The sequence below is a fragment of the Chelon labrosus genome (assembly GCF_963514085.1).
Source record: "Chelon labrosus genome assembly, chromosome: 13".
Taxonomy (NCBI): domain Eukaryota; kingdom Metazoa; phylum Chordata; class Actinopteri; order Mugiliformes; family Mugilidae; genus Chelon; species Chelon labrosus.
In genome coordinates this window covers 2310167-2371114 of record NC_140346.1, presented here as the reverse complement: position 1 = coordinate 2371114, position 60948 = coordinate 2310167, and the positions used below count along the sequence as shown (strand labels likewise).

General features: G+C 39.9%; 2 protein-coding genes across 3 annotated transcripts in view; both read right to left on the bottom strand.

Moving 5' to 3' along the window:
* Positions 1-2801: 2801 nt before the first annotated feature.
* On the bottom strand, positions 2802-51019 carry arap1 (ArfGAP with RhoGAP domain, ankyrin repeat and PH domain 1). The gene is made up of 34 exons (XM_084559169.1): positions 50585-51019; positions 41069-42211; positions 34275-34444; positions 31273-31352; positions 31101-31180; positions 30469-30621; positions 30206-30275; positions 29822-29942; positions 29540-29721; positions 29294-29400; positions 27397-27596; positions 27039-27124; positions 26650-26832; positions 19897-20071; positions 18293-18427; positions 18020-18155; positions 17807-17909; positions 17056-17248; positions 16138-16183; positions 15744-15907; positions 14267-14479; positions 13464-13569; positions 13220-13367; positions 12571-12654; positions 12249-12326; positions 11967-12084; positions 11166-11279; positions 10945-11090; positions 10758-10840; positions 10073-10132; positions 7340-7403; positions 6730-6888; positions 5116-5154; positions 2802-4625 (listed from the first exon to the last, which is right to left on the bottom strand). Exons 2-33 carry the CDS (start codon positions 42106-42108, stop codon positions 5134-5136), a joined length of 4818 nt encoding a protein of 1605 aa, XP_084415295.1. The 5' UTR covers positions 42109-42211; positions 50585-51019; the 3' UTR covers positions 2802-4625; positions 5116-5133.
* Positions 51020-53470: 2451 nt separating this feature from the next.
* stard10 (StAR related lipid transfer domain containing 10) overlaps positions 53471-60948 on the bottom strand; it is a 14728-nt gene continuing 7250 nt past the window's right edge. For both annotated transcript variants that reach the window (XM_084559220.1, XM_084559221.1), the window contains 5 exons: positions 58777-58924; positions 58590-58693; positions 55746-55863; positions 55208-55260; positions 53471-54527 (listed from right to left, as the gene is read on the bottom strand). In XM_084559220.1, coding sequence (XP_084415346.1) covers positions 54321-54527; positions 55208-55260; positions 55746-55863; positions 58590-58693; positions 58777-58924 — 630 coding nt within the window. In that variant the 3' untranslated portion in view covers positions 53471-54320. The remainder of the gene's footprint in view (positions 54528-55207; positions 55261-55745; positions 55864-58589; positions 58694-58776; positions 58925-60948) is intronic.

Below are 60948 nucleotides of genomic sequence, written 5' to 3'. Positions count from 1 at the left end.
AAAATTGTGTTGCCTTTAAGTGACATTTAATGAATGTTAAATGTGATGAGTTTGTATATGGTGAGATCAGTATGACAGATAAACATTATAGATAAACAGAAGTGTGTTCAAGATGTTGAGACTGAATAACTTTTTCACTTTATCCTTGTCAGGGAGGTCAGTGTTTCCCCTGTGGTACAGCCTAGATTGACTCAGGCTGATGGAAGGAACTATTTAAACGGATGCCTTTGGATTCTTTGAGAGGATGCCTGCGTGGTGATGGTGCGATTTGATTTAAATTCAGTTAAGCCGCGTAATACTTTAAAATCGGAATAAGTTTCGCTTGTCTGTAGTACTGGGCGAACTGAGCTTTTGTGAAGCACTTAACCACTTGAGCCAATTGTTTCAAAAATGGATTCATTACTCGAAGCTTCAGTTACAGTGTCCTCTCCTGGTGAAGTACAAGGCTGCAGTCAAATTAGGAAGGCTGGCTGGTGGACAGGAGGCTTTTAATTACACACACACACACACACCGCACACACTACTGGAGAAACTACTTTTGTAGAAATGACCATTTGTTCTTAAGCATCTTTGCTTTGAAGATTCTTTGATGCACACACACACGAAGACTGAATACCATATTCAATTTCCAAATAAAGATTGCTGAATGTGTGGATTGTACTATTGAGGAGAGAATGCTGGGAAAATATGGCATAGGTTAGGTGTGCTAATATAACTATGGCAGGGTGTGATTAAGTGGGATGAGGAACACTCACAACATCACTTTGTATTGAGGAACATTATATTTTCAACAGGCTTTGGACTGAGTCGATTGGATTGACATGGCTTGCATAAAAGAGGGTTTGCTATGGGAGTACACATTATCAACCTGTTGCCTGTCAGAATCTAGACGAGGCAGTGCCAGTGAATCACCTGACTGGACTGAGAACCAGTCAGGTGATTCATCCGGGCAATGAGGCAGTTGCTGCTTCAGACGTCATATACCACATGATTTAGTTTTGCACCAAAGCAAGCCTTGTAACAGTGCTTTTATTGGAATTGTAGTTCAAGGTCTGAAGCACGTATCAAAGCTTCAGTGTCTCACTGCCACCACTACTTTCTCTGGCTGTTGCCACTCTGGCCAAGCTCCCCACCTTGGAAAACACTAAAATGAATATTTGCCTTACCTTCTAATCTTGTACAGTTAGTTAGCATGCAGACTTTAAGAATTCCTTATGCCACTGCAATTAATACATATTTCCACACTCATTAATATTTTTGTTAATGTTCATGCATTAGTTAGGTGTCTGCAGACTAACTCCATTTTTAGAATACTTTTCTATGTTAACGTTGTTCCTGACTGTATTAAACATACGTTACTGTATATACGTTACATGTATTTCCAGAGGGTCTGCGTGGGTTCTCTCCGGGTACTCCAGCTTCCTCCCACCATCCAAAGACATGCTCATTAGGTTCATTGGTGATTCTAAATTGGCCGTAGGTGTGCATGTGAGTGTGAATGGTTGTCTGCCTGTGTTAGCCCTGCGATTGACTGGCGACCTGTCCAGGGTGTACCCCGCCTTTCACCCAATGACAGCTAGGATAGGCTCCAGCAGACCCCACGACCCTTCACAGGAACAAGCGGTTACAGAAGATGAATGAATGAATGAATGAATGAATGAATGAATATATCCAGAGGAAAATCTGTAAGTATTCTACTAACACAACTAAATCAGGTACCTTTAAGCAAACATCAACATCAGTTCTTCCACTATAGGATCAAACCAACACAGGATTTTGGTGAACTTCTCTTAAATGAAGCCTTGTCTGCTGATGCAGAGCAGCGTCAGCAAAAGCCAATTTTTCAAGTGTCGCTCCCTCACGCTGTTCATATTGTTGTGTGCTCTGAGTGGAAATGAAGGAAATTGGCTCTCGCAGGTGGATGTCCAGATTTCTGTAGGAGGCTGCCGGGTGCTGTTGTCCCTCCTATTGTTAGACTATTTCAGAACTTGGGGCCCACTGTGCTCAGTGAAAATGTACACGTTATTTTTGGGAGCTGGCAGGTGAGTAGGCAGGTTGGCTGACAGGCCAAGGCCACCTTGCATGTCGGCCCCTGAAGCTCAGTCCCTCACTTGTGACTTTATCTCCATCTTCCATTTGTGGCCCTTCTCTGAACCACATGCCTCCTCTGCCTCTATCCTTCTGCTTTATGCAACAGCTGCTTTGACCTATATAGTAAAGGCCATTTCAATGTGTGAGCATTCTTCCCCGGTGGGTCTCCTGTGCGTGTGTGCGTACGGTGTAGTGAAAATGTCCTGTGTGTGAGTCTCTCGCGGGCCTCTCCGGTGTGTGTCTCGAGGTACAGAGTGACCCTGATGTGTCAGTTCTGCTTAAAAGAATGAACGGAGCGCTGGTGGACCACCGTGACTCACACACATACACAGGAAACTTCCCCAGGCCTCCCCTAATGATAACTATATCTAACACACCCACACACACTGCTGACATTTTTCCTCGAAGCACATCTATAGGCTTCCACTTTATACTTGCGGCATGACGTTGTCATGAAACCTGCAGGCCTCGGAAAAGTTTCTGTCCCCATGTACTTATGTTTACAGTATATGTACACACTAAAGTGTTGTGTGAGTGTTTGTAGCCCAGCTTGTCTTTTCACAGCTACTCTACAGGACACAAAAAGAAAAACAAAAGGATTATCATGAGAATAAAGTAGAGCTGGAGGACATGAACCTTTTGGAAAACCTTTTTTTTTTATGGAATCGTATGACTATGCATGTTCAGTAAAAAAAAAATCAAAAACAAAAAAACACACACACACACAACTAGCTGAATGTGTTTATTAGAGTTTCAGAGATGCAAAAATCTGTAAAATGCTGAGTAACAGAATAAGAAAGACAGAGACCCATGGCGTAGACACCTGCTATAAAAAGTATTCAACAACCTCTGTTTGATCTTTGTTTTACAACACTGAATTTGAGTGCTGTAAAAGACAGCCATTCAGACAGTGACATAAAACCTTTTATCCAAATTAATTATAGATGAACAACAAAATAATTAAATCATACCAATGTAACCAATATGTAAAAGTTATCTGGTTAGATGGTTTAACTTTGAAAGGTCCAACTCTTAATTAAATGACATTTAACCCTCCTAAAATGTATTTCTCATTATTGAATGTGATTCTATGCTGTGAATCCATAAAGAAGTACAGAGGGAATACTTTCTATAGGAAGTCTTATAATTACAAAGATGAGTCTTCTCAACTCAAGCTGAGGTCAGAGTTAATAATGCACATTCACACATAATGTACTTACACATTCTTCACAGGTGCTTTGCTAGAGGGTATTTAATCATTTAGCTAAAAATCATCACAGATGGAGGCTAGGCCCACACGTTCTAAAAATGTAGAACATCTAACGTCCTCTGCTGCCAAAATAAATAAATCTTTACATTAAGAAAAACCTACAGGTGGAACACGAGTAACAACACTACAAGGTAGTGATGATGTCCAATGTTCAATGGAACTGGTAAGGCAACTGTTGCTAGGTTAATTCTTTAGACAAAATATATACAAGCTGGACACCAAGTGGGTGGAATAGGAGCATTGTAATAAAATATGTTTCTGGTCCTTTTTTATATCAATACTGCTAGTTAGTGGCTGCTCAAGTACTCAACTGCTAGATTTTGTCTCTAAGCATCACTGAACCTACAGAGAAGAGGCAGTGAGGACAGGAAGAAAAGACGAGACAACGGATCAAACTTTTTTATATAGTTTGATTATAACTGATTCAGAAGAATAAATCAAGTACTTCTCCTACTTTACCATATTTTTCCCTCACCTGTAAAGTTCTTCCTTTAATTATAAGATTTTTTGACTTCCAGTAACCACCAAATAAAACTCCACCATACATACACATATACTGTTGCACATGTGCACACAGGTAGACACGAGCACATACACGCAATTTTGACCAAGGTTTTACACAGTACCGGCAAGAGCCCTGTGGAGTAACAGACACTGATCAATCACCTGTCATTTTTCAGTCCCAGTCTTGGACAGAATCAGGTCACAGTCTTTTATAACGTTAGCTTCTGCTTTACAATAGCAGTTATTCAGTTTTAACTGCACAATTACCTGAAGAATGTGTTGAAAAATAGTTCAGAGTTAAAAACTGATTCAGCTACAAATACATGTCTACAAAAAAAAAAAAAAAAAACTTCTTAAGCACTCCACCAGTGCCTAGAATGAGTCTTTTATGAACAAATACACATTTCTTTCAGCATTTCTCTTCTGATTCCAAAGACCGAAGTAAACAGTGGCTGCAGACTTGCTGGAAGCAAATCAGTAAGTCTTTCAAAGTGATTGTGGTCCATCAAACTGTCTTTCATTTTAATGCCAGAGCTTCCAGCTACTTCTTCTGTGCATAAAGTAAAATTCATTTGTGCACAGTAACCAGTGTAGATATACATGTGATCCTGCTGACCGCGTACTTTTTGGTCCAGTTCATATTCAACGGATGGAAGAGTAAGTCCATGAAACACACATGGGGTGTCAGTGCTTTCTGTGCGGCCGTCATTCTGGTGAGTGCAGGCGCAGAAAGAAAAAGTCGGATGAGGCCAATCCTGTCCTTTAAAGAACACACATCAAGGCGATCAGAAATCAAGCGTCGCACACACTTTTCCTCCCAATCACAAAGATCTCTTAGAGATATTTATTTTTACTTAGTGAGAATAACTTTTATCCCTACACTTGAAATCAGTTTGACGGCATTTTCAAAAGCCCCCTGGGAGGTCAAGCTTCAAAAATTTCATGCGGACCATGAATGTCTCAGAGTCATAGCAACCAGATATGAGGCTGCTTGTGAGACGAGGGCTCAATAAGCTATGGTCAAGAGAACAGATAAACGCAGATAGGCAGCCAGACAGATAAGCCTGTTTTAACTGAGCGATAAGCTTTAACCACCGTTTATATGTCAGAGACTAGCAAGTCATCACATTTTAGAAACATTATACAGAATATGTTAACATGCTGCTTGATACTTGACTTCAACAATGAATGTGAAAATGCTACATCTAGAATTTGCGCGATAAACTAACCCAAGCATGAAATCGTCTTACCTTACTTGCCCCCAACTGTTATCGAACATCTCTAAAGATCTGAAAGAAGAACAATTCAGGGTTTATGACAAGGAAGAAGATAGACAGATGGAGAGACTCAGAAATATAGGGAGGAGATGACAGAGATGGACTGCAGACAAGTTTGTGAAGTGTGAACAAGAAGTGTGAGAGAGATGTAGAGATCCTGTGGTACTGACATTCAAATGTCATAGGAAACCTCAGTTGGTTCACATAAATGGGAGCAGTCAACCATCATGACTTTCACACAGGTCACAACAGGTCTTATGTGTGTCAGCAGGTTTCATACAAAGAGATACACACTGACAGACATATTTACGCTCTCACTTCACACAGAAAATTGGACATATTAACTGGCAATGAATCTCCTAGCTTCTGCTGCTGTACCACCACTATCAACAAGCAATGCACATCCTCTCACATTCCCAACAAAAAATTCATCAAGTCCATAGACTGAACAGATGAGCATCAATATATGGAAGGCAACAACACAGCAACCCTTGAATCATGTTATTGCCAGTGGTAGCTCCGGCAGACTGTGAGGAATTCTTATGTGCTGCTGCAGTCTGCGGCAAACTAATGAGAGGTATGTGAGAGGGTGAAAACAGCAGAAGGAGACAACTGCATCCTCAGATTGTGGACGTTTGGACTCAAAGCACCAAGATTAAGCACAGAGTGAAGTGTTTTGGATGGCTGCACTCAAATTTTCTATGGATGTAGGAGAACAGATGGAGAGGGTGATGTTGATGCTGCTGAACAGGTAAGGTTTAATGTCAGTGCGCTTGAAATGTAATACAAAAAACCTACAGTTGAGATGTTCGTCAAATTCAAGTACACAACTCTGAGCTGATGAAGCAGCAGTGCTGTGAAACAGTGTTAACCAAAGTTTGCCCACAGGCATGACTTCACTTCAAATGTGTTATTGTTTCCGATGCTTTTGTTTTTCAGAGCTTTGGCAGGGGTTCACCAGAATAACTCTAGCTGTAATTCTGTTTTCTTGGCTCTCAGTCCAAAACGTCTGCAATGTGAAGATGCTGCTGTCTGCTCCTCTTCACACTGTCTGGATTCTTATACAATTTCAGGCCCTGGCACAAATTAGTCATTGTCTTGGAATTCAGGCTCATGAAAACACACATGTTCGTGTTTCACAGTAAAGAGCCCAGCAGACTATTTTTGGTCAAAATCCACAGTTTAAGAACCCAGAACCTGTCATGATGACTAAATCAAAGATAAATCATGGATCAGAGATTATTGATGCTGCACAGGTGAAACCCCCAACAAGTCCTCCTCTTCACAGAAGGGATAACAAAGAGAAAAAAAATGCATCAGAAGCTCTGCATGAACCTTTGATACAGAGCTTCCGAAGTTATGCATGTTTCTCACATGTGAAATATTCTGAACAGAAATCTTTCCTTTAAAGTACATATTACACAACTGGTATAAGACTTGCGCAAATTTGTTCTTCTCTTTGGTGAGGATCAAGGTTGAGGGTCTGGACCACCTGCTCAGCATGAATGTCTCTGATTAGCCGGCAGCTCTGGATTGAGCTGCCTGGTTTGTCCTAGATTAGTCCCAGTGATTGGTAGATTGACTCACAGCAAGCGGGTCTTGGCTGAAAGTTGCTACACTGTTCCGCATCTCATTCTCACTGCCACGCAGTGGTATCAGTGACACGTTACCATGACGCGTATCTGGCAGCACACGGCTTGCCCGTGTCTGTTGGAATCCGTCCTGAGGCCACACGTCGCCATCATACTGTGATGAAGAGTGGACATGGATAGAGGGAGAGAGCACACAACATTACCACAGGGAAATCAGGAAAAACATGTTAACGTGCCATGCCATTTAAATTGTCCATCCAACAGTGGTGTGGTATCACTAATCCCACAACTACTGGATCACCCTTTGGTTGTTACAAGCCTAAAAGCTTACTGACTGGTTGAAACATTCCAGATTCATGAATTTTGAATTCTTATGTGCATTTGTATTAACACATATATTTAATACACTGTGTGTGTGGCCTTGGTTTTATTAAGTAGTGGAGGGGGGGCAATCTTGTATGGAATACTTGTGGGGACGCTTGGAGGGTTAAAACCTGCAATGACTTGGTTTTAGGTTAGAGGTTAAAATTAGATAATCATTAGGCTAGGTAATACATCCTCACAAAGTTGTGTGTGCATGTGTGTGAAAGAAAGAGAGAGCACACCTGGATACTGAGAAAAGTAGCATACCACTCCCTCATTTCTGACTGGGTGTCACAGCACAGATACCTGCAAACAAACAGAGAGGGATAAAGAGAGGCAGACAGTGGGATAAAATTAGGTGGTAATATGTGTGTGTGTGTGTGCGGGTGGGTGTGTACGTGCATGTGAGTGTGTGCGTGTGTCCGTGTATGTGTCCGTGTGTGTGTGTATTTGTGGACAAGAAGGCAGCGAGGCAATCAGAGACCAAGGGAAATTTGGAAAAAAAGAGTGTGAAGGAAAGAGAGGTAGTGAAAGATATTAACTGAAATTGACATGTTCTCTCCTATGGTGACCGGCGGTGAGGCCACAAGCGTAAACACTCAGTGTGATTCCTAATTTAAACTCCAACCAAAGAGAAACACTGATTAGGACCTTCAGCAGTGACTGAGTGTGTCTGTGTCTGTGAAAAGTGTTTGAGTCTCTGATGCCTGTGTGTGTATGTGCATATTGTATGCCACTCAGGTTGCCATTACACAGCCCTATGAGTCATCAGCCATGCTGTGATGCTGAATAAACAGGCTTTATTTATACAATTATTATTGTTATGAGCTCTGTTTTAGACTACAACCATTATTCAAGTGCTCTCCACTGAGACACAGCGAAACACTGGTACAAGACAGCGTTCAGTGTATTCCGCTGACAGAAATGTAGCTACAGTCGATCTGTGATTTTGCACACATGCCAACACGTTTCACTCACACATGAAGCTCCTCCCTCTGCCTCGTTTGTGTCATTATGCCTAACATACCTCGTTAGTGCTCATTTGAATTCAAAACAGAACTTATTTCAGCAAAAAAAAAAAAAAAAACGGCTGTACAGCGTCTCCTACAATACATTTTGCCTTTTAATTTTTGCTTGCAATTAACTGCCCACTAATCTACAACATTATCGGCTGCAGAAAGATGGATGCTGCTCATTTATCATTATGGATTTCCACAATGCCGCTGAATTACATTTGCATAATATTGTGAAAATTTATCAGCATCCCTTAAGTACAGTGATAAAATGACAGCTGCAAAAAGGGCAAATTGATGTGTTGAAGAGTTTTGAGGGGATAGAAGCATTAGGATAAAACTAAATGACATTAAGTGCAGGGAGCTAAGTAAGATTGGGAGAATGAGGGTTGGCATGCCACATATCATATTTTCACTTTGTTTCTTCTCTCCAGTCTTCTGATTCAGTTTTCTCGTACCTGCGATAAATTCTAAAATGTCTACAGTATGTCCCCTTCAGCTTGACACTCCACATTCTCAGCCTCTCTTCTCTAGCTTTCTTCCACATTCCCTCCCTCTCTCCTATTCTTCCTCTCAGGTGTGCTTTTTCCTGTAAGGGACATGACTGTGGAGCGAAACCAAGGGGTGATACATTCTACAGCGTGACGGGAACAGTACTTCTATTATAACTGTGAAGATGTCTCCTGCTGTTGACAATACAGAGCCCATTGTAACCCGAATTAAGCACACAGAGCACGCATGTGTATTCAGCCGGTAAACACAGGAATACGTAAAGGGATGTATGCGGGAACAGACTTGAATAAGAACAGAGGTATAGGTGTACTTATGTAGCATGTAGCTCCCCCCTCCCCGGGTACAGCTGACTTTTCATATCCCTCTGTATCCAAACTCTCATGCAGGGATCTGACCCCTTTTCTTGCCTGCAGAGAAGCTGCCAGCTTTCTCTTAGATTTCTCTCTGTTGGTCATGTTTACATGCATATTGTAAATGTGCTGCCACTAAGGGAAAAATTCCACTCCCTGCGAAACATGCTAAACACAAGGAGAGCAAACATGTCAAAGGACCTAAATATGTTTGCACTGGAGGCTACATGCAGACAAGGCTGCAGAAACAAATAAAGATATATTCATGCTGTAGCAAAGCAGGATGCTTTAACTGAGGAAGCAGGACTGGAAAGAAATTCTAATTCTCCAAATCCATAAGTATATAATTCAATATGTGCAGTAGTAGAAGTATCACAGACATTAGACAGGTTAATTAAGTTATCTTAATTCTGAAACAACGCCTTCAAGGGTTAGAGATTGGTGGGGGCAAGTAGCTGGTGTTTCATCTTGAGTTCTTTCTTGCTACAATAAACACACCGCATGGAGCGATGACAAAGAATACCTGACAACTGCATGTTTATGTGAACCACAAATTGGTCGAGTCTAATACAATTACTTAATTCTTCAGCATCCATCAGATTTTATAAACATAAAGAGAAGCCTGCTGCACTACATGTTTTGCAGTTTAATACAGATAAATGAAAGTTTAAAAAAAAAAAAAAATATGAATGCTTGTTGACAAAATGCGCAGAACAGGCCTGTGCTGCGACTGCACTGGGCTGACAGTTATGAGTTGTACACCGATCAGGCATAACATTATGACCACCTTCCTAATGCCTAATCCTATCCCTTATGCCTCCAACACAGTTTTAACTCATCAGAGAATGGACATGGGCCTTCTGAGGGTGTCCTGTGGTGTCTGGCAACACAATGTTGTTAGTGGGGGCCTTTGGGTCCTATGAGTTGAGGGGAGGGGCCTCTGTGGATCATCCCACAGATACTTGATCAGTTTGCTGCCATCAAGGAGTGTCATTGCTATGGGGTGGGGGTGTCTGGTCTGGTCTAGGTGGGTGGTACATGTAATATTTAATGTTGTGGCTGATCGGCGTATATAATACAGTGCCAGAAAGATACTCACCATTGCTGTCTCTCTGGCTTCTCTTGTTTCTTGCTCTCATATACCACTGTCAGTCCCCAGCTAGAAGCAAACACAGAAAGAGAGATGAAATAATGTCAACAGCAGGACCGGTGCAGATTCTCATACTCAGTCTGCCCCCTAGTGGTCACTCAGTTTAAAAATCTCCTTGAGACGAGACAAAAAAATCTCAACCTGTGTACAGCTTTAAAATAATGAATCCTGAAGTAAGCTCAGGGGCACTGATCCATTTAGTCAAAATTGAAAGTTGAATAAAGAAACCCATTAAGAATACACAAATGTTCCTTAACTTTATACATTTATTCATTTACCCCATGCTGTGTAAAACTACTGGTACAATCACAGTTAAAACTGATCTGAATTTAGATTAAAACTTTGCATTTTGCTTAGCAGTGTAATAATAATCACTCTTAGTGATTCTGTGGTGGAGTTGAACACTTTTAAAGGCTGCATGCGTATATGATTCCCCTGTGAAAATAAGTGTAATCTCTAAACGCAGACATTAAGGCTAACCTACTTAATACAGTCCAGGAGGACTGTAAGGTTTTTGAGCCCACAGAAGTGAGTGATGGATTATTGTTATTTCTCACAGCCTGTCTTTCACGTGGTGTCACACCTCTTTCAGTCAGACAGTAAGTGACATCCGTGTTGCACTGCATGTGCTCACCATGTAGGAGGGCGAAGCTTCTTCTTGATACCTAGGTAAACCTTTAAGTTCTTGACTGGCCAGTCACGTTCTGGACGATTACTCTTAAAGACAATAAAAATAAACAGTTACAGAGCCTGTGAGGGAATGTGACAATAGAAAAGATAAAAGAGAAAGTGTACGTGTATCTACGTGTATGTAGCCTTACTCTGACATCCTTGTACATTCTGAGGGAGGTGAAGTTGAGGATGAAATATCGGTCGTGGAAACTTCCAGAGGAAAGGCCCAATCCCAAGATGCTTCGTTCCTCTCTGAATTTCATCATCCCGTGTTTGGAAGCATCCACTTTACTAGCTGGAGGGCAGAACGAGAGGTTATGCAACAATGTGAAGGATGAATTAATTAATTATTGTGTTGTTTTGTGTTTACCCAGGTAGACAAGCATCGCTTCCATAGCGAGGTGTTTCTTGATGAGCAGATTGGAATCAGAACCAGAGCAGTGCAAGATGGGTAAGACTCGCTCCTGATAGTGCAGTGGACGTTCTGAGGAACAAAAGGAAATGTAATGAAAAGCTAATGCAATGTTAAATTATTTATTTTCATCAGGAAAAAAAAGAATTAGAACATTATTAAAAAAAACAAGTTGTGCTCTGGACATCATGACTGGAAGCAAAAAATCTTTATAGAAGCTATAAAGTATGCGCTTCTGTTTCATTAATCAGTAGAATGCGGACTTGAATTTATAGTAGTATCACTTTACATCGTTGAACAGTTTTTACAGTGAATACATACCAAAAATAGTCACTGTTTAATCTGGACTAAACAACTGAGTGTATCCTACTGTAACCAGCAGGTTGCTTTACTGACTACTAATGGGAAATCTGCCATCTGAGTGTGGCCCACATACCAGGCTTACAAGAATGATCTTTTTGCCTCTGGAGTTAGTGTGTCACTTTTGTAGTATAGACTGCAGGCTGAGTGGAGAGCACGCCACTGGCTTTCTGTCATTGTTTCGTTTTGCTCAGGGCTTGTTCAACTTTCATGTTAATTTGACACAGCCTGTATTTAGACATATGAACTCTTGTTGGTTTCCACACCAATTGACAAAAAAATGGATACTAAAAAATTAGATAACGGTGGATTATAAATCTAATCTGCAATAGAAATTATAAACTACATGCTACTGCCAAACTATTGTCTCACTCCCCTCTGTCTTTCTATGTGGCTCACCCATTTCCTCCTTGTCGCTAACCTCCCAGCAGCTCCAGTACTCTTTTTCCTTAACTGGGATGTTACGTCGATCCAAAACCTCATATGTCAACTCTGCTGCCGTCATGGAACCAGGGATCTAAGGGAAGGGAAGACCGTTTTTTTCTCTCAGCAATGTGAAAGGATGTTTGCATACTATTAGAGACAGTTTGTTGTTGTAAAACTTCATCAGTTGAGAGAAGAACTAGGAACTCAAAATGTTAAATGTCAGGTAATCTTGACATTTGGTGAAATTCTGTCCACCTTGACATGTTGCTCAGCTGTTTGCTTCTTCTCCTCCAGGTACACTGTACAGATGAAGTGGCCTCCAGGTTCAGTACTCTGAAGTGTCCAGAACGCACACACATGCACGCACACACAGACACACAAAGGGAAAACACAGAGACCATCAGCACAAAGAGAAGAAATCTTGAATCTGACTTCATGCATTATGATTTCTAACACTTCATAATGTCACATGCACTGAAATAATCAGTTTGATCATAACAATCTACAGAGCTGAAACCTTTCTTTGTTCAAAATTAATAAGATTACTGTGTGTTCTGTAAGTGTGTATGTGGCTCACAGGAAACTTGGTGTTGAGTTTCTCCCGCACTTGGATGATAACTTTGATTTCGTCTAGCTGCTTCTTTAGCTGCTGCTCATCCACCTGCAAACCAGTATGAACACATTAATTCACACACAAACATATCAATCATCAGTTGAATGTTAGTGGTAAAGTCACCACCAGAAAATTAAAAAATGCTCATCTTTCAATGTCATACACTAATGCCCGGCAGCACATCCTTATATTGTTAAGTTGATACCACTTAACCGAGCTGTACTTTAATGTCCTCGGTACAAAATAATGGAGTTCAAATAAGGCTTTCAGTGCTTTGGAGTTTGTTTTTAACCAGAAGCTGACAATGGCTACCGGGAATTCATTCTAAACTCATGAGAGGCAATCACACAATTATGCATTTCCTCATTCTCTCCCTTACTTGTCTCTATTTTCTTTAAATTCCTGGAAAGAAACTAGCATAATCTCAGCACCACTTAAGATCTGTTTGATAGTCACAAGATGACAATGATATATGTGTAAATCTTAGAATCTGTTCCAGGAAGTTGTCTGTGGATGTTTCCAGCATTTTCAGAGACTGATCTTGCAGCAAGTATGCAAAACGTTTACCCTCTTATTTTCATTCCCTTGTATAACTGTGAGCAGTAAGTCTGACCTCAAAGATGAGTGTGTAGTGCTCTATGAGGTCTTCTATGGCGCGGCCAGCAGTGAAGTCTTTCCCGTCAGTTTGGAACAGAGTGGGACCGAACACTATTGCCAGGTTATGGAGGTTCATCTGGTTTAGCTCAGAAAAACGCTGCACACTGGATCACACATAAAGTTAAATACACAAATTGGTACATGTATACAAAGATAAACAGAGATATGAGATGTTGTCAGTACTTGTATATGTGTCTCACCAGTAGAGGTGGTTGATAAGGGCTTGTAGTGTAGCCTTGTTGACATGAGGCAGCCTGTCCAACAGGACCTTATACTGGGAGATTTTCATACTTTCATCCTGGATGGCTAGAGTGCAAGCGAGAGAGAGAATATTATGAACAGAGAGGAGATTAAAAAGATAGGCAGGATCAAAGAGTGTGCCAGGAAGTGTGAGTGGGAAAGATAGAAGGCATAATAGGAGAGTATAAAAGATCAAAGGGAAGAGAAAAAAATTATCTGAGAAATTGTCTGTGTAGGTATCACTACACTACACTGTAATATAGACAAACACAGTGACTACTTCCTAATGAATATTTTCTGTAGAGTTCAGTAACAAAGACCATGAAATAATTGTGTACATTAAATCTTCAGTGTAGTTTCAATAGTAAAATATTGGTTTGACTGAACAGACTCTGCTGTGTCCGCCTTCATTTAAATTTTAACTGCCCTTAAAGGTTTGCACGTACAGTACATTGTGAGATCTTTACAGCACAACAATGCAATGTCTACTGCGACTACTTCTTTGGTAGAAAATAGTCTGTTGAAAGTGTCCAGAGCAAGGTCTGGGGATGCTCCTGAAATACATTTTATTCACCACAACTGTATCAGGGTGGTATCAGATGTCTATGCAACAAATCAGGTACAATATCTCCAGACCTTATAATATAGAAATAAACCTTCTTGCCTGGCTGAATTCCAGTAAGTGGAACAATGTAGTTTTAATTTAGGCTGTTCTTAACTTACAAAGTGTCTACACTTTATTCAATAGTCTTCTGAATCTTACCGGCAACACTGAGCCAGGTTTTGCCATCCTGTGATGTGAACAGACCCTCTTCTAACTCCCTGAAGAAGCGTTTCAGTGTGTTGGAGACGTCGTCAACCTGATGCTCTCCTTCTTTTAGACAAAGACTGCGAGCATCACGCCGAAATCTCTCACACAGCGCCGCTACACGGGAGTTTACACCACTCTTGCGATAAATTCCCTCTGACGTCAAGCCTAGAACAGAAGTGAAGTATTGACATATAAAGAGATAATATTACAGACACAGACATACAGATATACCACATTTTAACACCATTGTTGGATAAAAAATAAGATATGAACATAACACATGGATTTTAACAAAGGGATCATACTGTCCAGTATAAATTAAATGTCCAATGATCCGGTAAATCTTTCAAATCTAGTGTATGAAGAGTAAAATTAAGAGTGCTCCACCTTAACACTGGAATAATCTTCTCTGACAAACAAGTGCATTTAGTAGATCAGGTTGTCAATGGTTCAAAAACACATTATGAAACAACTGATGTTGAAACCTTCAAGCACGTTTTACTTTAGACCACATACCAACCAGTGATGTAAATGTGTTATCCATTATTAGTTAGTCAGCTGACTGCTGAAGGAAAAATGTAGCAAATCTGTTTAGTATGGTAAGTTTCTTAACTGACTGGTGGAACCAGAAGAGCAACATGCTTTAAAGGTATCAACTCGGTGTAGAGAGCAGTGTGGTGAAGCTGCAGTTTTCTGCAGTGTGTGTAAAAGCTAATAAAAATAGCAGATGTGAAGTCTCTGTATAACTAATTCACTCAGAGCATGCTATGCCCATTAGAGGGCTTCTGATCATTAGAAAACCTGTCATAACGCTTGCTATCTTTTGCCATTTTTGCTTTGAGATGCTGCAGTTGCACTGATTCATCAGTTATAGTGTGTTAAAGTTATCGAGTGAGACACAATGAGTGAGAAAGTTTTTGTGACATGCAGGAGAAGGAACTATAGAATATATAGCACACCATAAAGACTGATTACATCAGTCATGTTAAATGACTTGAACATCTATATGAACTTTTCTGCCCTAGTCTGAACGAAACAAGATTGGTCAGCTGGTGGATGGTGGGAAGACGAAAGATGAGTGAGGGATAAAGAAGAGAATACATAATACAGGGAAAGAAAAGCACCAAGGAGGCAGCAAGGACAGAAATGGAGGTGGAACAGAGTTGCTTTGTTGTTCTGTGATTCCGTTGGTCTCTCCCGGAGCCAGAACTCCTGCTATTATAGTCACATGAATACATAAACACACAGAAAATGCCAAGCATGCACACACAATTACAGCAAAACCAAGATCTGCTATGATGATAATAACCGCATACACTGGTCCCAGAAAGTACACAGAAGTTAAACTATATGAAAATGTAAAACTTCCATGAGCTTAATTACCAAAATGCTAGATTGATGTTTTTGTGCCTCTCTACACGTCTCTTACCGCACTGTGTGATGTAGCCAATGCAGCTGTGTACGATGATGGGAATGTCTGTCTCTGTGAGCTGCTGCTGGCTCAGTGTGTCTCCTCCGCTCCCTGCTGCCGCTTGGATGGCCACACACCAGCCAGAAAAATCCAGCTTTCTCTCTCCCTCTATGTACAGAGTCCTAAATAGAAAGAAAGGCGCAGAGGGGAACTGTTAAAAAGAAACCATAACAGCCAACAAGCAAAGATGAAAAAGTGAAGGAACAGGAGAGCAGGTAAGGTAAAAGAGTTTACCTTTTTTCTGTTATAATTATATAACATTGTATTAAAACAGGTCAGGTTGTGAAGTTAAATACAGGCAGTTACTGTTATAAATTAGCAATTTTAAACAATTAATCTTTTTCCTTCTCACCTGCCTTTCTCCACCAGAACCAGCACTTCATTGTCTTGTTGTATTGCTGTAAAACAAAAATACTGAGTAATTCTGCTATCATCACTGTGAGCATTCACACGCAGTAAAAGCTCCATGGATGGTTATGTGGTTAGAAAGGAGCTTTGGGTTCAAGCATCTGAAGTGCTCTCCAGGTGTCTTGCAAGGCTGTCCGCTGCACCAAGGGTGCTCACTTAGATGTGTTAAATTCAGAGAACAAATTTCTTGTATGCATATGTGTGTGTGTGTGTGTGTGTGTGTATCTATATATATATAGATACACACACACACATACACATGGTTTCTGCAGATTTGAACACGTGAAATTTAAGACTTTTTAAGGCCTTTTTAAAGGCCTATTTAAAACCTGCACAAAGTACAAAAAATAAGGAAAATCAGAGACCCACAATTACTTTCAAAATAACAAAATTTATTCTCATTCAACTATCAACTCAGGACATCCCTGAGGTGGGCTCCACTAATGAGGAACAGAAACATAATAGGCCGTGGGCCAGATGGGGTCATACTGCGAGCATGCCATTGCCGGTGCAGCAACACATTACAAACCGGGCTGAACTCTGGTTTCCACTTCCAGGTCTCATTTGTAGTTTTATTTCTGCATACTGCTAATAGTCATATTTCATAAAGAACTACACAGAACACACGGAACTAACTATGAATGCCACCAACGCATTGAACAAAAAGCGAATGAACTGAGGACTGGACTGATGTAATTTAAGACCTACAATGCAAAATATGTTCATATTTAAGACGTTTTAAGGCCTTAAATTAGAATTATCAAATTTTAGACTTTTTAAGACTCCGCGAAAATTCTGTATATATAAAAAGGCAAATAAAGCTGATTTGGTGATTTGTTGCGCATTTATATATCTCACTTACAGAGCTCGTTGAGTTTGCGGAGGTGGATCTCCTCTCCTTGGCTGCCCTCCAGGAAGACATGAAGCGTTGAGCCCACCAGAGCAAACCACCCAACTTTGGACGTTTGTAGGTTCAGGCCGTCTTTACACTTCAGCCGCCCGATCCGCTCAAAACTCAGCCTGAGTAAAGGCTCTGCAGTAGCTGGGATAAAGCTCTGCAAGTAAAAGGGTGGACATTGAGAATTTTCACTGCAGTACAAATGAATCACAGCGTCCCTTCTCTTTTCACTGTATGTATTCCAATATTGTTTTCAGGTTACACTAACTTTTATGACTAAAAATGCAGCAGCCTCCATCTATCATCTTGACATTCATGTTTCTTGTGATGCTTAACTAAAGCAGCCAGTAGCAACTATTTGTCTTTATTCAGCCAATTCTGACTAAGACAATTCAGCATCATCCATGACCTTGTGCGTAACACAACCGATAAATAATACACTTTGCTGTATCTATTTCACAGAGGACATACTGGATTTCACCATTTGAAAGCAGAAGGACAAAATAACAGTTCAGCTGTTACAGAGAGTGCTGTAAATAAGACACAGGAGACACAGAAAACAGCAGCAATAGCTACTGTTGCCCAACTCACTGAAAAGGATTAATAATTATCAGTCTACCTTATATCTTCTATATCATCATTCTATAAGGGTCCATCTGAGGAGGAAATAAGACAAAACTGCTATATGTACACACTGTAGGAATTTTGTGCTTACCTTGGCAATAGACTTGACCCATTCCTTGTGGCTTTCTGGGTCATCTGTGCCAAACAGATAGAGACGCTCAGACTCTGAGTACAGTTCAAAGGTAAAGTCATACCTGGGTTGGAGCAGAAGGGAAACAAACAGAAATAAATCAAAAGGTTCCGTGCAAGTTATATGTTCGCATTTTTGTAATTAATAGATATTTAGGCCAGTCAGTGAGCATACCCATGTTTCTCAGGCGTATCGACAGCCAAACAGACTATGTCTGAAGCCTTCAGTGCTCCATTAGGGTTTGAGTTCTTGTCACTTTCATAGTAGCTGAAGGTGCCATCATTTAGCATGCACCAGCGACGACTGAACTCTACATGGATGGACAAATAAAGATTTACTAGTCACAAATTTAAGAATCCTAATCATTGTATGTTTACCACACTGTGTTGCCGATTGAGAACATAAACAAAACAGTAAGTGTTAGTAGTGCACAGTGTCCGGCCATACCCTCTTTGGCCTTGCGCTCTGTGATAGCCCGAGCCATAGAAGCCGTTTTGAACAGGAAGCCATTGTGAGACACACAAGGTGGTGGCAGGTAATGTTCCGTTTCCATATTCGGGGTCACCTCTGATCCTGGCAGCTCTACAAAAAGAAAATAAAAAAAAAAAAAAAAAATTCCTGTGAAAACCAGTTTTAGTCACTATAATACTTCCAGAAATAAAAGTAAAGCATTAGGTTTTTAGACTTTCTAATGACAAGGTCAATATAAGATCAAGCAAGATCGTGGTGCCTCTGTCTCATTGTGACATCGTTTGTCCTAATCATGTCTCCTTCAAACCTTAAGCCTTGACAATGTCTTGCCTGCCAAATTTCTCTACCCCTTCATGTGGGGAGCCTATTGCTATTACCCTATGTTTGATCTAGATGGATTTAGCATTAACCCCTGGACTATTGTCTTTGCCCCTACTAGGGGCTGAACGACTTCCGATGTCAACATCGGTAAGTCAATGACATCACACATAAAAACTAGGGGTGGGACTTTAACACGTTAATTACTATTAATTAGCCCAAACATTTTTTATTTTTTTATTTTTATTTTTTTAACCATTTAAAGTCAATACTGTTCTGAAAAGGTACTAAAGTACTTACAATGGCACTTTAACTTTAGGTCTGTTCAGTTTTGGCCAGGGATATTTTTTTTCTTTTTCTACTGTTTTGAATTGAAATGCAATTAAATGCATTTTGAGTTTACAATCATGTCTGTGTCTGTTATTTGATTCAGTCATCCACAAAAATCCATTTAAATTAAAAAAATGTTGCTTTTTCGGGCAAAAATTGTTATGCGATTAAAATGTGATTAATCGCATCAAATTGTTGATTTGCAATCTCCGCAAGATGTTTAATTAGTAACTTTAATTAGAGCATTAGACTTATGAGCTTGTCAACTAACCGGTTCAATCAGTTATTTTTTATAGGTTCAGGTCTACGGGAAAACCCCTTCACATGGAGAGAATCATTTAATATATATTTGTTATATTTGTTTCGAGGCCTTGTCCCAACTTTGTCAGCAAAGTATGTACCGTCTCAGGGACAAAATGTTGTTCAGGTTTAGGACACTGAATATGTCATACTAAATAGGAATTTAAAATATGCAGCAACAACACAAGATCATGTTACTCCTCTCTAAAAGTCCTTACACTGGCTGCTAGTGGGACTTTGCCTTTTATGTTTAAAGCACAGCCTGTTCAGTGGTTATATCTCTGAATTGCTGCGTCTTTAATTGCATGAAGGCTACTTTAGGACACCAGGCTGTTGGGACAGAGCTTTTTCTGTCAGGGATCACCATTACTGAATGACCTGACAGTGAATCTCAGACTGACAACCAACATGATTTTTTTAAGCTGCATGGGAAATCAAACTTCCGTTGTATGACTTCCTTATAATCTTTACTGATTTATAAAGATGTATTTGTGGGAACATGTTACTTCTCTCCTATGACATACTGTATATGGAACTCTATGTTTTTATAAGTGCTATACAAATCCACTTTTATTACTGTTGTTAGGATCAAAGTTTCAAAAGTGCTTTTGTGTGCTGTGCAGATACTTTACCTGTGTTCAAATTATGGCTTAGTAACTCGGCCTGTAAGGTTTGTGAGTGTGCGCTGGCCAGAGAGAGAGGCGAGGGACAACTTGTCATACCAGTTGAACAATTCACATCTGCACCGCAGAAAATCAGGCTTAACGTCTCCAGTACATCACTGCACTGCACATTTATACATAGAGCCTGGAGAGAGACAGAGCAAACGAGACAAAAAAAACCAAAAGGACACATATGGGTAAATTCTCACATATAAAGAGGTGTGTTGCTTATTGGCATTGCCAGCAACAGTCTCCAGCCTTTCAGTGTGCTGAATCTGAAATCTCCTAACATACCATTTGTCTGCTGTGGAAATATATGTATTTGTATATTTCCCAAACAGTAAAAGACTGGGATGAGAACCTGATAATTACAACACATCAGCATGTAATTAGTGTGCCAATTCCAGAACAAACGAATGACAATAAAACCAACACAGTTAAACTCTACCAATATGTAAAAGAAAAAAAGATTCAAAAATCAAAGTATACTGTTTTGTTGTATTTGTAGTATTATGGCAATGAGCCAGGAGAGAAAAAAGGCACAAGGAAAAAAGAAATATTCAGTAAATCAAATAAATACAGCGAAGAAGGAGAGAGGACATCTAAAAGGTAGGCATATAGTTAAAATAAAAAGGGAAAAGACATTTAATGTCTGATTTTATATGATGCTGAGGCTGCTGTCAAGGCCTTAATCATGTCATATGATGCTCAGTCAATTTTGAAAGACATTGTCCAAATAAAACTAACAGAGAGAAATATGCACATTTGTGTCTGAATTGTCGGACACCTCCTCCTTGTTTTTACTGTGAGTGCATCGTCACTGTTTACAGATAATTTAATATGATATAGTATTTAGAGGTTATTTGGCTTTAAACCATATGATAACAAATAAAGCCTACTGTACATGACACAAACCCCAAGATACAACTACAGTTTATGTTTTTGGACTCCAGCTACAACTTAATATAGCCTGATTAGAAAGAAAGAAGTAGATGGGAGAGGCCAAACAGGAACATAGTGATGCCTGTGGAAAAGAGGATCTAGTGTTTTTTCACCTGAGGAACTCAGTCCAGAATAAGCCCCCACACACACACACACACACGCATGCGTCTGTCTTCTGTTAAAACCAATAAGCTCTTTTGGGTCTGATAGAGACATTCCACAGCAGTCTGTCACACATACAGACTGAGCCCCTCCTCTGTTTAAGCACTATTGAGCCTCTATGCGCACATACAGACAAACAAACCAATTAGCAAAGATTAAAATTGCACAAGATATCGCTACACACACCCAAAACATACAGCGACAAACTGCATTTTTCTCTCTCTCTCACACACCATTGAAGACATCTGAACAAACAACTGTGGTCAGCCATCTGGAGTGGAGCACCTCCACAGGAACACACATACGATTCATGTGAAGGCCACAATAGAACTTGTATATAGCGTCTGAAATCCCCAGAAAACGCTGTTAAATAACATTGATTCACAAGAGCTACACTAGTTGGCTGTAATTAGCAGCAGATTATTTTTGTTTACACACTATATGGAGCAACTGATAAGACCTTTTTCAAGGCTAAAAATGTCTCTGAATTATTAAACGTGAAGGTGTTAAGCTAAAACAAAGACAATGGTGGAATATAAGTAGAAAAATCCAACTAGAGTGGGTGGGAACAATAAAGAGATTAAGAATTAATTCAGTCAGAATTCTGACAGTCATAGAGAAGAGTAGGAAAAGTGTCGGTGTCAAACTGGATCAATGGGCAGCCATGTGCTTGACTGAGTGGTAATCACTGCAGTGGGCAGGAATTACATTTTCAATCTTCGCCTTTTCCTGCTTGGATATAGCACCTTACCTTTTCTTTTCCTCTGCCGAAGTGAGAAACACTATTTGCTGAAGGTCCCAAGCTCTATTCCACTCCCCTCTTGCAGAGTTATACTTCGATTTGTCAGGTAATTAACCTTCCTGCACCAAAACTAATTGTCCCCACGAGAATGAACTGAACATAAGTTGTTTCGAGGGCTTTTTTTCCCCCTATACTTTGCTGTACTTGCTGAAGCTATGAGAATGAAAAATATCAATACTTCAGACCAATCACTGTTGACTAACATTAGTCACTCTGCTGCAGGCCAAGCCATATTATGATATACTGTAATTTGACCACAAGCACATTGCAGTTCACAAAAAGTTCTTTGCTGCCAACAAGTATAACTCAGAGCAGTGTGACATTTTAGGATGATGCAGTCTGTGTATGTTCCAACAAAGCCAAGAAAAAAAAACAGCCCTCACTCCCATGCAGAGAGACATCTGAAAGCTACATTTGGCTGTATGTAGGTCAGTGTACAGTAATGCAAAGCACGTTCTCTCTAACCTAGAGAAGTGAACCAGTCGGAACAGAGTACAATGAGGAAATGGGTTGTTTGAGTGTTTGAAGACCTCACCCTCCAACATCTGCTGCCTATGAAACAGTGAGCAATGTAAAAACACACACAGAGAAGAGAGGAGAAGGGAATTCAAGAATCTTACCCAATTCCCCCAGAGAGAGAAGGAGAGAGACGGAGAGAGATTTTATCTGGGTGTGTCTAAAATCACAGGCCTTCATCTGGCCTCTGCAGTAATATGTTACAGAATTGGTGGAAAGAAAGAAAAATATGAGAGAAAGAAAAATATTGAGAAAAGAAGATGAAAGCAGTTCAGTTCAGCACATTAATCAGACACTGATTGCATTTGGCTAGAAACATGACATTATATCTATGTACTACTATGTACAATCACACAAACAGAAAAACAAACAGCCAAGTCTGCTTTGTAGATTTTAGCATATATAGACTGCACAATCAGCCAAAACTACACGCACTTAGACGTGTATATGTATCTGCATATATTAAATCCAGATGAGAAAGAGCAACTGTTCACATATGTTCCATCATTACTTCACCAGGGACAGTTTACAGAGAGCGGGGAGGAAGAAATGGGGGAAAACACAGAGTCTGAACCACAGAAAAAGAAAGAGGAAAAAAAGCACTCCAAATAAATGAGTAAGAAAATTCACATTTAGAAATTAAAAGCGTACCTGTATATGCCCAAAAATACAACAGTGGGAATAAACAGACTCAAATGCAAAAGAAAAGAAATATACAGCACACAAACAACAGAAACAGAGGGTAAAAACCTTGAGCTGTTGATCTATAGAATCCACTTAACATAACTATAAAAGCACAAAAACAAGCCGTGGCAGTCTGTACACTATAAGGTAAAAAGAATGCTGACACAGTCAACATACAGCAGCTCAACCAAATTAGCCCTTTGTAGAGAAGGGCAGTGTGTCTGTCCAGGTGTTTTTTTATTTTGTTAGAATATATCTTTAAGAACAGAAAGCTTTGTTTTGTCAAATGCAACCAATGAGGCACAGTAAAGTTTAGTGTTGTTTGCTACTATCTCAAACTTGATACATGCACAGATACTGTCAATCTGCCAACACCTCAGCATTAAATAACTACACTGTCAATGTCAACTAAGGGAAAAAATGCAAGTACCTGCATAACACAATAGCATGCCAAGAAAACCAAGTTTGTTTTATTTATTTATTTTTTTAAATGCTCATAGCCATTGTTCCTACCAGGAACTATGAGACCCAGTTATTAAATGTACAACTGTGAAAAACAACAGTGTTTGACTAGTTCCAAAAGAGTAAAGAAAGAACAAAACACAAAGTGAGAAAGGGAACCAAGACAGAGTGATAGAGGAGACAATGACGTCCACTGACAGAGGTGAGCTTTTATCTACTCTGAGTGCGCAGAGAACACATGGACATGCACAGAAAGAGAGCAATATACCAAACACACAAACATGCCTACACTGGCACATTAATATGCATGTTAACATATTTCGGCCCACACACAACACACAATGACTCTAATGTGCACTCATGACATAGAGCTGTGGTAGTAGTAGGAGTTTAGACCAACAACAACACTATTTCTCACAATAAATTTAAAATATATGTTTGTTCAGTTGTATTGAGGTCACATACTATAAGAGAGCCAAAGACATTAACACTTTGTTATACTCTCACTAACCTACTCCCACAAAACCAAACAATCTTATTCTTTACAGAGCTAACCTACAAAAACACAGAGGTGCAGACACACAATATATTTTCACTACCCGCTATTGCAGCTCAGCTTACACACTACCTTACCTGGAAGTTTTCAGTTCCTCCAAATCACTCTTCTTTTTGAATGTCATGCAGGCACACAAAGTTGTAAAAGTAAAACTGCACGTTTGAGAAGGTTTAGTCAAACAGAATGTTTAAAATACAAGGAAGTTACAAATAAGAAAAAGAGCCAGCAGTGAAGAAATCAACTTTCTGCGGCAGTCCCAGCCAAACAATGAGGAGGACAGGAGGAGGAGGTGGAGAGAGGGAGAGGCGGAGTTACAGCACATTCCAGTTAAACCACCGAGTAATGATGTCACATTCTGAAAAAAGGGACAACAAAGAGGCTACAGAGAAGTGGGCATAAAAAGCCAGGACCAGATCAATAACCTGAAAACAGCTCAAGAAGTTCAGGCGTTTATATGGCACAGAAACAAATGTTTTTCTCTCCTTTTCACATGCTTCCTTGTTGTCAGTGGCTAGTCACATAACTGTGCAGCTGACATAAAGACATTTGCATAGTCTATAATTTTTAAGACAGGCTCTAGTATAACTAGAAGCAATGTGCATCTGAAGAACTTCAAATATTGGTTCAGAAACCAAGTAAAACTGGTAGAACGACAATCAGAGTAACCACTTCTCTGAAATGAGAGAAGGTGTTGCATTGAAAAGGCTTTAGAAAAGTCAAAGATCACTTTCTCTAGACACAGCCGGAAAGAACAATAGAGAGATACAGTAAAAAGGAGATAGGCATCATGGAAGGGGACCAGCGGCTGAACAAAAAAACGTTTTAAAAATAGAAACTTCCTCTATCTCCCTCTGCACATCCCAAACACAATGACTCACACACTCACAGGGAAGCCTGAATGCTTGAGGGGGGAAAACATAACTCACAGTCAGGTGCTAAATGTGACTCACACACTCAGTACGTCTGTGAGCCGTACACATTGTTTGGGGTAAGTGGGTTAAGCAGCTAATGAGTGACCCAGCTGGGTCTGAAACACTAAGACATTTACCACACATGATGGATCACTGCAAGGGCACAATATAAAAGCCTCAACTCTAGTCATTCCCAGGTTGTTCACAAACGGCCTGCTTCTTACTTGACCAAATGTGTCATTTTAAGAGGGAGCAGGCAATATATCTCACTGAGAAGGACTCAAGGAAAGACAGCTTAGATGTGAAATTTTAAAGGGTTGCCATCTATACTTATTTCCTGGACTGCAAAGTTTCCTGCTTGTAGGAGTTGCAAAGTGACTCACGGGTAAGCCAGGAATTCACCAGCATTATTGTAAAAGTTGCTTCAATATCATACAGTCTATGCTGAATATACTCTCCCTTTGAAAATGACAATGCATAAGATTATTGCAATTGGCAGACTGTGCTTTAAGTGTTAGACTTAATCAGGGATTCAGACAGCTTTGGTAAACTGTTCGTCCCTCTCCCTTCAGGCAGGAGGCTACGGAGCATTAAGAGCAGGACCACCAGACTGAGGAACAGCTTCTTCCCGGAGGCTGTGAGACTGTTGAACGCTGGAGGACCTCCGTAGCCAACCCCCCCCCCCCCATAGACACATGTGTCTATGGGGGGTTAAGTGTGGAGTTAAAGTGACTTTAACTCCACTCGTCACTTTAACTCCACTTGCACGCTACCTCAGTGGCACAGGACTGGATACTACTGTGTTATTCATTGCAATAATCTCCAATTACTACAGTGCTTATTTATATACTTCTTGATATTTTATTTTTTTTGTACAGATAGTTAGTTAATTTTATTTATATTTATACTTTTCTATTTTCTATTTCTGCTATGGCTTGAATCGGGACCAGAGAAACTAATTTCGTTCCATCCCATGTACCAACATGTGTTGAAATGACAATAAAGAATCCTTGAATCCTTGAATCCTTGAACCTGTTTTGTATAGAGTATGTAAAATGCCCCACTCTGGGCAAAGTGTTTAATGTAGGAAAGAAAAGAGGAAAAACTAATAAGCAGCGAAATAAATTACTGTGGACTGGCTAGGTTATTGGCGCTGACTAAGAAGCTGGAAAATAACACAGTTCAGATGAGCATGCAGAATGATTTCACATTGGCTTAAAAACATGGGACATGGGAAATGCTCTCATTTAAATTAGTATTAGGCTCCAAATTAACCATTTACACCAAGAAATGAATTTGTTTTCAAGCTCTTTTAACTAGTTTCAAATGAAAAGTCTGTTCGTCTGAGTTACTGTCTTAGTCATGGTCTACGTAGTGAGTATGCAGACCTATGCACAGAGCTTGTGGAAAAAAACTTAATGGAGATACTGGACTGAGACAAAACTGCTGTCAATGCTATTTCAGCTGTAGAAAATGAATAAATGAATGAAGCCACCATTGCAGATTGCTAGTTCAGCAGTCTTTAAAAGTACCTTTAAACCTGTGTGTCTACGAAAGTCTTTCTTTTCCAAATTGACTGAACTAAATTTCCAGTATAGTCTCTATAACCACATAAAGTACTGTGTGCAGATTCAAATGAAACATGTGAGCAACCTAGGAGAAAGCAAGCAATATGAATAGTGACTTACATTGTTGAGCTCTTTCTGGTTTCCATACAGAGGGTGGTATTTCCTATATTTGCCCTGACGGTATTTGTTGGTGATGAAGCGCCGTCTTTCTTCGCTGCAACTAGATGGTGTTAAAGCTTCACTCGGTGGGACATTAGCTGCCCAGAAACTGTTCACTCGCTTGTTGCCTAGCAACAGGAACACCTGTGTCAAAGGTAAGGTTAAGAGTATTTCCACATTAAGAAGGGAAGAGACGGTAGAGGTTCCTGTAAACTTTTAATATCATTGGTCTTTTTGCATTTTATTGGAAGAAGTTATTAACTCTATTGCATGTAAATCAATATAATCCAACCCATTAACCACCACTTCTAACTTTCCAAACTTCTGGTAGATTTTCTGTGTGTTCATACCCGAATAAGCTCCTCTGTCCAGACTTTCTTATCCATCTTCAGACTCCGAACTTTTGAGATGCTAGGACCCAGTCCTCTGTGCTCTCCTGAAACATACACACATTTTTTGAAAATCCTGACCATGTAACACACACTGAAATTCTGCAAGTTGCCCACACCCGTTCTAGTGATATTTGTATCACTAGTAAAAAAGAAAATGCCCTCTATATACCTCTAAAACCCTTTTTGAAGACGTTTGAAAATGTAACATGCTGACGACAATGTCAGAATGAAATTATTCACATCGAGAAATTCACAAACATGCGCACACCACAGACAAAAAAAAAATGTGCGCATATCCATAATCACTCACACAAACCTGCACATCGTTTGCAGACAACCACACACAAGTTGATGGCTGCCCATTCCGGCTTGGGAGCCCCACAGTCAGCGCAGGAGCTGTTGCTAGGTTCCGTCCAGATCCGCTCAGCCACCTCACTATTGGACAACGCCTCACCTATGGCATTCCGCATGGCATCCACCCACTGGTCTTTCAGCTGCTCTGACTCTGCTACAAAACTGCGGAGATAGACAAACACATGGCTAAGTGTTAGTGCTGACATGATGGTGTCGTAGTCAGCTACCAAGTAACTCTGCTCTGGTTCTGCTAAATATACTTTTATCAAAAGCAGGAAAACACACGCACACTCATATCCATTTACACACAAACAGACAGATTTGTGGTTTGACACAGACTCTCGTGTCTGAATTCTTCCTCTTTTCATCTGTCTGGCAACATTCTGGTTCAATCTGGTCTAAAAATAGTAACACAGACAAATATACACTTCTTAAATGAGTCTCAATATTTCCTACGTGGACCCGCAATTTGCACAAACAAATGTACTCTTTGTTGCCTTCCTGAAAGATCTCCTGATATATAACCTTGTCCTAAAACATCACTAGTGAACAACTATTTTGTGTTAGCTTTGAATATAATACAACAATTTCAGTTCAAATCATAATAATAACTCAACAACTTGATAGAAACTGCAAATCTCTAAAAAATTTTCATGATTGTAAAATAATTTTGTATTTGTTTGCCCTGGGACAGCATCGCTTAAAGTAAATGGACTCGATATGTGCAAAACCTGATAATCCATTTTATGATCCAGCATTATCTGACAATTTCCCAAAGAGCTTCTTGTGATGTCAGTAATGTTGGCCTTGTTGTTCTGCTGCCAGAAATGTTTACTGGGATTGACATCAGGCAAGGAAAGTCCATGACAGTCAGCACTCTCCTGGTGATCTCTGGTGTTTGAGTAGTTCTTTAAAGTTTTGAGGTGTGTTTGGGTTAATTATCTTTCTGCAGTAGGGATCCTTATCCACAAAGATACAAGCCAGAGGTTGTCTTTTACTGCAAGTTTTACATAAATGTCAAACTTGGATGAATAAGTGAGAAGTTATTTTGTATGTCTTAATGCACCCCAAGCCTTTGACCTTGTTCCCCCACTACTATTCCTGAGACCAATACTACAGATATTTATTTGCACTGCAGTTTTGCCAACTGGAGACATGCAGGCATTATTTAGCAAATTCTGTTCTCATTAAAAAAATATATATATTCATAATGTATTCATATTCTGATGTCTTGGTACCTTTAGGTGTGTTTGATTGTGCTTTGGACACAAGATTCAGTTTCTATAAAGAGCTATGTAGTGACATGGACTGCCCCTTTAGCAACTTGCAGAGACACTTATAGTGCGCACTGTAAAGTGACAACACACATATACAAACAGCTGACAGAAATACACACGCATTTTCACATTTCCCCATCCTGTCAAGCTGAGCCCTTGCACTACAGGCTGTCACACTGTCAGCCACACACCACACGATACATGCACTTGCGCACACATGTATCCCCCACTCTTCTCCACACACAGTCAAACAAAATGGCTTTTCACATTCTCAAAAGACATCCAGCTGAGGACGCTGAGGACAGATGGGGGCTGAGGAGTTCTCAGTAAAACAACATGATCAAATTTTTCAGCGTATCCTAGCACCAAGACCAAGTCAGGCCCTGACTTAAAATGAAGAAAGATTATCGTAGCATTTGAATAACTGAGAAACTATAAACCCAACTGCTAAGTTATACAAATGAAAAATGGTACTGAGGGTATGCATGAGCAGCTTGTGGGGCCTACCTGCATAGTGCTCACTGACTTTTTTCTTTTTGGTAAAGAAACTGTCTGTATTGCATTTGTGTGTACACACAGTACCTGAATATGCGGTATGGTGTGGTGAGATCAAAGCTACGACGATCTGTGTCTTTAACGTTTCCCACATTCATCTCAATAGATGTGATGCCGACTCCAATACGATAGTCCTGGAAGAAATAAAAGAATGGTAAATTTACACCTGTAAATTCACAACATTTGTATACTTTTGCCATGGACCACCAGACAACAAAATACACATTTATTTGAATTTTGTGATTTCTGTAATCAAAAATTACAGACACTTACATCAATACTTTTATAGAGGAAAACTTTGTCTGAGGCGACAACTGTATATAGTTTGGAGCGTAATCCTCTGAGCTCAAGATAGCCCTGATAGTCTGGGACGAAAGGAGAACCAGGATTTATGGTGCTGTGCCGATGGCGCCCCCTGATGTCCTGCAGTACAGTCACCCAGTCGTTTCTTTCAGCTGAAATGCATGTGCAACCATATTATGAACAAGTCTGTGTTCAGTAAAATATGCATTCACAAATGTATATGAACCAAATAAACTGCATGTTTAGACAGACCATCACTTTCAGCTCTGAAGATGAAGGTTCGGTTGTTTGTGACAACCTCAAATTTCAGCTCCCCCACACTAGTCACATTAGTGATGAATGCTGTTGAGATGATACCCTTGGAATACACATCCTACAACACATAACACATAGAGATGACTCTATTAAACAAGACTACCTGCAGTGCAGTTTAGTATGCACACTGTGCGTGTGTGTGTGTGTGTTTCTATTTGAGTCTGAAAGGAGTGAGGACATTTTGACCAATACTCAATCTCTACACTTGATTGACATATGATGCAAACACAGTGTTCCCGAATGTTTACCACAAGGAAATAGATTTTTAAATTAGTGGGAAACTGATGATGGGATGGAGCAGTTGCATGTGGGTGCTGTTACCTTGTCATTGTCAAAGTATCTCAGATAATCAACATCTAGCTTTACCCATCGCCTCTGGTAATACAGAGCCCTGTGTGTGAGAACAAAAAAAGAAACACACATTCAAACAGCAAATAATCCTTGTACTGTAAAATAAGTAGAACTGGAATAACTGCAAAGTTTTGTATATCATTTTTTTGGTTTTATTATTATCACTAATTGAAGGCTTGATGCTCCGTGTTTTAAAACAGTTAATATCCTTTTTAACAGAATGTCATCTATACCCTTGCGGTGGATTCTTGTCCAGCCAACCCATTTTGATGACAGCAGCAGAGAGTTGAGAGCTGTCTTCTTTATTGGCTGCAGGTAGTCTGCCACTGTCTGGCAGGTAGAAACTGCCTTGCTGGCTGATGAGTCCCCCATCTTGCCAAGTAGGACTTTGGATGGATATAAATAAGCACACACTTAGTTAATGTTACAAACCATCAGCAAATTCAAAAGGTAAAAAATTATATTCCAAAATTAATTTTTTGGATATTATGTAGACATCCCAAAAGAGCAAGAAGCACTGTAAAAACTGCAACACGTATGTGATGAAACCTTTCTGAAGGGACTGAGGAAAAAAAACTATCGTTTGTTTTTAACTTATGCAACAACCATGTATGTACAGTACAGTCACAATATTTATTATTATTATTATTCTTTTCTGGGTGTTTGGTATTTGGGTCTATAGTTCGTGTACATGTATGTCTGACAGTGCTGTATGCGATGGAGATGTCAATTTCCCTGCGGGGACCTCCCAAAGGGATCAATAAAGTTGTCTATCTATCTATATCTATCTATCTATCTAATTGTGCAGCCCATTTATTTATTAATTTATGTAGGTGGTTTATTTGTGTACTATGGCATCACTTACTCATCATCCAAAAGCCCATCATCACTGCACAATGAATTGCTCCGCCCCTTTCGTTGACCAGGCACTTGCAGGGACATGTCCTTTAGGAGGAGACAACGGTCACTCACGTTGAATCAGGAGAAGAGGAAGTATAACAGAAAACAAGATTCACACCAACACTACACCTGCTTACCCTGTCTGTTGTGTTCATTTTTTGAAGAAACAAGTCTGGATCCTCATAATCATCAGAATCATCATCAACCAAATCCAACCCTGCAGGAGACAGTATGCAGGAGATGACAACAAATGGAGCTGTAGAGTTAGTCTTACACTTTAAGTCTGGTTTGTTGGGAAATAGACACACAATGTCCTATTTAGGAAAGAAAATGTATATATATATATATTTTTTTTTTTTATTAAAAATGGTTTCACAGAACTGACTCACATGTGTGCAGATGTCAGCAATCATGTTTCAGTTTTCACTGAGGCTGTAGTTTCCAGTATTAAAGTAAAGTATCATAACGAAAAAACTGTTTAGTAAGACCTAATGCATAAAGGGCTGACCTACTTTTTTGTAGAACTGCAAAGGTATTGCTTTGTACTTCCTTTGATTTTGGAGATTTCCCAATATAGACACTAGTCATTGAAAGCATTCGGATGAGTTCACTTGGCAGGAACATCCAATATGAAAACATTTACAGTCCTTCTCTCTGTGTTGCTACACAAAAAGCTACTGTGAGAAAAATGAATTACAGGAAATACTTGCTGGACAAGAAATCAACCTGAGTAAAAACTGACTGAGTTATCTAGGTCTGGATTGGTGTCCGTCTTAGCTGCAATGTCAACACACAAACTAAATGGGAAAGGCAGTAGAGAGTGTTACTGGGCAAAGATTGGTACCAGCTTGTTTGTGTGGTATGCCTAAGTTTCTTGTTTTCCCTAAAACTAGTTTTTCAGGTTGAGCACTTACGGTAAATAACAAATATTGCGCTGACTAAAATCCCTTCCAGCATTAAGTATTGGTTAAGCAACATGTAGCTGAAACTAAAATCAAGTTATGTTTGTGCAAGAAAAAATTTGTGAACACTTCTCTTCAGTACCAGGGCCAGGTCTTTGCCTTCTTTGTAAATGTAGAATGACACCACATGAGTAGCACTTCAAGAAGGAAACATGTGGTTTGTCCTCTTGCTTGAACAAATGGCAAAATTACGAGAGTTGAAATCTGTGAAGACTAGTTTATGTCAAGACTGAAAAGATTAGACAAATGTGTTTATAATAAGTGTGCAACCGTGTGCACCTGACTTTGTTGCAAGTACAAACTGTAGAGCTTTGACCCAGTGCCAACCCGTTTTTAAAGCAAAATATGAGTGGTTGGAAGTGGAGGTAGGTATGTTAGGATTCTATCAGATGTGGTATGCTATGATGGCATCAAATATCAATAGTTGTCAACTTCTCGTAATGTATGAGCTCACCGGTTTCACGCCAAGTGACTAGTGTGTTCGGTGCATTTGTGTTCCATTAAAGCAAAAAAATAATCACTAAAAGGGATCTGAATAGTTGCAGAGGACTGTTCCCAGATAAAATTATAGTGTTACAGATGAGATTTAGAGACTATATGTAAACAGCATGCTTGAGACAACAATGTAGATAAACATGCGTTACAGTAAAAATTCTTCCTTCCTCTTTCCAGGTTACCGACAGTAAATGAAAGAGCACACAGAAGAATGGGAATGAGGAAAAGGGAATGAGTAAAGTTAAAAAAAAAAAAAACACACTCCTCTGATGATGAAAAAAAAAAGCAGAAAACTAAAACATACACTGGAAATAACGAGGAGAAACTGTAACTCTCCTCCTTGACTGGGAAGGAAATAGTTTTTCAACCAAAATTTGAGCTGTACAGAGATGTTTCAATAAGCAGGACCCATGTATCAATTTGATCTCTGTTCTTACTTCAACTATGGTTCCTGTAAATGAGTGGCTTCATAAATCTTGCCTTCTACTAAACACAACTAAAACTGTTTGTATGATGTTCACAAAGCAACCATTTGACATCAAACATTCAGGTGTATTTTTGGGAGGACAGGAAATAGAAATTGTTTCCAAATTCAAGTACCCTGGTGTGACACTTGATTCCACACTATGTTTCAAGAGCCACATTAAAAGAATATCTAATACAGTGAAATTCAATTTGAAAAATTTTAAACAAATACGACCTTTCATAAGACTTGGTGCTGCTAGAATGTTTTTACACTCAATGATCCTGTCACACATTGAATATTGTATTACATGTTGGTCGCTGGCAGGTGTAAATACATGCAAAATCATTGAATCACTCTATAAAAAATCTTTAAAGGTCTTTGATAGAAAACCAAAGTCATTTCACATTTGTAACATCTTAAAAAAGCACAACTTACTGAGCCTTGAGAATTTTAAAAATCTTAAATTTGCTAGTTTGATGTACAAGGTGTTGCATGGACTTGCCCCACCTCCCATGTCTGATAGTGACATGTGATAGTGACAATAGTTGCTAGTGACATGTGATATGCAGTAAAAGGTATCAGTGTGTGAAGAAAAGAGAAGACCTAATACGTATTACATAGATTACATTATGTTCATACACAACAGCTTATTGTGAAAAGCCAGACACAAACCATGGAACTGAAGACCAGATCTGAAATGTAAAGTGCAGAAGGAACACAATGGCATATGTCCCGTTTCATTTCTTTAATTCAATTTAGATGACATTTCAAAATGGAATGAAAATGCTACTTTCACTATGAGGCTCCAGCAAGATGGGTCTAAATGTTGCTTGAAGCCACAGAATAATTTTATGAGCAGATATTATATAGTGAAATGTTTAAAACAAAAGGGCTACAGAGGAGGAACTCCTGGACATGACACTGAGTTTTGATCTGATGGGAAGACTTTCTCACTGATAGGCCTAAAGTGGAGCTCAGCTTAAAAAATTGACAGACTGGAACAAGGTAAGAAAGGTTTCCAGGGTATAGCAGCATGTTATTTCTATTTCTTTATAAAAAATGAATGTAGTTTCAGTCTATTTCAACCTGCCTGACTTTAAGCCACAATGTCTCTAGTTCAAATCCAGCCAGCAATGATTGTAGCATGTTATTCGACATCCATTGGTGTCATTCACTATCCAACTATCACGTAAAATTAAAAGATTATACTACTTACTCTGCTCACAAGGACTTTGGGGGAGCCTCCTAGCAGGCAGAGCCGGCTGTGTGTCAGGTTGAGTTATTTGTGGTGTGTTCTCTTGAGTTTGGGGTGTCCTGATGCGAGGTGGGACCTGTGGAGTTTGGTCTTTGTGTGACTCCTCAGTGCCGGTCTGGGTGAGAGATGGGCTGGTGGATAACAGAGTACAGGGTGGGTCAACAGAGGTTTGGAAAGGAGGAGACGAGTCCTCGGACACCATGGTAATCTCGGACCGGGTAAAAATTCCACACAGACGAGCGATTCTGTACATGTTCTTTTGATAAGGAAGGTGTTCTCCTTTTGGCACCCCCCCTCTCCGCTTGTCATTTCATAGTAAACTCTACAAAGATGACTGCATTTGGGATATGACTCCAGGCACCCAATCTAAAAAAAAAGTGGCTGCAATAATGAAATATGAAAAGAATCAATACAAATGACTGCTGCTCTGAAGCTCGAATCTTCTTCTGTGGCATCAACAACTGAACCAGGAAATGTGGGAAACTTAAGTCCCTCTGCTCTCCTCCTGGCTATCTAGTATTCTTTCGTCTCTTTTGGTTTAAGCAACAAGTCTGAACCTGCCTCAGCTTCAAGATACTATCTCAGAGTAAATACAGCATACTTCAAGATACCCAGCAAACACCCGCACTCACACACAATAATAGTATGCGAGATGAGATGTGTCAATGTACTGATGTGTAACCTACTGTGATCAAAATTTCTGATGGTAACATGATCATTCTATTACAGACATCACTGTGGTTATTTTTAGCGGGCACTAGTAAGCAGTTTTGTTTTGATTAGCCAAAATTTTTTTCCAGTCAGACACAGCAGAAAATCTATGTAGTGCAACTCTTGCCACCGGTGGAATTAGTTTATAGCTGAGTTGTAACTAATTCAGTGAGAGAGAGGACAGATTTATAAGTGACTGAAAAAAGAAGACTCCCTGCATCAAGACCACAGCCTGTGGCATTCATCCTAATGGGTCACCTTTATCTGTGGTTTTCATCAGCAAATATACAGAGACAGGTGGTGCCAGTTGCTTTTAAGAGCCATTCCCCATCATGTTCCAAGTGTGCTTTATTATATAGAAGTCTACCTCAGTGTGAAGTAATTTTACGGTCATTACTAAAAGTAGCATTAACAGCACTTTAAATTGTATTCCAGGAGAGTGTGACAGACGTCTTTGTATAATTATATACACTGATCAGGCATAACATTATGACCACCTAATATTGTGTAGGTTTTCCTTGAGTTTCCAAAAGAATTGTGACTCCTCAGAGAAGGGACATGGGCCTTCTGAGGGTGTCCTGTGGTGTCTGGCAACAGAATGTTGTTAGTGAGGGCCTTTGGGACCTATGGGTTGAGGGGAGGGGATCGTGGTTCTTACACTGTTTTTGTGTGTGTGGCCCTTTCATCCTCTAGCACCTGGACTCTACAGGATCCTGTTTGAAGACTTCAGCCTGGCCTTCAGTACCATCATCCCGGCCATGCTGCTGAAGCTTTCCCAGTGGAGTTTGCCTGACTCCATCTGGGTGGTTCACAGCACACAAGGCTGGGAAAACTCACCTCTGACTCACAGACCATCAGCACTGGTTCCCCTCAAAGCTGCATTCTTTCTCCTCTTCTCTCCCTGTACAGTAACAGCTGTACCTCCAGTCACCAGTCACACACGTGCACCCCCATTTTAAGTCAATGTTCGGAAATTATGTTTATTGTAACAACCACCACAACAAATTCATTGTATGTGGGAACATATGTGCCAGTAAAGACGAGAGACGTTCCGAGGACACACTGGCAACACACTTACTTGCCAGTTCATTAGGTGCACGAGTGAAAACAAATGTATTCTAATATAACACTCATGCACAAAATCTTGATTCAACTTTCATTTTCAAGGCTGTGGTTTGTAGTTGTGTTATTATATTGTGTTGTACTGACGCATGTTTCTACTTTTTTGACCCCATTTTAGTCAGTGGGCAAGCCTTAATAATATAAACAGTTTAGTGTTTAATTCAGTCGAGTTTAACAGCACCACAAACTACATCCTCCAAAATAATCAAACAGTTACATTACCACCTTTCTTACTTTGTTTCAGCAAACTGCACATTGTTCCATTCATGAAGAGGGATCTTCAGTTGGACACTGCTTGATAAACAACTCTATTCCAAATGCTACATTTGTGAATATATCCCTTTCAGTGCCAGTGACTCTTAACTCCATCCATAGAAGTGAACCCAGATTGAAACTACTTTTGTCCTCCTGCATCTATAACTTCATCTTCACCCACTTTACAAAGACAGTCAGGTGCTTGGTCATGTTACCACCATTGCTGCAACACTGCATCTTGGTTAAACAAAGGCTTTACTCATATATTACTCTCACTAAAGCAGTTATGGATACTGAACTTATTCCATTTGGATCACTTAGATTAAGCTGTACAGTGATATTTGCTGAAATAAGTTGATTTTGTGCCAAAATGCAAAACATGCACAATTAAATTGGTGGGTCGTTGTAAGATGCTATATAAATAAAATACATTTACATTTACATTTTAAATGTGAGATCAACTAACATAATCACATTGCCTTAAAAGTACATATACACTGATCAGGCATAACATTATGACCACTGACAGATGAAGTAAATAACATTGGCCATCTTGTGGTAATGCAATGTTGTGCTGGGAAACCGTTGGCCCAGACCAGGCACCCCCACCCCCACCCCATAGCAATGACACTCCTTGATGGCAGCAGCCATCCCCAGCAGGATGCAGCCTGACACAGGCACACACACAAAAACAGTTTAGGAACAATTTAAAATAACATGAAGAACAGAACAAGGTGTTGACTGATCAAGTATATGTGGGATGATCCATAGAGGCCCCTCCCCTCAACCCATAGGACCCAAAGACCCCCACTAACAACATTCTGTTGCCAGACACCACAGGACACCCTCAGAAGGACCATGTCCATTCTCTGATGAGTGATGAGTCACAAGGGAGACCTACACAATATTAGGAAGGTAGTCATAATGTTATGCCTGATCAGTGTATGTTTGGGTATAACTACATATGTTTGGTTTACGATTAACATAGACGATAAAACATAGATGATAGACGACAAAATACTGGTAATAGAGTAATAAACAATATCACACGATGCACAACAAATCTCATTTTAATCTGAGTTGTGCAATCTTACTACTTTAGTTTCTTTTTCATTTGTCTTAGGAGTACAACAGCTAAGATACACAAACCATACCCAAAATTGTGAAATTAAACCATTCATGCAACATTAATACACTTATATGCTGACGGGAAATTCAAGAGTGAGCACATTAGCCTGGTTTCTATCCCTCCAGTATTGTGAAAGTTCCTCTTTATTTCTCCCTTTTTCCGTGAAATTTATTCTCACATCAGCTCTAGTACTTGCTTTTTTTTACTGGGAGGGACAGACTATATAGTACTGGTAACAGCCTGAGATGAACCATAAAACACGTCACTTTGTTCTCATACTTACTAAATAATTAACTGCACAATGCAGTCAAATAATATTACTTGTAGAAAACAATTAGTTGCTTCCTCCGGGTCAAAGGTCAAAGCAGCATAGCAAGTCATTATAGGTTGAAGCCACACAACAACCTGTTCAACCCACTCAATTTAAAGTTGCTACACACAGAAGTTTCTGTCTGAAAGTTGTTTGTCTTAGGCTACTTATCGAAAACTGTTAAACCAAACTGTGGGCTGAACTTTCACATAAATTGTGTTTTCAGTTATTTTTAGAATATATGATCCTTCAGGGTGCTGATAACTAAAAATACCATCCACAGATATATATATTTATCCAGCTGACAGTAGAGTCCCTGTGAACAAATTACACTGATTTTTTTTCCATGCACTCTGGTTGCAGTATGAGAAATAAATGTATTAAGTTACAAACCATACTATTAATTAAACACAATGCTCTAAATATAAAAGCTACAACTTTTTTTTTTTTAGTTGTAACACTGAAAATGATGCATAAACTGACAATGACGGGAAACTGCCTTGCTGAAACAGTTCCTCCTTTTTCTCAGAGGAAGAGTGCTCAGAAGGGTCTGCTAGCTAGACTCTATATTTAACTAGGTCTCTGCTAACTAACAGACGCTGAAGAGACAAAGACTGTTCGATTCTCCTCCCACACTGTGTCAATATGAATTCTTCACCTAATGCACTTTTAGTCATGGTGTTGACAAATGAGAAGCGTTGCAAGCTAGTATATGTGTTTACTGAATGGCTTACTTGCCTTCTTTGGTCTTAAATACAAGCTAAATCCTACAAGCCTAATCTAAAACTTCACACACGGCCTAGGTTTGTAATTCTTAACTTTGTTAGACCAAACAGCCACTACAAAACAGCAAAACAAAGAACACAAAAAATACTTGAGCTCAATTGCAGCTACACATGCCAGGAATATCTTTGCGACTCACATCTCCCATCGTTTGTTTTGTACTGTTCACAGATGGAAATACAGGTTACAATAACACTATGAGTTCCCTAAACATACATAGCCCAAGGACAGAGAAAGATCTCTCGTCTCACACAAGTTGATTACAACTTTAAAACTTTAACTTTAATCTTATTCTGTTCAAGGGAAAATAAAACCACGTCAACAGAAGTCTCACGAGCAACATCCAATCAACATCATAATTTTCTGTTCGCAAAAAAAACAGTGGGTGCAACAAGTGCAACAAGAAGACAGCAGAAAACATGAACACAGCTAGGAAGGTTTCCTCGGTTTGAAACACTAACAAAGGGCATGGTGAGGAGCGGGGGGACAGAAGGGGAGAGGGCATGCTAAAGAGATAGAGAGAGAAGAGGCATGTAGAGATATGATTTGTATAATTACCTGTCGCGACATGCTCAAAAGGAATCCTCTTCCATGATGATACATCGGTCTTAAAGACATATTCACATCAAAAAGCAGGAGGAAATGACTAGTTAACCAGAAGATGGGAGGAGGCAAAAAGGCACAGTGACGAGGAAACAAGAGAGAGCAGCAAGAGAGCGTGTGAAAGCGTTCTCACAGCACTTACAAAAAGTCTGGGGGGAGTTCCTGGTGGAAAAAAAAATACTTAAATCTTCCTCTCTCTCTCTATTTCTCACTCTCCTTTTTGCCCAGTGTCACTCACCAAGGCTAATGAGTAGTTTTTAACTGCTCTCTGATGTTCTCCATTGTAACTTCCTCCCTGTTTCTAAAGCTAGTTTCCCTTTAAAACACAGACACAGAGCATGTATGTGTCAGTCATAATAGGACTGCTCTAAAGCCTGGGGCAGGTTTCTTTTCCTTTGCTGGTGAGGAAACACTACGAAAAAAGAACAAGCTTCTAGCTTTGTGTGTTATCACCAGGAACTATACAAATACATAGGTGATAAAATGACTGCTACAGTGTCATTAGCAAAACTAGTCAGCATTAACGGTCTACAGTTTACTGGTATATGTGTAGCCAATTAGTGAGCACTTCAATGAGTACAAAAGACTGCACAAGCAACAAGCAAAACAATACTCCCAGTGCTTCAGTGAACTCTAAAGTGAAGAGTAAGTCCACAAAGTCCACCACAAAGCTTTTGAAAAAAAAAAAAAAAGGCCCACCTCAGCCCACCTCAGCGGTGAGGTATGAGCAACTGCAAAAGAGGCTACAGATCATTTCACTCATCATACTGTCAGCAGGTGCTATTCATATGGCTCCACTTTCAACAAGCCACTGAGCTTTAAGTCCACTCAGTAAGTCATTGTCTTTCAGCCTTTCAGTTTCAGGAAGTGTCTAATTTTACTTACAGGAAGTGTTTTAAACTCCCTAGCAACAATTGATGCACCCTCGCTGATACTGAATTTGACAAGAGATGCATTTCTTTAACTAATCCAATAGAGGGCAGCCCAATCCACTAAGAAATAATATATTAGATAGTATATTCTTGTTCATTTCTTAATAACTTAATAATTTACGGAGAAACACAAACACACCACTGACAGTTATTTACATTAGTTTTTGTAATTTTCCTGTAATTAAATACTGACACATTCTTCCTCTTGCAGGACCACAGAGGACAATTTTATTTGTCCAATTTAAAGCAGGGTAAAAAGCCAGACCTCAACAAAGCTATCTGAGGTTATGCTGACGTTATAATTTTGAAAATGACTGCACAGGAGGAAAAGAGGTGTTGTTTTGTTTCCACAAAAAAGACGAGTGATACCTATTGCTAACACAGTACATGGCCTACGTATGACCAAAACGTTTCATCTACAATAAATTAGGTGTACATACACTAATCGGACATTACATTATGACCTTCCTAATATTGTGTAGGTCTCCCTTGTGCCTCCAACACAGCTCTAACTCTTCGGAGAATGCACATGGGCCTTCTGAGGGTGTCCTGTGGTGTCTGGCAACAGAATGTTGTTAGTGGGAGGATTTGGGTCCTATGGGTTGAGGGGAAGGGCCTCTGTGGATCACCCCACAGATAACCACACATAGGTTGCTCCCATACTGTCGTTGTGTGTGTGTCTGTGTCAGGCTGCATCCTGCTGGGGATGGCTGCTGCCATCAAAGAGTGTCATTGCTATGGGGTGGGGGTGTCTGGTCTGGTCTAGGTGGCTGGTACATGTCTAGGTCCATACAAATGCCAGGTCCAAAAGTTTCCCAGCAGATCGTCAAAAGAGGTCAATATTATTTACTTCTCCTGTCAGTGGTGTTGTGGCTGATCGATGTAAGTAATAATTCAAAAATGGCCTTACCTGTTAGATCTGGGTGACTGTGCAGGAAACCGCTGTGGTACTGGTGGAGGGCCTGTAGGTCCTGACCCTACTTTTGGAGGGAGAGGTGGAGCATTCCTGTCATTTATAGGGAAGGCAGAGGGGGATACTGGTGAAGATTTTCTTCCCCCATCGCTACTTATGAGTTGGGTAAGTGGCTGAATGGCTAATGTCTGAGGTCTAGTTGGGGTTGAGGGTAAGTTGGAAGGTTGGAGTGGTGCCTGTGTGGGGATAGGGGAGCTGATGGGGGTGAAACTTGGTGACACAGATCTGCACTGTTCAGCCAGTGCTTTGCCAGCATGTCTGTTTGCTTTAGGGGAGCCTGGGGTTTGAGCAGGAGGAGAGGGGCTCAGGGATGAAGTGAAGCGCTGTGGAGGGCAGTTGGGAGTGCTTCGTGGAGGGACAGGGGGTAAAGAGGTGTCACAGGTTGGAGAGACATGGGAGCTAGGCTGACAGTCAACTAGAGGACTCAAGCGGAACTTAGTCCGCTCTTTTGGCACAGGCTTCTCTCTCTCTCCATCAAGTCCTCCACTCTTCTCTTCCCCTTTTCCTCTTCTAGGTGCCGTTTGTCTTTGTCCAGGAACTGGATTCTTCTCCCCTTCTCTACTGCTCTCTTGCAATCGGTACACCTGCCTCTCTTTGGGAACTGGTTTCTCTCTCTCCCTTGGAGTAGGTCTCTGTGTCTCTGCATCTCTTTTTTCAAGGAAAGGTTTTTCTTCCACTGGGACAGGCACAGGTCTCTCTCTCTGCAACACTTGAGCGTGGATCGTTTCTTCTGATCTCTCGGTCTGTACAGGCGAAGACTGTGTATCATGATTACTGTGTGTTTTATTCAGGCTAGCCAAGATGCGTCTCTGGTGACCTGGCAGGGTGATGCCCATCCGTTCCAGCTGATTTGGTGTGAGGTTGCGACACTGTTGCAACGTTGCCAACCCAGCACTATGAAATGCCTCAGAATACTGCTCTAGGCGAAGCACACATAGCCAGTCCCACACGTTTGCACAGGATTCAGACTGAGACATGGTTGATGTCTAAGTATGTACAGCATGTGTGATGGTCCACATCCACAGAGTCCACGTCCAGAGAAAATACAGATCTCAACACCTCAGATCATGCTTACACAACCTGTGGAAGATACAAAACATAAATGAGAACATAGAACAAAACACAGTGCATCCATAAAGTAAATTTGTGGATCATTTAAACTGGACACTTTGTTTAACTTTTTAAAAATGGATTACTGCGCCTGACAATAGTCTGATTTTAGACCAAATGACGTAAAACATTTCCCATAATACCATCCTATTTTGAGAAATCCTGAATTGGGAAATGTGTTAAGTTGCAAACATGTAGTAATAATTTTGGTTCCTGTAAGACAAATAGTCATGATTATTAATCAGGACGCACGCGGAAAACCTCAAGAGGCTGCCTATCTTAAGGAGTCTAAACAGCTGTGTCATAGCCATATGTGATAAACTGGCAGGGGTGGGTGTCTCTCAACTCAACAATAGAGGAAGCTGTGTTGATGCTTCAAACGTGAACTTCCCTTCTCCTGTAGTCACTTTGATAAGGCCGTCATTTTCAACAAAACCTCTGTTCTACACAAATATTGAACCTTTGCCATTCCCATTAAGGGTGTTTTATATTTTTCATAAGTGTTTTATTTAAATGTTACGTTATTTATATGTGTGCCACTCAAACCGTGAGTCTCCGTAAAATTTCGTTATGTTCTCATAATGACAAAAAAGACTCTTGACTCTCATCAGACATATCTTACCACAGTCACAGAGTAGGACAAACAAGAATTTTTAAAATTAAGCACTATTGTTTTTGTGCAGCCAACAACCAGTCTGTTCTGCAACTCTGTCACAACAGACTACTATGGGAGGAAGTGTAAATGGCACAATAAGTGTTGGCATACAAACCACACTCAATTCACAGACTCAAGATCGGCTTCCCACAAACTGTTTCCAACTTTCTCCATTAGGACTCTCTTAATGCACTATAGTGCAATAAGACTTGGAACATTAGCAACATGTGTTTTTCATATGCATACAAGTCACATTTCCAGGCCTTGATTAACAAACAGAAGCAGCACTTTCTGTCAGCATTCACATGATGCAAACCTAGCGGACCATAAGCAATAGCTTATCTAAGACGCAAAGTCAAGCTTCCTCAAAAACCATGATATCCAAAAGTAATTTCTGACTGCTATATGTTAGGGAGATACCACGAAAAGCCCTTGTTGCTTTAAAAATCTTTGCCCAAACACCTACCGACTCTTTCTGCTACACAGCTTTGACCACAGGGGAAGCTGCTGGTTTCCCAGACAGAGCCACAGTCTTTCCTCAGCACTGTATGCACACACAGTCTAATATCTCTTCAATCTAATATGGACCTATGTGAAAGTAGAAATTTATGTAAATATTTATATATGTGCAATTTCCTTCATTTCAGTTCAATGAAATGGCCACTAGTATCGTCAACCTACTGAAGAACTGCTGTGCAAACAGAAAGCATTTAAAGCCTTTGGAACAGCTATTATAGTTTTATAGTATTATTATAGATTTATAGTTTAACCCACTACCCTGTGCACCAAATTTTATGTAATATGAAGGAATGCAAGTTGCTCATTTTAGGAAAAACAACCTGTAATTTGCTTGAACAGATATTTTTATAGATATTTTCTCCCCAAAGACACCAGATCAATAAAGTTGAATAAACAATTAATCAAGAGTTCAACTACAACTACAATATTTAAATAAAAGTAAGTATATGTGTGGCATCTCATCGTCTAAAAAAGACTTTCCCTTTGTAAATAGGATAGATATCTGGACCAACCGGGTTTCAGTTTCATTAGAATCATATATTGGGAGCTACTCATGGTTAACTATTATTATAGATTGCATTCACTTAAAAGAAGCTGACTTTTAACTTACACGTCAATACAATAAAATCTGTATTAGGCAAACGCATAAAGCTCCCTGTCTAGCAAAAGATGATATTTAAAATATTATATAACCTGATTTCACTTGGTGACTGGAAATGAGGGCTGTCAAGGCAGAGTGAGCACACTGTAACCTAGACCATCCAGTCTGAGAAACACCATTTGAATGTGTGCGTGTGTTGAAATGAGCGCATTTCATTTCCTGTCAAACGTTTCCTCAGGCAGAGGCAGAGGCAGGGTTATCTTGCTCTCTTCTCTCTGTATCCAACACAGTTCCTATTTTTGAATTGAGGAACTCAAAAACAGTTCATGCAATGAAGTTCAGTCTGACTGGCCCTCAGCTGTCCCAGTGTTACTCATAAAACAAGCACACACACACACACAGAGTCTAAAAATTACATTTCACCATATGCAGATTTAACTAGCAGGTCAGCATATTTGACCAGACCTTTTTGGTCAAAGATGCCAATCTCAGCTCTTTTTTTAAAGAGAACCACAGAATTGAGCTCGATTGTTGTATGTGTCTGTTTCTGTGTGTGTGGGTGACTGCAAGGAGGAACTTCAAGAAGTGTTAAACTAATACAGGGGGTGAGAAAAACATAGGAAAACAGTTATTCTTCCTTGTTCAACTGGGTAGATGTTACTTGTTTCAAGTGTTTGTGCTTCACTGGCCTAAACACACCATAGACTTAAGTCTGTACCAGGTGCAGAAAAATAAAACTGATACTCATCTTTTCATCTGGTTGTCGGCAGTACTGCAAAACAGTCACTATGTACTTTGACCTGCTAAAATAAACAAGTTTTCACCTGAACTCAACGAATATACACAGAACTGTAGGTGATACGTACATTTATTTTTATGTTCTTCAGCTTTCAGCCAGCATTTTGCTCTCACAACATTTCAATTAATTTATCTCTCCACTCTCTCCCTCTCGGTTTATCCCTCCCTCCCTCCCTCCTTCCCACTCAGAAAGTTGCCAATAACAGGGTCTCTGTGTTGCCTTCACAATGGACTATTCTGTTTCCTAGGCAAGTGCATGCACACACTGACAAGAGGGAAGGAAAAGCATGGTGGAGGCCCACTGGTCAAGCCTCCTCACACACTCTAAAACAAGTGCTCACCTAATAATATTGTGTGCATTTCGAAATTGTGTTTCAGATCCTATATCCCCTTTTAATTTGACACACACACACAAATATTCAGGATGTCCTATTTCCTCTGTGTTTGCACCGATCAGCAGTGGATGATGTCAGGTTTAATTCTGCTTACTGTCTCTGTTGCTGTTTGTACTGTTTTGAAGCACATTATCCACCTCTTGGCCTAGAGCTGGTTTAAGTTAAGTGATTTGGAAGACAAAGCAACAAAGGCATGTTTAGTAAACTTGTTCCCTACACATTATAACTGACTTTAGCAACAACATAGCACATATGACACTTAAAACACACATGACCGCCCTTCCTGCCCGTTTTCTTTACAGTGTGGTACAGTTGTAGCAAACAGTGTCACAAAGCTGAAAAAGGTGTAAAACTATAGTGGTTTAAGACATCACTGTATGGCCAGCTGTGTGTGTGTGTGTGTGTGTGTGTGTGTGTGTGTGTGTGTGTGCTCGCAAGACCAGCCACACTATCTGGTGAGTTCGTCACCACCATTGCACTTTACTCCAACAGAAATAAACAAGGGCACTCACCTTGGTTTTTAACAATCACATATTCACACATATGCATTTCTGCAAAGCTAGGAGCCAGAGCCAGGAGAATCTGCATTCAAATTTCACTGTAGTAGCCTGTGAATAAAGCAGAACTATACTTCTGATACAGAGATATAGCTTGTGCTATAGCCCGACCAATACAGTATTTAATAATAATATATCAGCATATCAGCTGCTACTGACTTTCCTTACAATGTAACCCTCTCATCACAGTTTAAATAATGGTAGAGAAAAATACTGGCTTCTTAGATGATACACCACAATGCAATACAGAAATTATAATTTGTAGCAGACAGTAGCAAGACTGTTACACTGAAACTCAGCTGGATACTCGTGATATTAGTTAGATCCTGAGATCACAAGCCATCCACAAAGTTGTGGACGAATCAGCATAGTGTGAGAACCTGTGCTCATTTGCGCAATGTGTTTATTTATGTGTGCCTTTTACGCACATTTCTTTTTCTTAAAGACAGCAAGAATCAACTACCAACATGCTACATACATAACTACATACATACACTGACTACTTGGTAGCTTTTAAAGCTCTACAGAATGCGGCTTGTTGTGTTTCCTCTTTGGCACTTTCCTGCTATGGTTCATTGATCTGGTTGACATTAACCCATGACAGACAGTGATACACTGATTCCTCTATTAAGGTGCCAAGTATTTTTTGAAAGAACCTGCCCTTTAAAAACAGACTTCCCTGATAGTTCTGTGTAAAAATTAATCATCCAAGTAAGAGTAACTTTAAGCGTTGAGAAAATCTGGACCTTGACTTGGATGGTGTTGGAATTAATACCAAGGATTTCCTCATGTCAGACCAAATTAAATGTTTTAAAAACACACCACCACACCACCACAGTCAAACCATTTGTGTGTACAGACACACGTATATTCATGAGTTAAGTTTGTTTTCTGCACTGTGACTTACACCCACTGGTAATGTATCATTAATTTGTCTTTACAGCTAACGTTTAAATGGATCTTATCTATTCCACCGCTATTCTGGATTAATCTGAGAAATGCTCCAAAAGAAGATACAGTTTCCTTTACCCATGTCTAACAATTGTCAAGTGAAAGTTAATGTTTTTTTGATCATCTTCCATTATAATGTAAAGAAAATTGACTATGAATGAAATGAATTCCTGAACTCCTAATTTATCTGTGACACTCTTAGAACAATATATATATATATATATATATATATATATATATATATATATATATATTGTATATATCAGCAAAATACTATTATGTGTGGAATATTTGAGGCCAGAGCCCAATACATGTTTTCTTCTTTCACGGAGTGGTACGACAAGTCATCATATATGGCAACATTTCATGACTGATTTAACCATTCATGCTGAAGTTCCAGTACATAATAAAGGGAAAACACATGACACAGCTCTGCATAATGATAAGATGTCAACTTTCAGAGATATATCAGTACAGAAATGTCAAAGATGCACTTGAGACATTTAGAAACAGTGTCTCCAATATATAGTTTGTTTATTTAACACAAACTACTTTAAAAGGGCTATGATACATACTATAAACCAATATCTGCACCATTTCCTATTCAAAGCCTGTAAGGGTCTTTGATTGTTTATCATTACCCTCTCTCCCCTCCTTTTTAAAAAAAAAAAAAAAAAAAAAAAGAGGATACATGGCCATAAATCCAATGTCAAAGTGGAGTCCCGTTCCAACTAATTCATGAAGTAAGCCCAAAACTCATTCTACCACTACCTCCACCACCTATGTGCTCAGTTTACTGGGCAGGTAGCAGACAGTGAAACCGTTTCCCCTGCTGCTGGTTAATATGCCCCATTTCTTAAACTGGCATACCCCTAACTGTTCATATCAAGATGTTGTCCTTATAAGAACTGCTGAAAAACACATGCGTATATACACACACTTCACTCACACAAAGGACATGACTCATACACCCACCACCAGACACACTGCTGCTTTTCAGCCCACTTTCAATTAGAATTGAATAGTGACTCAGTCCTGCCAGTACAGCAATGCACCCGAACAATGTCCTCTAGTGAACAACCTTGTGTGCCAGTATGCACTTACTGCTAACTCTTCAGGGTGCAATATTTCACAAGCAGATTTTCCCAAAGAACCCCATCCCAACCCGCTCACTACATTTAACCTAAGAGTCTCCATTATTTGGAATATGCACACCCAGCCTAAGTACAAGCTTACAAATGTACAAGTTGGGTCTATCCACATCCTCCAAAAAGACCACACAGTACAAAAAAAGACTTCTCTAAAACAGACTCAACAAAAAAAAAAAATCTAATTATATTATAGAATTTAAAGTAGGATTGTTGCATTAGACCACATTAGTTCTAGTTACATTTTTAATGGTAGGTTTATTTTAAATGAAAGAGACAGAATATCAACAACTTAAAAAAATTCAAAATGGATTTGCATCTGAGCATGTGAAATAAGTATTGATCCCCAAACAAAACATGGCTCAGTTCTTAGTGGAGAGACCCTTGCCAAATACAGAGGTAAGAAATCTCTTCCATTCTCCTGGTCCTTCTCTGAATCATTCAGATCATTATTGGTAAACTTTAGATGGACCTGTACATGTGCAGTCTTGAGCAGTGGGACCTTGCGGGCGCTGCAGGATTTCAATCCACTTTGGTGTCATGTGTTACCATTGGTTCTGTTGGTGACTGTGATCCCTTGAACAAGGAAATTTCCCACACGTGGGATTAAGTAAACGTCTTATGTCTTATGAACCATGAGTGCATGAACTCTTTCACACCAAGCTTCTTGCTGATGTTCTTGTAGCCCATTCCAGCACAATCTTGTCTAATAAGCAGGCAGTTCAGGGTATCTGTTATAATAATCAGCTGGGAAAGGCTGCAAAAAACCAAACTCTACATGCCCCTTAACTTCTCCAAGTCAAGATAATATTCTACAAGATGTAAAAACTCAGCTTCAGTGGCGTGTTCCTTGTGAAAATGTACAAACGCAAAGCAAAATTTATAGCCTTGGCTTACTGTTTCATTTTAATCACAGGCTTCACTTTTTGTCCAACTCCTGTACAAACGTCTTTTAGCCTGTGTAGTTTTGATGTCAGACTGCTCAGTTTGTCCCATGAACTACTAACAACTTTATCCTCTCACCTCATTAAGGAGTGATATATAAGTTAGTAATCATGTGAGTATATGAGACAGACAAGGAGGGAGACAAAGACACAAAAAAATGACAGAAGAGTTGTAGAAAGATCTTTCAAATCTTTCAGCTACGACATGGTAAATGGTAAATGGCCTTATTTTTACATAGCACTTTTCTACCTATTGGTACTCAGTGCTTTACAGTCACAGATTCACATGGGAGCAACTGGGGGTTCAGTGTTTTGCTCAATGACATTTCGGCACGTGTAACACCAATAAATCATTTAGAGCTTACATCAGCTTGAGAACTGGCTTAAATTAGCACAGCAAGTGTAGTATCTAACAGATCTCAAGAAGAGCCACCGCTTGCTCATTATGGGTTTTCTACTATACTATACTATAGTAAATGGCAACTCTGGTTACGATATAGTTTCCCACTTTTGCCAGTATGACAAACATTTAAAGGGTAATTTTGGTATTGCCTTTTGCAGCAATAACTTTGCATCTATCCATTAACTTCGTTGTTAATTTTTGCCACTGTTAGACTTATACAGCAGAATAGTATCTATTCAACCTCAGCGGCTAAAGACTTCCTTTTCACAGTCCAAGAGATCTGCCTCAGTGAAAACACTGAACTCCTCATAAGATTCTGTATTCACCAACTTCAAGGGGTCTACTGAGCAAGCCAGCCATGCAAAACGTTGTCTATTTTTAAGGCTGTTAACCTACATAAAAAAAAGTCTTCCTCTTTGACTGAGCATCACACTGAGAACATGTGTACCATTTTAAATAAACAGGAAAAGCACAGACATGGTTTCCACTGATCTTAAAAACTTATCTGATAGCAGAGTTTCACTATCGATAGCACCTTATCTTTGCATTAATTCAAAAAGCAGACATACCCTAAAGAAAATAGCAAATAGATAATTTGTGTGATCACTTGCCAGTTCATTAGGTGCTCAAAGTTAATGAATTTTAATATAACAGTCCCGCACTGCATGTATTTAGTACAGGATCTGTTATATTAGAATGTACTTGCTTTCACTAGTGTATCTAATGTTTGGGGAAATGGGTGTATAATGTAGTGGTATCAGTGCAACACAAGAGGATGTATACTAGCCTAGGTCTAAATGTGATAGGCCTGGATGACCACCTGTTACACATGTTAAATTAAAGTTAAGGAACCAGGATGTGGGAAACTGTCCGTGAGCTCTGAATAAAAATAAATAAATCACTCCATTTAGTTCAACCAACCCCAACCGATTTAATTTAATAGTCAAACAACCCATGAAACCAGATTAGAAAGAATGAATTCCAGTGGGGATAAACAGTCCCGTCGAAGCAAGTCCGCTTTAACCAGAGAAAAACAGCCAAACACAGCTAACAAGTTCACGTTAACTCAAAGAAAGTCGAGAATTATATGCTTCTCTGTCCTCTCTAAGGAGCTAAAAGCAGAATTGGACTCGATAGCAGAAGTTCATTCCCTAAAATATTTTCTATTTTTCGGCGTTACGCTAAGCTAACAATATTTTCAAGCTAACGACCAGTGTATGGACGTAACCTAGACAACACATTCTGTCTAAACCCCCTCGCTGTTGACTTGGTGTGTTTTTTGTTGTTTAAATTAGTGTCCACTCTTATAAGCTGCCCGGTGGAAAGTTTTCTTTGAAGGAAAAAAAGTTTTACATTGCTGTCACTGACTTACCCGTTCGACTCTTCACAAAGTGTCCGACTCACTGAAATACCCTGACGTTTTGCCTTCGGGGAGAAATTAGCGACCACAACTGCGACGCCGGATAGCGGATAACATTTTTCTCACGGATGAAAAGCAGCAGCAGCAGCAGAAATCTCACAGCCATCCCTAGTTAAGCGAAAGAGGAGGAAGTGTGTCTATTCCGGTGCTACCTTTCAAAATAAATGCAGAAACGGATATTTGATTGTGTCGTGTTTTATTTCTACGGCTAGGGACCTTGTGTATCTGGTGTCTTTCTTACTAGTAATGGTTAACTTGATATTAAAACCTCCGCAAGACCATCATGTGACCACCGAGAAAGTACGGACAGCCCAGTCTGTTTCATGTAAATTCCCTTCACTGACAGGCTGACATGCAGTAAATGTTAACAAGAATATGCAATTTAGACAATTGTATACAAAAAAAGAAAGACAGAAAAAAAAATATATTGCACATAACTCAACTCGCACATAAGTAGATATTTAATTACATGGTTCCAGTCCAGTCCGTGAATCCAGAAGAACCGGTGCAATCGTAAAAATCAGGAAGCTAATTTTGTTTTTAAGCATATATTATTGTGGAGGTGTTGGCGATGTGGCAAAACAGACCGGCTGTTTTGTTGGTTGCAAGGTCCCATAGGAACCAGAAGGTGGCAACCACTCACCATTAAGATAGTCTGCGTGTAAGCAAATTTTAAAAGACATCAGGTTTAGAAAACACAAAATGATATGAAATACAATGAGAGTTTAAGTACAATGAGAAGGGGAATGCATTTCACTTACAGTAAATAGAGTCAGCAAGATAAAAGGTGGTAAAAATACAAATTGGTACGTCCGTACATTGTGACTCTGGTGACACTTGTGATTTCACACTTGAGAGATTACTTGCATAAGAAGGTGATGCTATGTCACTGTCAAGCCTCTAACGAATCTCATGGTTTTAAGAGTGCTGAGGGGAAAATGAGCCTAACACAATGACCGCTGTATGTCTGTCTGTCAATCATGTGACTCATTTTGTCCCTCATGTCGCAGCCGGAGACCCTGTCATATGAATGAATGAGTAATATTAATATAACAATACTCAGTGACCTCTCTCACAAGTCAGTGACTTTGTAGCAAGTTCCTTATTTCACTTGGGACCTAGTGTAAAGACACAGCAGGCAGGACTGGACCAAAAAGATCAGCTTGAGGGAAAGAAAGACAGAAATAAAAGGTGGTAAATTTTGGTTTGAGAGGCAGAACAGGTGAAGAAGAAGCTGAAGAGGAATGAGAAGGAGTTCAAAGAGCAGAAATTGAAAAAGGAGCAATAAATTAACCTGTGTAGAGGAGAAAAATGGGGGGTGGAATATAAATGGCAGACATTAAGGAGAGGAAACATGAACAGAGTAACTCATGAGTAGCAGAGAAAGGGAAGAGCTGGAGAAGGGAAGACTGGAAGAAGAGGAAAAAAGGATGCACAGAAGAGGATCAAAGGAGAAGAGAGGTCTGGATGAGGATGAAAGGATGCATGAGAGGATGAGGAAGAAGAAACACGGCAAAGAAGAGGAGGCACAGAGTAAGGGGGAATACAAGAGAGGGGCGGGAGAGGGAGTAGGAGCGGAGATGAAGAGGAGGTGGGGTGGTGATGAGTCATCACCAGGCTATCAGCCCCGGTGGGCTGGGTTGCTGTGTGGGTGGCAATGTGACACATGTGCAGAAACACACACACGGAGAGGGTTGCTGGCCGTCACGCTGCTTAGATCTCTCCTCCTACTGTGGAGGCGTGTGGAAGACAGGGATGCCACTGGGACACACAGTTCATAGCCCGGTCCTCTGACACACACACACACACACACACGCACATAATGATGATGGTTGGGCAAGAGGCCTCATTAAGACACTGAGGATGTATGGATGCTTAAGCAAGGGCAGAGGGATAAACCATCAATACAGCTGTAGGAAAGAAAAAAAAGGACAGAAAGAAGGACACCAGAGCTGTATGCACTTCGTGCTTTTTGCATCACACTTGGCTTCATCATTCATACTTTATTAGGTGGTGCATATGCTGCTGCGGTTGTTGTAAAAGGGGAATAGAAAAAGAGGAAGACATGTAAAAAATATGGGCATGACATTATATATGCAGCACATTGCTGTGTTCCTCTTACTGATGCATTCTTGCTCATGGGCAGCAAAAGATTTCTCTCAACATATGTGTGACAGATCTGTTTAAGGCGGTTTTAGCCACAGTGCAAGGTTGTGTTAGTTTCGGTTAAGGGTGTTTCTCACAAGACAGACTATCATGTTATTCAAACAATATGCAACAAGGGAATGGAAACTGTGCCTATACACATAGTTAATTTACAGCATGCTATGCATGCTCTTAGTCTAAACCTACACAGGGAAAAACAGGCAGACATCCTCCAATAAATCACTTCCTCTGTGACATACAAGCTCTCATCACTTTGCATCTCTCTTCGGTGCTGAGTCGATCCCAGAGTTGCCATGCCAACAGATTGGGGGATTCCTAATTCTGATCTAGGACACTGTGCACACATAAATACAAGTGCATGGATGCATGCAATAAAATGAACACATTCTACAGAGAGTTAGAAAAAAAGCAGTATGTCAGCAGGCTGCGTGTCATAGTGTTTTCCTGATCTAACCATGGAAGCAGTTTCAAAATCAATGGTTTTATGTGTGTCTGTGACATGAAGAGAGTTTGAATGAGTGCGGATCATCTCCTTAATCAGGTCAATGATCCTTTAAATCTATTTTAGCGTCAACGTGGCTATGTAAGCCGGAATCAGACACACATCCCTAAGAGAAGGCAGTAACACAGGTAAAACACACACATACACAGAAAAAAACACTCAGATCAGCCTTGAAATTTGAAAACCTTTGTAGGAATTTGTATTTAATTTTTAAACTCTACATACATTCATACATCTCTCAAATAGAGGAGCAGACAGTACACGTGGGTGTAAATCTGATTGTGTGTGTGAGAAAGAGAGAAAGAGAGGGATGCAGGTTGGGTTGGGGGTTCCAGCTGCCTTCTGCACACCTGCATATTTATTATGTGCTTACAAAATGTGATGGAGACACATAATGAAGGACAGAGAGACAACATAGGCAGGGAGATACAAACTGAAGGGTACACATGTCTGTGTGCATTAGCATAGTATAAATGAATAGTATGTCTATATGTGGGTTGCACGGAGATCTGGGACGAGTAGTTAAGGGACGCTATTATTTTGAAATACATATGTCATAATTTGAACAACAACACATGTGTGCTGTCATTTTAACAATATTTTATATTGAAAATATATTTTGCTATAATCTGCATAGGTCCCAATCAGAAACTTTGAACAGCCATTGATTACACTATATATTAGTTTACTGACCTGTAAAAATAAGTATTCTTGGAGCCCCTTGAGACTGAGTGGGTGCGTGTTTGTGAGTGCATATATGTATATGCACTGTACATGTTCATACATTATAAATATAGGTGTGTGGTGAAGTATGTGTTTGTGCATGAATGCTTGCATACATGTGCCTGTTGGTCTGCATGCGCATTTGCATGTGTTATATGAATGTATGTGCATGTACTGTATATACACACACATACTCAGAAATCAGAATCACATATACGTACATGTAATTATGGATGTGTATCAGGCATTCATGTATCCCTGCATTACTGTTTGAACACATGACTGTGTGTGTTTGTGTTAGTCGCTGTCATCTCTCTCATGGGCCTCGGCCAGGGAGCTCTCATCAATATTCTCCAGGCTGTCTGCATGCTGGATGCTCAGCTCAGAGAGAGGGATGCTGGGTAATGTAGTCTGTTCAGGGTAAAGCCAGGGCTTCAAGGCAGGGTTGTGTTTCTGCTTCCAGTCTGAATACTTCAAACAGGCTTTGTTGATCTTCTTCATGGCCTAGAAATTGCACCAAAGGTAAATGACAAAAGGGAAGACAGCATATTTTTTTACTTTAATAACTAAAGTTGATCCCCAACTAATTTGGTTGCTAATTTAACAAAAAATTATGGCAGGGCACTTGAAAGCTTTGCCGATTTCATTCTTGGTCAACTGTCGGATAAGGCAGACACGGCTGAACTCATCAGAGATTAAAAAATACAGATACAGAAGGTCCAAACAGAATGGAAGTCCAAATAAAATAGAGATGAGGATGGATGAGTGACAAAATACAAAGACAAAAGTAAAGGTGTGACAGATGGAGACAGAGGTGAAATCATCAGGTATTGTCACATATTTCTCACGGTATCAAAGTTAAAAGAGCTACTACATATAATAAGTCTTTCTGTAATTATTATGTTGAAGTCATCAGCTTGGTTGCCATTTTCTGATATGATCATCATCAAGAGACTGCTCCGTCCCAGGGCGCTCTGTAGAGAAGCTTTGCCCTATTTCAACAAACTGACTAACAAACAAACGGAATACAGTGCACACAGAGACTAGATAAATGCACCGTGTAGTCTGTGTTTTTTACATATTAGATCTATACATTTCTCAACCTGACAGGTACCTTGTGTAACCTAAAGGCACAACACATCAACACATTTCAACAGATCTATCTTAATTTGTACATGACTTACACGTGGAGCAAGGAAGTGGGAAGACTTGTTGACAACCCACTTGGGTAATGAACCTGCAAAGAGAGAGACAGAGTGAACAGTGAGACGGATCAAAGTGGGAGAATGACAGAGAACCAGTGTGAAAGAGGGAAAGACGAGGAAGAGGAAGACATAAAAGGGGGATTAAAAGTTTGCTTTGCTTTTTTGCATGTTATGTCACCAGCTTACTGTAGGCTTAGTAACTGGATACTCACTGCATCCAGATGCCTCTCACACACACAAATACATCTAACCACCACTACCAACAAGTAACTAAAGGGATATACGCAATTAAAGGAGAATAAGAAAAATAATTATTGAACAGAAAAAGAGCAGAGAGAGAAAGATGAAGAGACAGGGGTGCGACAGTAAAATAGATTGTCCTTCATATGGTTACTATGGCAATTCCTTTTGACATAAAGGCAGGGGAATGAATAATTCATAGAACTCTGAGCATGCGTTAAGCACCTAGATAAGGACACCAGTGTGCTTTAGTCTTTTCTGGGTGTATGTTTGTTACCTCGTGGATCTACTTGGGCCATGTAAGTGAGGGTACAGTGATTAGGTCCCGTGCTCTGGACCATGTACCCAGTCTGGATGGAAACAGCACGCACCATGTCCTTTTTAGGAGGGTATTTCTGTGAAGACAACAGACACACAAAGTCAACACAATCAAAAGTATAACTGGACAAGAAGAGAAGCTCTTTGCAAAACTCTTCTTGCAGGTTAGCTTGTTTTGAATTAGTGCTAGTTACTTAAATTGACATTAATGCCTTTCACACAATGTGCCTTCTCTGATATTATCTAGGAAGTACAGTATACAAAGTAGCTCTTTGTGACTGGTGTAAAAGGGTGTGTAGACACTCACTTTTTTGATTTTCGCTGTCATATTATTATATTTCTGATGTAAACCGAAGCAACACTACCCTGATATCACAGCACTGAAGGCTAGATTTAGCCAACTGCTGCACTGCTGACTTCTTTGACTATATATCTAAGATCATTATTCATACCAAGTACCAAGTACAGCACTGGTTAGCCTTCATTAATTGGAACAGGCACACTGCAGAGAGCTTAACACACACAGCAGTAGTCAGCTCAGAAGCGTTATCAAAGGAAAACTTTTGATAACTCTTTATCTTTTCACTACTGTCTGACTCATGTGAATCATATTTTTGGCAACTGCACTTCTCGGCCAAGAGGTAACACTGTAGGAATCTCTGCTGACAGTACAACAATAGCTTTCAAGAATCATCTGCAGGTTTCTGGGAAATCACACAGCATGTTCTGACCTAATGGTTTTTTAAAGGGGGAAGTACAGTAAATCGGAAGTATTAGTCACCTCTGAGGTGTCTCTCTCCAATCTTGAAATATTCGTTGCGCCAGGAAACGCTGTGGTTTACTTCACCTGAGACTGACACTCAACTTTGGCTTTTTGGCTGTTGGTCAAAAACTATTTCAAGACATTGGTTTGAAATCCAGTAACTTGCAATAGCTATTTTATACAATAGTGAGACAGGTTGTACATGCACATGGTGGCGTTTTGAGCTAAACGTTTGTATGCTAAAAGTGCAGCAGAAGTCAATGGGTGTGCAAGCATCGTAAGTATTGAGAGTATTGAGTCAAAGACGAACTCTTACTGAAATTTAACTGTTGGTCAGAAGAACAAACCATTTCAGTTTGAAATCCAATAACTTGCAATAGCGATCTTAGACAATAATTAATTAATCAGAAATGCTATACTAACATAGTGGTTCTTTGAGCTGAACGTCTGCATGCTAACGTGATCGCACTGACAATGCTAATATTATTTCTTGTGCACTGTCCTTAGTAATATATTGCTGTAACAGGGAAATTTCCCCACTGTGGGATGAATTATAGGATTATCTTAGTAATTAAAGGATTATCTTATTCACCATCTTATCATGTTTGCAGGCTAACATTGTTAATTAGCACCAGTCACACAAAGTTCAGCATAGGTCGGAGTGATCAGCATTAGTGTGAGTATTTGGTCGCAGTCAAATATAAACAAAAATACGAGTGAGATAGACAGCTCTGGGGATCTTGGGGAACTTGATTATGATCTGATCACCATGGATATCTGCGTCAAATTTCATCCCATTCATCCATTTAATAGCTGTTGAAACTTTTCAGCTCGGACCAAAACAATGAACAGGCAGACGGGCCAGCACTGCTGTCCCTGGAGCCATGCTGTCACTGTGACCGAAACACTACGTAAATGATCAGCTGATTAAGTAGTCACTAGAATTCATTAGCAACTGTTGCCCTTATATAAACATACAGTTTCTCGGTCACGTACAAGTTAGACTAACAAGCTGCACAATGGCATGTTTTGCAGTGGAACAGACCACACACACGGCAGGTGGATGGAAAAGGCTAAAAAGCTTTGTGTATTGATCCCTGAAAATCAGTTGTTATTAATCATGGGAAAGATGAATAATGAATGGAAGACACTATATAAGTGGACTGACTCCTGGTGGCGAATGCACAAGCTCACCACTCTGCTAAGTATCCCACTAAGCTGTACTCCACAAGTCAAGCCCTCAGGCTCTGCTGATTATCAGAGCGACCTTGTCTAACACACAAACATATGAACACACACTCGCATACTGTACACTCACACACAGAGTCTGCACTCACACACATTATTACATTCGTAACCACTAATTGATGCAGGAATGCGGAAGGCGAGGCGGAAGTCAACCGCTAACAGTCACATGAGAGGCCTTATCCTTTTGTAAACATTATATCAGTGAGCAAACAAGAGGGAGAGGGACAGAGTAAAAGGAGAACAAGGGTGAGACAAAAGCAAGAAAGACAGAAAAGATAAGGAGAACGAGAGAATAGAGACTGGAAAAGACTGGCAGACAGAAAGACAAAGAGAGAGTGAGTTTTCTAGTGAACTTCTCAACATTGCTCAAATTTAATCAAGTTCTTAAAAAGCTTGGAAGCCAAACTGAAAACACAATATGTTCAGCTGAATCAAATTTACTATGCCACGCTTAAAGGGAGGTATTGGCACACAGAGCATCTCCCATTCTGTAAGGTAAAAGCATCAAGGGCATGAGGTATCATAGTACTCTCTCTTTGGAAAGGCACCAAACTGTCCACACTTCCTGGATGGAGTGGTTCAGTGCAAGACGAGGAGAATTTTAAATGATATACTGAAGTCTAAGGACTTATCAAACAGCACAGTGCCCTTCAGCTTGATAAACTCATGTTAATTTCGACTCGTTTGCTTCACAGTGGTGCCTTCGCATGCACCTTTGAACACACATAAAGGTTATCAAGGGATGACTGAGCAGGGCCGTAGCTGAGCATGTGTATTAGTGCGTATACTCACGGCATGTTTGACAGAGTAGTTCATGATGATGTAGTCTTTTCCTATTGGCAGCCAGGAGCGAAGTGTGACGACGTCACGGTTACGAAGAGGATTTGGGCACTTCCCTTTTAACAACAAACAAAAAATTAGTGAACTAAATATGTGCACTTTACATTGTGTGTGTGTTTCCCCCTAACATGCTACATACATGAGTAGTAACCAACATCTGCATTGACCGTAAGTTTCCCGATATCAAAGGTCTCGATGACATTAGTGTCCCATTTCCGTCTGTATTCTATGTCATGGAGAACGTCGTACATGGTCTCCGCTGACACGTCCTTAGACACCATCCGACACTGAAAGACACACAGAAAAAGATTCATTTTTAGGTGACAGAGCTGGAAGTGAAGTGCTGCATGATAGTTGAAGTAGAGTAAACATTCATTGGGTTTAGAGTGTGATTCAGCATTTATTGCAAGCCACGATGTAGGAAAATCTATTCATTTTTAATGAAGTTGTAACCCATGATTTCAAAGTCAAGCACCGTGCCAGTGTTGACAAGATCTACAGGGTTTAGCTGTATTCATGGTGACAAGGGCAGGCGTGAAACAACACACATTTCAACATCGATGCCTAATATGATATGCAAATGTGAAAATATAAAGTAAGAGGATGTGTGTGGACGTAAGCACTGAAGGATCCGGGAAAAAACAGATATGGCAAGTGACGTGTGGATGATGAGACATCAGGTGGTTGAGAGAGGGAGAGAGAGCGCGTGTGTGTGGGACAAAGAGCGAGCAACACAAAATTAGGAGAGACAGGCCACTGACCACAGATGAGTCATTACTAGACCTGAGCACTTAAATGGAAAACAGCACATGCAGTACAGGACATACGTCAAATGGTCTCTAGGAGTGAAGGAGTGGCAGCAGGTCTGTCTTTAAACCAAGATTCAATTTTAAATGTTAAATCTATCTGAAATATAGTGATACTTTACTAAATAAAATATGAGGTGCTGTTTATGCATCCATGCTGCCAGCTGTTGATTTGTACCTCAGCTTATTAATGACACCACAGAGACTCCTGCCTGTGTGTGGAGAAGATGGCATTACACCTCCAGGTAAAGAGAGGCCTACAGCCCCAGAGTAAAGTTGTTACTACAGTTACAATTGTCAGGGGGAATTAGTCTTAATAATAACAAGAAGAAAGACAAGGAAGAGTCTTGTCAAGACATAAGAGAGTGAAAACATCAGAAATGACAGCGCAATGAAGGAGGAGACCAAAAGAAATGAGACATAAAGGGAGAAAAACTGAACAAGAGAAGAAGAACAAATGAAAAAGAAATAGACAGATGTGGCCGGATCATCCCAGATGAATTTAACTCCCAATACAAATCAGTCAAGATGGTTTAAAGCTCAATCTACTCTTCCCACGTTCCCTGAAGACTTAATTTGAGAAGATTGTCACTCTACATTTAGCAGCAAGTCTAGTTCAAATGGGAGGTCTCCTCTCAGTCTTTAATATCAATAACTAATGAGATATAATAACCTATTGAGTACCAGCACAAAATTTGCCCATTTAAAAGCATGCAGCCTTCAAGCAGATACAATAGACTGTGCATGAAGATGGACGACGTAACAGGTCCTCAAAAGTGATACCCTGCGGGTATCCCTGAACTCACTATGGCCAAGCAGAGGGAGTGGAGACACATTGTCCATAGTTATATACAGTCTAAGGATATAACATTTTACATGTTAATCATCTTCTTGTAGTGTGTTACCATGCTTACATCTTTGCTTACAACATTGAGGAGAGGCCAGGGGATTACGCATGTTTAAAAATTGCTATCAAATCCTTACTTTGACCATTAGGATCATAAAAAGCATTTTGTTAACTTTGTTCAGAGCAGGAAAGTGAGAGCAGAAGATTCCCAAAAAGATGTGTTTATCTAAATTTGACAGGTTCAGCAATGTCATAGTGTGCAACAATGTCAGAAGTCTGGATCAAAATGGAATCCACACTTGTTGCATTTTCTTTCACTTTTCTGAGCCACTTCTGTTCAAATCAACTTTAACAACCGAATACAGCCCTTTGTCACAAACATGGTCTCCCAACAGTCACAGTGTGAAAAAAAAAGAAACTGCTAAGCTGAAATTACATTTCTAAACACAAAACCCTCAGTGAGGACAAGAAAATGCAGGATGAAAACAGAGAGCAACAACAACAAAAAAAAAAACAGAACAGACAAAAGAAAAACATGCGAGTGTGGTCAGTGTTATCCTCATTATTATCCTAATCAAGGAAACAAAGGAGCTAATTTATATGTCTATTTAGGAGGTGGACTGATATGTGATATACAAAGAGGTGTTTGAAAATACCC

Bases quoted from the DNA above. Each gene is read 5' to 3' on its own strand.
- arap1 (XM_084559169.1), bottom strand. From the start codon at position 42,108: ATGTCTCAGTCTGAATCCTGTGCAAACGTGTGGGACTGGCTATGTGTG. The intron at 27,125-27,396 runs GTTTGTGTGAGT...TGTATGTTTCAG, and splicing joins TGTCTGCAAACGATGTGCAG to GAGAGCACAGAGGACTGGGT. The intron at 10,841-10,944 runs GTAAGGCTACAT...ATTGTCTTTAAG, and splicing joins GAATGTACAAGGATGTCAGA to AGTAATCGTCCAGAACGTGA.